Source organism: Phocoena sinus, chromosome 5, assembly GCF_008692025.1.
Source record: "Phocoena sinus isolate mPhoSin1 chromosome 5, mPhoSin1.pri, whole genome shotgun sequence".
In the NCBI taxonomy this organism is placed as follows: domain Eukaryota; kingdom Metazoa; phylum Chordata; class Mammalia; order Artiodactyla; family Phocoenidae; genus Phocoena; species Phocoena sinus.
Genome location: NC_045767.1, coordinates 9,301,047 through 9,373,135, shown reverse-complemented (window position 1 = coordinate 9,373,135; position 72,089 = coordinate 9,301,047).

Below are 72,089 nucleotides of genomic sequence, written 5' to 3'. Positions count from 1 at the left end.
TGATGTACAACATGTTGATTCGATACATTTATATATTACATTATGATCACCACCATAGTGTAGCTACCACCTCTATCAACTTACATGATTATCCTTTCTTTTTGTGGTGAGAACAATTAAGATCTATTCTCTTAGCAACTTTGAAATTTATAAAACAGTGCTGTTGAGTGTAATCTCTACACTGTGCATCTCTAACATTTTTTTAACAATAACTAATCTACCCTAGGAGGCATTTTGATTTCAAAAGCGAATAAAAACAAAGCTTCAAGAAATGTGCAGTTTCCATCATCACTCTGATTTGTATTCCCACTTGTTGACTCAATCCAGTAGCCATTCAGAACATCCTGTCTTCATTCTCTGTTCCTTTATTCCTCGTGTTTCTTAATTTGCCTTCTCCTTATATCTTGCTACCACATTTTCTGCTCAGCTAACTAATTAAACAATTTGCAAGACCATATTGTGTGAGTTCCTAATAGACAATGTGTCAAGGAGACATTGGAAACAAATGCATCAACAGGCCATGGGTGAGGTGTTGGGGGATTCTGGGGAGATGTGCCATTTTGATGGACAGGAACTCTGAGCTAATAAAGCTCTCAGGGATCTCCTTGACCCTGTGGAATTTTCATACCGACACAGCTGAAATCCTCTTCAGCTCTTCTGTTCCCAGAAGAGATATAAGCTTATTTTATTTTATTTTTACCTGCAGTCCAAGCTGGTTTTATTTATTTATATCTATTCATTTTTATTGAGATATAATTGACATATAACATATTAGTTTCAAGTGTACAACATAATGATTAGACATTTGTATGTATACACTGAGGAGTGAGCACCAAAATAAATCTGGTTACCATCCATTACCATACATGGTTACAAATTCTTTTTTTTTCTTGCCATGAGAAATTTTTGGAGACAGGCTAATTTTAGATGAACCACAAGCAGTCCACTACTCAGAATAAGTTTCAGAGACAATTCAAAAGGAAGAAGGATGAGAGGAAAGAATGATTTTGAAAAAAAAAATGGCTATATTCCAGAAATACAATAAACATACCAGGAATTCTATTAGGTCAGCCTGAGAAAATAGGTTGTTTCTCTGGTAATGTAAGGCTAATACTAGTAATCTTTATGAATTTTTCTGGGACTGATTTTTTCCATTTGTGAAAGGGAAATTGTTACACATGTATGAAAGCAAAGTTATCGATATAATAATGAAAACCAACAATTACTGAGTGCTTACTATCAGCCATATTCTACCATAGCATATTACATGAATTAGTCCACATAATTTTTATAAAACAGTATGTGGTAGATACTATTGTTAGCTCCATTTAAAGATGAAGATGGTAGGGCTTCCCGGTGGCACAGTGGTTGAGAGTCCGCCTGCCGATGCAGGTGACACGGGTTCGTGCCCCGGTCCGGGAAGATCCCACATGCCGCAGAGCGGCTAGGCCTGTGAGCCATGGCCACTGAGCCTGTGCGTCCGGAGCCTGTGCTCCACAATGGGAGAGGCCACAACAGTGAGAGGCCCGCGTACCGCACACACACACACACACACACACACGCAAAAGATGAAGATGGCGAGGCACAGAGAGTTTTAATTACTTGCCTAGGGTCATAGGGATACAAATCTTGACAGCCTGACTCTATGGTCAGTTCTATTCTTGGCTTTATTGGTGAGTCAACCTTTCACTTTAGACGCTGCTAAAAGGCCCTTCTGAAGGCTGTTTCTGGACAGGTTGTGGGGTGATGGTGTCCACTCCGTCTGGCAGCTCTCCTTTACATTTTAGCCAGTATTCGTCAACAGGCTTTGATGCAGACACCCACTTAATTTACCCACCTCCTCTCCACTCAATAACTCTTTAATCCTCTGCCCTCCTTTACCTGACTTGGGTGTTCCTCCACACACTGGTGAGTGTGAGGCTGTCCCATGCCATGAAGACACTGGTAGTCCTCGCTACACCCTCCACCTTCTGTCTACCTCACGCTCTTCTAACCCACCGTACTTTGCTCACTATTCTCTTAGTTTCAATCTTACCAACATTATCCTCATCCCCATTCCACGTATAAAATTCAAATTAGGCCGGGCAGATATTCAGCCCCTCGTACAGTGCAGGAAGACTTAGATACACAATTTCTGTTGACAGACATTCTAATCTGTGACAACTTTTTATTGAACTGGAGTTTTTATTGAATTTTTTATGTCATGTGCATTTTAAAATGTTTTCAGCAACTCTCCATCTATTCTTTCACTGACATAATTTGTCTTTAAAATCATTTCAACCTCTTACTTTTTCTCTAGTAAACCAAAAGTTATTTTCTCTCCCTTTGTGAATTATTAGTAGGTACGTTTTGTTTTATTGATACTTTAATATTTTTAAGGCCATTAAAGTGTTTATTTTGAATGGTGCTTATTTCCATTCACTTCATACACACACAAAAAGGCATTTCTTGATCACAGACTTACCTCATCCTGTATGCTGCAGTCCCATTTTTGATGAAGATGTAAAACTCTTTCAGTAATTTAATTCCCAGATAGAAATTCTCTAGTAGTTCTTAGCATATTTCTCTTTGCTAACAGTATCAACATTACCTTTCCTTTCTCTGTCTGTGAACCATATTTTATGTCTTATCTAAGTGATATCAAGTGTTTTCTGTAGTGACAATTCATGTGGCTCTTACAAGACTCACAAGTGCTACAAAAAAGCACTGTTTTGGAAATAATAGTCTAATTATTGCAGTTGATATTTTCCCTTTCTTTAGCACTAAATAGTGATGTAATTGCTTTTTTTATTTTTCCTCTTAGAAATATTAAATAATTTTCATGACTTATTTATCAGTGAGACTAGAACAAACTAAAAATAGTGCTCATCATAAGACATATTTGGAGGAACAAGAAATCTTAGCTTGGAAAATAGGAGATTCATGGAGAATCTTACAATCATTTTGAGAAACTGAGTTTCAACTTAATCTCTTTGTGTTAGCAGGAGGGACTGGTAACAGTTACATGAGGATCATTTTAGCATAATTTGAAAAATTACTAAAAATTAGAGGAATTTAAAAGTGAAAATTGGTTGTTTTTTGTGGTAACAAGTTTAAGTACTCAAGCAGAACCTGTATAAACACACAGCAGAAGTACGACAAAGGGAATTCCTTTATGGAAGGCTGGAATAAATCATTTTAGACTTACTCCTACTTTATTATTTATGGTGTATTCTATAATTTTATGGAGGCATAACATGAAAAAATTAGAATCAATGCTCAAGGTATGTAAAAATTTAACTAAACTCTCTACAGGAATGTTTCATTGCTACTGGATGTTTTAAATAGTTACAGTAGAAAGTACTTTTAAAAGACTGTTAGGTAATCAGTACATGTTGTTTGTTGTTGATTCCATGATATGTTTTCTTCTATGTTTATAGTCTTTTCAGTAAAGATGAACTATACAGATGCATATTCATAGGAATATTTTCTTTCAAAGACTGATAAAAGCAATAGCATTAATAACTATCATTAAACTTAAACAGCAACAATTTATTTCCACTGTTTTCTTCACTTTCAGATATACCAGAGATGAATGCCAGTATTCATAATTCTCAGAACTTGTACTTAAATATCTTCAGATTACTTGAGTAAATATTCTTCTTGATTTTTGCAAGGGCAATTAGTATAATTCTCTCAAGTATAGACTCTGGGTTTAGAATAATAAAACGCTTTACAAATGCATATGCATATATTTTTATGCATGGGTGTTTATGTGTTATATTTAGCTATATCTTTGTGTTTATACTTTTTATATTGAAGAGAGTGAAAAAAAAGGAATTAAACAAGTGTATCTGAATGTCAAATCCTCTTTTATTTGAGGATGTGCTATTTCAGGTGATTTTTTTTTTTTGAAGTTTTTTTTTTTTTTTTTTTTTTTTTGCGGTGTGTGGGCCTCTCACTGTTGTGGCCTCTCCCGTTGCGGAGCACAGGCTCTGGACACGCAGGCTCAGTGGCCATGGCTCACGGGCCTAGCCACTCCGTGGCATGTGGGATCTTCCTGGACCGGGGCACGAACCCGTGTCCCCTGCATCGGCAGGCAGACTCTCAACAACTGCGCCACCAGGGAAGCCCTCAGGTGATTTTTAATACATATGTTAAGTGGTAGTAATCAATTCAGAAATGCTTTCAACAAACATTTGTTTGGTATTTGCTAAGCATTGTATTAAATTCTGGGGGAGAAATGATGCTAGATACAGTTCTTACTTACAGGTGCATACAGCTTAGTGTAAGGAGGGAAACAGACATATAAATATCTAAATAAATGAGTTACAGTAAAACATTAACATGTATTTCTTCATTATTAGTACTTATCACTCATTCCCAAATGGTAGTAGATACTTCCATTTGTTTTCACCTATTGTAATCACATCCAGTGCTTAACTGAGTGATCTTCATAAAGTAAATGTCTAAGAAATATTGTTGATTAAATGAACAGCTAAGTTATAAACACAATATCTTGGTATTCAGCATGTCTGAGAAACAGTATTAACCAATAAAAATAAATAAGGATATAGTTTTGATTGGTTAATATATTGCAAATCTGTGGGTAAGAACAGGTTCCTGAAGGATAACACAGCCATGCAAGAATAACAGAGAAACTAGGGATTTTTCACTGAATTAACATTGAGCTAACTGAATTTAACACTGAGCTAATTTCATCAATATAAGTCTGTTCGGCTACTCTTCTAATTAGTGAGTGAGGACTTGGATTTCATTGGAAAAGGAGAGGGAGAAAAGTGAGTGAAGAAAACAATGGTACTTTGAAGTTGAGATGACCTTGAGGGACCAGGGTGACCTATGGAGATTTCATAGAAGCTACAACTATTGGGACATAGTCAAGAGAACAAGGAGATGGGAAAACTGAGTGAGAAATATTGATTTGGTTGGGAAGGAATAGAGTACCATTATTCATCCTTTTAGCCTTAAAAAGATTTTCAGTTCAAATACCCATCTCAAAGAATAAATAATATCTTTCTTCTTCCCTCATGTTTAATGAAAATGGTAAGAAAATACAGACACTGGTTTTGTCTGTGTTCATCTAGCATTGATTATTCTAATAATCACTGAAAAAGGCTCCTATGTGGCCAGAAGATTCTTGGAAAACTTAAGTTGCAGAGCATAATATTGTATATTAGAATGGTACAGCCAGTAAAAAGAGAACAACCCTTATCTTGAGCTACATCAAGGGCCCTTGTTTTAAATAGAGGAATTAATACTATGAGTAAACCCACCAAATACGAACACAAAGAAACACAAATACATTAATATATCTGTCACTCAAACCTGGATATTAAGATAGAAAATAGGCCTCTTACTTTGGGGAAAGAAAGAAGATCAAATTGTAACATGAAGTCCATTCTCTTCTCTTGCTTCCAGGAAAAAATAGTCTCAAGGTTTAGGCATTCTCCCTCAGGGTGGATTTGCCTGGGAAAAGTTGCTATCGCAACATTCATGCCCAGAATAATTTGGCTATGCTTGATCACCTTTAAATCTCCAGAACCTAATCTAATGCCAGAAAAAAATGGAGTTAAATTTCCAAGTATCTTTGAAAAGCAAAATGCATTATGCCATCCACTATGGCTACACTATGTCACTATCATTCAATTAACTCAATAGTCCTTTCTCCTGATGTGAGAAGAGGGGTCTGTTCCACATCAGTTTCTTTCTTTATGGTTTTCCATCACAAACAGGGGTTTTAATTAATATTAACTCAAAAGGTTTCTATTTTATAAAATGTAAGAAATTATTAATTAATTTAACATTTTTTATAGTTAGTTCCTTTGTACAAGGCTTTTAGTTTTGTTTTTCTACCATGGTGATTGCACTTCATAAATAAACTTGACACATGCTGTTTTTTATTCATCTATCAAGGCAAAAAAAATCCAAATCAAAACCTGAAGACAAATTTTAGGTATCTGGCAAGTGGATTCACTAATAGTGTCAGAAACATTGTTTTACTTTGCAAACTAAAAACCTTTTCCATCCACGAGTCTCCCTCTAGCTACCCTTTCTCTCCTCAACTTCACAGAAAAAAATGTTCAAAACCAGTCATATGTACCAGCTGTCTTCACTTCCACTCTGTCAATTCTCTCCTCAAAACTTTTCACTACAAAAAAGCTTTATTCAAGGGCTTCATACTTCCATTATACAAATCCTGTGATCACTTTTCAATTTTACTTTTCCTCAGTCTCTCAGTAGCATTTCATATACTATTTATAATTCCTCCTAATCCAGTCTCTTTGCTGGCTTCTTCTTGTCTGACTTCTAATAGAAAATAGGTGTCAACTCGTTTGTTCGTAATTTAAGAAATATGACCAGATGAGCAAAAAATATATATTAAATGAAATTAAAAGTGAAACTAAAAAAATTAAAATCCATGAATATGTATATGTATCAGCCAGAACAGGTCAGATTATTCTCCAGTAATAAATTATCCAAAATATCCATTACAAATCATCTGTCTCACATTGTCTTTATTCTCAGGCCAAGCTGACACAACGTTGCCAATTACTTCAACAGAGGGAAAATGGACCACTGCTCATACTTCATTGGCCAAAGCAGGTAATATAGCCCCATATGAATTCCAGGGTAGAAATATATAATTGTCTACCAGGGAGACACAGTAACTTTAGTGAACAGTAATAAAACTCCTACAATATATAAGTGAACAAACAAACAAACAAAACCAATGTAATTCACTTGCAACCAGTAGAGATTATTATAACAATTTTTTTCTGAAACTTGGTAATTAAAATATCAAGAACATTTCTGCCTTTTAGGATAACCTGTAAATTATCTTCTTTGCTGGGAAAACTTTATAGAAAAATACCTGCTAATAAATATAGAAGAATACATGCCTTTGAATAACAGATTCAGGGAAGGAACAGATTCAGATTCAGGGAAGGCTTAGCAATAAACACGAAAGTGATTAGGTGAAGTTTTGGGAAATAATATATGCTCGGTATCAAAGTAAGACCTCACACATCACTCACTAAATTCCAAGTGAAACACCGAAACTTTACATTGGAGAGGTCTGGATCCTAGTGTGATTAATCATAACACTGAGAGTGGGACAACCAACAGTATTCTCCTGTTGTGATACAAAATGAACAAAGATCATCGCCCATGAAATATTCACGCACAACATGTTTAACCCGATCCAATTAAGTTTTGAGATTTAACTTTTAGTTTACGAGAATAAAGGTTTAGAGGACACTACAAGGAAACCCTTAGATAAATCTAGTAATGTGTATTTTTATAAGAAAACTGGCCTGGTACTTTCAAAGAGTTAATGTCACTTCAAAAAAAAAAAAGAAAAGTACAGGGATTTTTCTACATTAACAGAGACAAAGGAAACATGCATCTGCTTACATTATGTGCATCTTGGTTTGATCCTCATTAGAATTAAACAGCTATAAAATATTATTTTGGAGACAACTGAGATTTTGAATATAGATTGGTATCAATGATATATGGGATTATTGTTCATTTTCTTTTATAATTTGTGATAAGTCAATGTTCTGATTATTAAAAGAGGCACATATTGAAGTATTTATGACTGAAGTTACATGTTTGTAACTAGCTTTCAGATGGTTCAAAATTAAAAAATAAGGCAAAATAACTCTAATTTAAGTGATAGGTATATGAATATTCATTGTACTATTTTATTACTTTTATATATAAACTTTTCCCCAATAAAATGTAGAGAACAAACTACCGTGAGATTTCATTTCTCCTCATAATATTTGCAGAGCTTTGAAAATATAATCTTGCCCAGTGGTGGTAAGAGTATGGCTATCAAGGAGTTCTGTACATTAATGGTTGGATTATAAGTTTAATTGAAGAGTTACTTATCAAAATCTAGCAAAAAACTGTATTATAAGAGTGTTCATTTCTGCTTAATTTATAATATAAAGTAATTGGAAATAACTAAAAGGATGTTTGAATGCATCATGATATACCCATACAGTAGATAAGGAAAAAATACACATTATTGTTAAGTGAAAAAAAGTGCATTGCAGATCCATATCTCCTTTGTGATACTAGGTAGGAGGGAGAGTTAGTATAAATCTAAGAATGTAATTCTGAGAATGGAGGTCTAGAAAGAAAACAGATTTTTTAAAAAACTTATTTTAAACCTTTTTATATTCTTGGAAAAAATTAGAAACATGAACAAGTAACTATTATCAAGTACAATTTTGTAATAATAAATATGATCAAGACACATATGTCTACCCAAGTGTTGAAACTGGAAATGACCTTAGAGATTCTCTTCAATTAATTATTTTTTTAATTTAAAACAAAATGATAATAACAATAAAACTGGAAGCCATATTTATATGCCTAACAATACATAGTTGAGGCAGTTTTTTGCAGAACTAGGACAAGAGCCCAGGACCCATGATACCATGGTTTTCCTGTGGCATGTCAAGTCCCACCTGTATGTTACCTAATTTCATGGTTAACGACAAAATAAAGTTCAAGGTAGAAGGCTTGGTCAACATCACTTAAAAAACAATGAACATTCTGATTTGGAACAGACCTACTAAAAGAAATAATGTTGCAATATGATATTTTAGAACGTCTACTTAGTAACCAAGTAAAATTTTATTTTTTAAGTTGAATGACATTTTAAAAGTTCTTAGGTTTGATTTTAAATAAGTAAAGGTTAAATGTGTTTTTAAAGTATTTTCCCCCAAATGCCCTGGAATATGACATATTCACACATTTAAGGGATTTTAAAATATAATTTTCTCCATTCCAATATGCAAAATATACTTAGTTGATTAGAACATCATGTCGTTGTGTGTGAGGGTAGGGGTGGGGAACTGTCATCCCCTCCTTCATGTTTCATTATTTTAGAGAGCAGGGGGCTTAAACTACATTCCTCAGGAGGGTCTGTATTAGCTGGAATATTCTCTATTCCTCTTCCCCACAATCCCTTGTTCCTTTTTATGGAAAGAAATATTATTGATTTGATTGTGAAATTGGTGAAAACTGACATCCACTTACACATACCCCATGTAGTGTGTATACCTATGGAGAGTGATTTATTTATTTTTTTAAAGGTAGGAAAGATTTTTATTTTTTAATTTTTAAAGTTTTAATTTTTTAACATCTTTATTGAAGTATAATTGCTCTACAAAGGTGTATTAGTTACTGCTGTATAACAAAGTGAATCAGCTATACATAAACATGTATCCCCATATCTCCTCCCTCTTGAGTCTCCCTCCCACCCTCCCTATCCCACCCCTCTATGTGGTCACAAAGCATGGAGCTGATCTCCCTGTGCTACGCGGCTGCTTCCCACTAGTTATCCATTTTACGTTTGGTAGTGTATATATGTCCATGCCACTCTCTCACTTCGTCCCAGCTTACCTTTCCCACTCCCCATGTGATTTATTTTTAATTGAACAATAGTTGATTTACAATGTTGTATTAGTTTCAGGTGTACAATATAGTGATTTAATATTTTTATAGATTACACTCCATCTAAAGTTATTACAAAATAATGGCTATATTTCCCTGTGCTGTACAGTACAACCTTGTTGCTTATCTATTTTATCTGTAATAGTTTGTGTCTCTGAATCCCATGCTCCTCTCTTGTCCCACGCCCCCTGCCCCTGCCCTGCTTTCCTCTTCCCACAGGTAACCACTGTTCTCTATATCTATGAGTCTGCTTCTATTCTGATTTATACGTTTGTTTTTTTTAGGTTCCACATATACATTATAATACAGAGTATTTGTCTTTCTCTGACTTACTGCACTAAGCATAATCCTCTCTAGGTCCATCCACTTGTTGCAAATGAATTTGTAATTTATCTAAACAGCAGAAACAAACAGTGGACTGTTTCTTACCCTCCAGGTCTACCAGAAATTCTCTGCATCTCACTCTATGAAGCCTGCTATGATTCTGACAGGTCCAGCCAGGCCTCTTTTCCTCTCCTCTGCTTTCTGCTCTGCTACATTTATTAGCTGCTGCAATCCTCCATGCGGCTGTTCAAGTAAATGTCTGCAACTCAGATCCCATTTTTGTAGCAAGAGAATTCTATAATTTAGACTCCATTGGATTTGGTGGATGGGTGTTTGAGGGGGTAAATAGAAGAAAGCTTCATTTTTCTCTGGAATCCAAACTGCATTCCCCAATCTCCATATAATAGGCCACCCTTGTACTTTGAGGTTACTGTTCTTTTATATGGTGTGTTAATAACATTGAAACTGTGTTTTGTTCAACAGTCCAGCCTAGTATACATTTTTAGTTTGTGAGAAACCTAAGGTGAGAAGGGGAACCAATTCTACACCCAACTGGAATAGTCATATAATACTGACTGTACATATCTGAATCTTCACTCTTCATTTATTTTCCTCCATCCTGAATATTTAGAAAACAAGCTTTAGAATCTAGTATTCATTAATTGAATGAGGAATATAATAACATTGGGAGAGTAATTTTTAATTATTAAAAGTTTAAAAATTTATTCTGAAGATGGCATTTTGATTTGTTGGATGGAAGGAGGGGGTAAAAGGCAGGTACTATTCAATATATTCTGGGTAACAGTGAAGCAGGACTCTTCATTTTCAGAACTGTACCTACTTTTTCTTTGCTTTATTTTGTATCCAAAGGGAAAAAAAAGGAAGCCAGAAAATAGGATATCCTTACAATTTGAACTTCAAATATTTACATAGTCTAATATTATTCTAGGCTAGCTTAAAATGTAGAAATGCTTTTAAAACACCAAAAAGTTATTGGTTTTATTCCTGTTATGCTAACGTAATGGTCAGACTGTACGAGCTGAAGTTGGCAATCAAGTTGAATGGGACTGGTATAGCTGTTTCAGGTAACAAGCTTTCCAGGTTAATTGGAGTCTGGAGGTAATATCCTCAGACTATACTAAAAAGAGGGAAAAGCTCAAGGAATACTAAAGTTTAATCAAATGACTGGCCTATCTCTAGCAAACCATATAGGACTAAATACCATGAATTCCTATGTGCTCACCTTATCCTTAGGTTTATTGGCTTTCTTTTTACATTTCCTTCCTTTAAACTCCTTTATATTTTAATGTAACTTTTCGAAAATATTTAATGCATTTTTGTAAACCACATCACATCTTTTGTAGAATGATAAAATATGTATCCAGTTTTAAAGAGTTTAGCTTACTTTTAGATGAGCTTTTCATCCTTTCAATAATCAAACTAGTACTTCAAAATTCAACAAACTTTACTTTGCAAAACTGCTTAAGTACTTATTGTTGAAACATTTTTCTCTAGAATTGATAATTTTATAGGTCCCTACATTTGATATATTCAGCAGTATGGATGGAATTTTGGAGCAGTATAGAAAATATTTATTTTAGTGTGCAAATAGTGCCAGTTACCCGAGTAATAGTATACTTATTTTCAACTTGTAAAGTGGTTTCAGAGATATTTTCACTTAAGATTTTATTTAGCAGTATTTTCCCATAAAGAGAAAAAGAATAAAATAGATTAATTTGAATATCACCAAACCATGCTAGCTTCTTTGTAAAATAATTTATTTGCATTAGATAAAAATCCTGTTTGTAACATAGTTGATAGAGAATTATAGTAGATAAAAGATGCCAGAGAATTTTGTTTTATAAGAAGTCTGTTATAAAATTCCCTTTACTGGAAGATGTTAAATCAGTTTCAGAAACATAACTCTCTGAACTTATTTTTTCATTTATCTTCCATAGAAATACTTCAATAATATGTGAATTTTCAAGATACCCCAGAATGAAGAAGATCAACATTTAAACCACTCTTTCTACAAATTTAATACCAATTCAATTTGATATTTGACCTTTGTTTTCATCACTGGAGTATTTGTCTCCATGCAACCTGCCACCTTTGAGTAACTGGATTAAAGTCTTTGAACTAAGTTAAATACCTTATTTGGAGCCAAACTACTCTAAAAATTTTAGAATTTCCAAGGAAATATTGTTACTGTGTCACTAATGTTTGAAAAAATCTCCATAATATGAAAATTTTGAAAAAAAAGTCTTCACTAAATATGCCCTTTGAATAATTTTACATAGATGCAGTAACAATTCTTTGGAGAACAGTCTCTAGAGTTGAGGCTCAGACCTCTGAGGACATGGTGCTATCCAACCGTTGGTTAAGTGGTAATTCTTATAAATGCCAATATGATAATTCAGTTTTTCCCTTTATTTATCAGTGTACTATTGACTGCGTCCTCTTCACATTTTTAAATTTTGGCACACTTTGTTATTCTTGTTTCTTTTTATGGATATTTTTATTAGCTTAAATGTAATTCTTTGACATCCATTCAAAACTGAGAGGGCATGATGGGGCTGATTGTGGGAGTAAAAAAATAAGTTCAGGGCTGCATCCTGATTGCTACTGCAGGGACCACACTGAGAGGCAGTGGGAAGAAGAAAGGCTCTTCTTTCCTCTTCATGCTTCCACTCTGAGAGGCTTATACTGGTGAAATCTAACAGAAAGTCAGTGCTCACCATAACCCAGCAAATAAAGACAATGCTAAATAACTGCCCTAGGCCACCGCCTCTATTCAGTGTCCATACCCAGCCTTGTGAGTATATTTATACCTCCATCCAGCTTCATGCTTCTAACATGACGCGATGACTCACTGACAAATGAAGACCCTGTCACCCTCAAAAGATATAAAGGTCTCCAGCTCTGTGTGATGTTAATTCAGTAATAAGCCCAATAGATTTTTACAAGACTCTTGGAGGAGTGCCACTGGCTTTCACATTAAACCCATGTTGAAGTTTAACATCAGAGTAAAGCTGTGGTGAACCACTGGTGGTGACCCACGTCTGATAAATATTTATCTACCTATCTATCTGTTCACCCTGCTTTCTCTTATTCTGCCCTCCATTGCTCTCTTTAACTTTCTCACTCTCTGGTTCTCTTTTCTATTGGAAAATTTTTAGGAATTGATGAAAACGAGTTGAGGGAAGAGACATAGAGTCCATGTCTATATCAGATAATGAAAAAAAAAAAGTTGACAAAATCTACAGACTTTGTTAGAAACATTAGACCCACTATCAGGAATTCAACAACAAATTCCTTAACATTTTAGCCATCTTGTAGGTATCTGACATACATATATATATTTTTTTCTTTTGGTTAAAAACATATTAAGTGAATAAATTTCTAATTATATTATTATTTTATTTCTTAATTATCAGGTAGGGTCTAATTGATGAACATACTAGAATTATAAAGGAAAAACAAGAAACAGTAAGTAAATAATATCTAAGTTTCTGCTCCTTTATAGTTGAATCACTGAGTTTTTGAGAAAATTGAATAGCATAATATATATAAAATGAGAGATTCTCCTTCAAACCAGAAGACTCATTACATATAACTACTACACTCTTAAAAAGTTATACAGAAGTCATAGAAAATACATAAAGAAGAAATAAGTAAATAAAAACTACAAAGCATAGAAAAATAAGAAAATACAAAAAAGTTTGGAGAAACTCCCAGAAGAAGGCAGATGGTAGTTGATCCAATTACATTAATTAGTTTTTATAATGAATAATGTTTATATAATTATAATACTATAAATGCTATTTATCAATGTTTAATTTTTAGAAGTAACATATAGAAAAACCCTGATAAACTTAATTATAGCTAGAGAACAGAATATAAATGTTATGATCTAAATTTAAAAGGTAAAAAGAAAACAATACAACTGACACACATAGAGAAAGAAGGACTATTAATTATCCAAATGTTCTCCTTTATATTTGAGGATCTATAACTCTAACATTTATATAAGTCAGGACATGGATTTGAAAGAATGGTATTTAAACAAATTAAAGATAACCATTTAAAAAACAAGAATAACAAAGTGTGCCAGAATAAAAAGTAAGAGGAGGAGGTAGGCAGTCAATAATACACTGATAAATAAAGGGAACAACTGCAGTATCACAGCTGCACTTCTAAGAATTACCACTTCATTAAAAGGAAGTGTTTAATTTGGAACAATTTGTCACCTATTCTTTGTCTTCTAAATGTTGACATGTTTGACAGATACAGCAGATTATTTAGCAGAATCCTCAATTTGAATTTGTTTGATATATTCTCATATTTGGATTCAGGTTGCATTTTTGGCAGGATTTCCAAGACTTGTATTATGTCATCATTTCAGAAAGCACAGAATGTCAGATTTGTGCACAAATTGTGGCAATATTAATGATGTTAATTTTCATCACTTAGTGTGATACATGTCAGGTGTCTCCACTGTCAAATTACTCTTTTCCCACTGTAATTAATTAGTAATGTGTGTGGGTATGGGGATACTTTGAGACTCTGCACTGCAGATTAGATAGTAACAGTGTAACAACTTTAAATTTGGGGATTTTGATAGTTGCACTGTATCTTATATATGAGAATATGCTTGTTCTTAGAAAATACATTGTGAAATATTGAGAAGTAAAGGAGTACAATACCCCCGACTTAATCCCAAATAGTTCAGAAAAAAATAATATGTGTAGGAACAAATAGATTCGTAGAGACAAAAACAAAATTAATGTTGCAAAGTGTGAGAATTAGTGAATCTGGATGAAGGGCATCTGGCTTTTTGTACTATTCCTGCATTTGTTTGAAAATAAACAAAATAAAAAATTATTAAAATAAATAATGCTTACTCTAAGATTTGGACTATGCACTGAGTATGAGAACAGGAAAATTAGCTCTTCATTATCTCTTACTATATGCACTAATTCTTCTCCATAAGCAAAATGATTTAATAATAAAAAAATTTAGCATTTAGCACAATACTTAGCACATAGTGAGGACTTAAGAGTACGGTAGTGATTAAAGGGAGAACAGGAGGAAACACTTGCTTTTCACATTTACTAGATGGAGACCTAAGGTTGTGATTTAAACAGTAATGGTTGCCCTGGATAGAACCTTTACTCAGTCCGTCTGATCTACTGCAAGCCTTCTAGCTGATATGCCACAGGTTACAGGGCAGGAATGTAAAGACACTATTGTTGGTGTATTACAATGACCTGTGGAGGATCTGAAAGAGAGTGCCAGGAAAGGTACAAATCGGTGACAAAGGGCTGATATTCCAAAATCAATTCCTCTAGGTTTCTTTCAGGTAATTGAAGATGATATGCCAAATGTACTTTCACATTTGTTTCTTTTTTTGAAGTGTGTGCTTAATGGACAAAGTTTGGAAAACATAGTACTTTTTAAATGTAAAAATGTTCATTTTCTTATTTCAAGAAAAGTTTATTGAAAATTCATATTTAATAAAGGTAAATGTAGAGGGAATTTGATTAAAAGTAGATTTGTCATTCTTAGATCCTGTATGTATTGTACACTAGATTGTAGCACTGGTGGGACAGAAGTAAGACACAAGTGAAACAGTATTAATTTGAGATTAATTACCTTTGTTTTATGACATTCAAAAGGTAAAGCAACAAAAGGAGAGGATAGTTTGTCTAAAAAGAACAGAAACTGTGTAAAGTTAAGTCTCATTAGCTTTTATAAAAATCCATTTGTGTCTTCAGATTGAATTTAGATTTCTGTGAAACTCTTCATATATAGGCATAAAGTAAATAAATTTTTATTGCCTTCTTAAGAAACTTTTAAGAATTTAACACTACTTAAATATTTTCTACCTTAGTATGTGACCTGGGAAGCTTTTCCCTTGTCCATGGTAACACTGTCAGTGTTCACAGCACTTTAGGAACCACTTTAGGAATGTTTTCCGGGCTTCAGCATTTGGCTATCTGTTACAGTTGAGTGTTGTTTGAATTTTGTAAATAGTACCAATGTGTTAAATGCTAAATTCAGTGTCTACAGTATGAATGATAATGACAGAGAATAAAAGCAGATAATATAATTTGAGATAATGAAACACTGTGAAAATATATAAATATCAAGACAATTTCTTGTTTAGCTTATCAGTCGAGACTAAAAACAAAAGAGGAGATCCTAATTTAATTTTTGTATAAGTTCTTTGGAATAAATGCATTTTTTTGGTAAGTCTCTGCACTGAATTAAGGTTCTCAGTAGAATATACAGTAAAACCTAGTGTGAACAAACCACTGTGGACTTTTTATGGTTGTCCCATTAATTCATTTATACACTCAACAACCATATATTACATGCCTACACACAACAGAACCTGGACCAGTGCTGATTAACTTTTATCTATTGCTTTTTTTCTTTATGTCAAACACTGTTTTGGGAGCCTGTTCCTTTATGCACATGGAAACTAAGACTTAGTTAAGTGACTTGTCCAAGGTCACACAACTAAAAGTGGTATAAAGATTTAAAGCTATGCAGTTTGATTCCAGAGTTAAATTTACTGAAACACTATTCTATACTTCTTAGGATTTGATATATTCCCTTAAACTCACTATACTGTGACTGAGAATAAAATTATTAACAGACAATCCTTAAAATAAGCACAGTATATACTAGTATGCAAATATGAATAGTTTTTTTTTTTCCTAGAAGCACAAAGGAAGAAATAAATTAGAAACAGAATAGGGTAGAAGTGAAGAGTGCTCAGAGACAGACCTGAGTTCAATCTTCCATCTACCACTTACTTGATGAGAGATTTTGAGCAACTTAGCATTTCTAAGCCTCAGTTCCATGACCCGTAGAATGAGAATATTAATAATAATACCTACCATCTGGAACTGTTTTGGAGATTAAATAAAATAATGTACAAAGCCAAAGTACTGGAGGTACTAGTGGACACTGGACTATTTTAGAGGTTGAAAAAATCCAAGACTTAACACCCCTTCTCCAATTAAAAGAGACAAAAGGAAGAGATGAAGAAGAAAGTGACAACCCTGTTAGTGGTAAAGCTGCTCCTGGAGAATATGGCATCTCTTGTGTGCCAGTGGATCCCTAATACTGATTTCCAGAATGAAAGTCTTAACATCCACATACTGACCTAAAACAAGCAGACTGCCATATATTTCCTCAGCAAAGATGGTTTATTTTGGATGAACAAAGAATTGCAAATTGAGGTCTGCAACCACGGCTAGCCACATGCAAGTCCCTGCATGGCAAGGGAAGGAGAACACTTTATAGAGGGGAAAAGGAAGTTGGGAGGGCTATAGAGCCCTATGGACTTTTTCATTGGCTGAGTCCTTTTGAGGAAAGAAGAGTCTTTCTTCTTCCTGTTGGGTTCTGCAATACTTGCAGGGCATGACAGCTTCCCTTTCTGGTCTCCCATCTCTATTGAATTGAGGTTTCTGTTTATTAATTTGCACATATCATAGGCAGGGCTGTATATGTGCGGCTCTTCATACCTGGGGAGTTTTCTTACAAAATTTACAGCAGGAAGTGAAACCATATGCTAGCACCTGTGTCGCTGTCCTTCGAAGTAAAAACCTCCTAGCCGTTCCCTGAGTCTCAAAAGACTGGCTCAAGAGTTAATGGTTAGGAAACATGAAGATGGAGAAAGAAAAGAATAACTGTTGGGCTGGGAAACTGGTTAACAACTTAGACTATAAATCAGCCACATACCAGAGTCACCGAACTCCCAGTTCCCTGAAAGATACAGATAAAGGTCTGACACACATTCTTAAGTTGTTTTTATAGGAAGCAGATCCCACCAGATGAAACTGCCAATTGCAAGCACATAGACCCCAGAGGGGTTGAACCGGAATATTGATGATGCTTGAAATTTCACCTTGATACCAATCAATCTGAGAATTGAGCACAAGCTGACCATGCACCGTGCAGCTCCTCTCCCTCATACTGCCTTTAAAACCCTTCCCTGAAAGTCATTGGGAAGTTCAGGTCTTTTGATCATGAGCTTGGACCCCTGCATTCTTTCACCACAACCCAGTGTCAGTAGATTGGCTTTACTGTGCATCACGTGAGCAGACCCAAATCCAGGTTTGGTAACAGAAGGAACAGAGCAGTATGCTTGCTTCTTATAGACAGGTAGCTCACAAAGAAAGGAGAAATGTTCTCCAAGTATGCCTAGTTTATTCCTACTAAATTAACTGTTTAGTAAAGTTACTCATCTCCTTTTGGTAGAAGTGAATGAGCGAAAAGAGAAAGGCTAGAAATGTAAAGCTCAGGATGGTCACTTAACATGGAAATTAGAGGCAACAGGAGTAGAAATTCTAAAGGTATAATTATTCCCATTATTAATGTCTGAAAACAATCAGTGGAAAAAAATCATAGAATCACAGAAATAAATGGAGTTTAGGTGAGAGCTGAAATAGGATCAGATTAGTGGCTTTGAAAAGAGAAAAAACATTACAGTGTTAAAGAACAATTTGAAACAATGCACTCAGCAGTGAGAGGACCTATTTCAGAATCATCAGAATTTTAAAGCAGTTAGTGGGAAGAAGGGGTTATGAGGAGAAGAAACCGAAGATAATGTAGAAGAGGAAGAGAGGAAGCAGATTTTGAAGGAAATTTAATGCCATTTCAATGACTTTGGACATTATCAGGTATAAATAGGGAATTAGTCAAAATATTTAATTAGAAGAGAAAAAATGATTCTGTTGTTTATTTTTAAAAGGAGATTATGCTAAGAAGACTGTAAGATGCAAAGATAGGTAGCACAGGCTGTTTTGATACTCCACATGAAAGATGATAGTGAGTCTAGGGATGAATAGGATTCAGGGCAAGTTTTGGGGGGAAATAATGTAGGATTTGGAATTTGATTGGAAAAAGAGAGGGGGGAGGAAAAGAGAGTTCAATTATTGTTCCTAGGTTTATGACTCCATATATGAAAAATATAAAAAATAGGAGAGCAAAATCAGGTGTAGGAAGGAAGATAGTAAAAATTAGTATGGTAGATTGGAAATAACAAGGACTTAGGATGTACAAAGATGAATTTAATACTAGTGTTGTCCCTGAATATCTGTGTAATTTTGGATTAATTACTCAAATTCTCTGATCCACAGTTTTAACATCTATATAATGGAAGTTAAAAGAATTATCATTCATGTCTTGGCTATTGTAAATAGTGCTGCAATGAACATTGGGGTGCATGTATCTTTTTGAATTATGGTTTTCTCTGGATATACGCCAGAAGTGGGGTTGCTGGATCCTATGGTAGCTCTATGTTTAGTTTTTTAAGGAACCTCCATAAATGTCCATCGATGATGAATGGATAAAGAAGAGGTGGTATATATATATATATATATATATATATATATAATGGAATATTACTCAGCCATAAAAAAGAATGAAATAATGCCACTTGCAGCAAAATGGATGGACTTAAGAGATTATCATACTAAATGAAGTCAGAAAGAAAAAGTATATATGTATATGTATAACTGAATTACTTTGCTGTACACCTGAAACTAACACAACATTGTAAATCAACTATACTTCAATATAAAATAAAAATTAAAAAAAAGAACCCAACAGGAAAATTATCTTTGAACAAAAATTTACCATTCAGAATATTTTAAAGGATTAGAAACATTACTAGTACCAGGACTCCCTGGTCTGTGCCTTTGGGTATCTTGGCATGATTTAACCTCACTCTGTATTAAAAAAACAGGGGACCTTTATCTGAACTCTAAAGAAGTGGTGATACTTATCTAGTTGAAAAGAAGATAAAAACCATAACATTTATCTGAACTCTAAGGAAGCAATGACATGTATCTAATTGAAAAGAGGATACAACTTGGATTTATTTACAGAAGTTGAATATATTAATTATTTCTTCAATTTTGGAATTTCATAATCCTCTTGTACTTTTGCTTTCATCCCATTACTAAAACAAGTAGAAGCATGGTGGGTTTGAATCAGGAACTTTTTCCCAGGAAAACTATTCATGTTTCCCCCTATTTAGAGGGAAGAGAGTACAGTTTTATTAAGATTATTTCAACACTTTTGGACTTCTGCACAAATCACTTGGATTTTAGGTCTGTTAATCAGTCTAGCAGAACTATTTTTGAAATCTTCTGAAATAGGATCTCTGGAGGTGGCGCTCCATAGTAGATTAAGGTTGGACAATATTGCTTTAGACTGAGTACCACACATTTCTTTGAAGATGGAATAATATGTGCATCATTTATACTATTCTCCGTAGAGAATATCAAAAGTAAGTAGAAAAGACTGTAGGGGAAGTAGTTCTCCCTTCTGGTCATGGCAGAACTAACCCTCCCACAGATAATTATAAAATGTGAGCAAACTATTTTTTAAAGGTATTTGAAAGCATGGAGAGTGATGACCAGATAGAAGGACTAGAAGGGTTTTATTCTTCACAGACAGAAAGTGTAAGGATAATATTTTGAGTCTGCTGCTGTCTGCTAGAAGGCACTCCCCACCCTGCACATATTTCAGGTGGCACAAAAACAGAGGCTTATTGGCATGATGTATTGGAAGACAGATTTCAGAGCTGGAAGATCAGATGGGAAGATAAAGGGAGAATTCTTCAAGAGTGGGAGGCTCAAAGGGATTAAGCCCATAAGTCTGAATTAAAAATTATCCCCAGTACTGGCATGCCCACTGCACATACATTGGGAAGACCCCAGTGGGCCTTGAATAAAACCATCAACTGGGAGCTGAAAGAACTGAGTGGAGAATTAAGTCTGTTGCCAACTACAGCAGGGAGAAAGTTCAGAGATGGAATCTAACCAAGTTAATTGTTTAATAGGACAAAAATAATTACAATAATTCTTTAAAAAAGAATTATACAATCTATAAATTACAAAAGCAGATACAGACAATATATAAATAAATGAGCACGTGAGTAAGATCCAATACTGTTTTATTCACGAAAAACGGGCAGCAGTCCAGATTTGGGCATACTTTGCTTGTCTCTGGTGTAAGTTTCTACCTTAAAGACTTTTTCAGGCAAAAAGCAAGGTAGGAAATAATGAAGGTAAGAGCAGAAATCAATGAAATTTAAAATATCAAAACAACATAAAATCAATCAATAAAACCAAAAGTTGCTCCTTTGAAAACAATTTTTAAAAATAAGATAAATTCTAGTTAGACTGATCATGAAATGAAGAGACAGGATACAAAATATCAGTATCAAGAATAAAAGAGATAATATTGCTACAGATTCTATAGACATTAAAAGGATGATAAGCAAATAAAATGAACAACTCTATGTCCATAATTTTTACAAAAGGGTGTGGCATGGACTGGTGCCCTGAGTGATCAGCTGGAAGCTTGACACTGAACTGAGCAATGTGGAGGATACTGTGAACATGGACAGGCCCGATTTCAATGGAGTAGAGGGGGCAACTTCTGACTAGGGTAGATTCAAGAGGAAATGAATTAGAGGGAAAAAATATAAACTGCTTTTTCATGTTGTTCTATAAGGGTGACATGGAAATAATCCTGTTTCATAGGAATGAGTATGGCCTCATACTTATCATTCCACAATCAAACATGGATTGAATGCAACTCTAAGGCAATCCATTCATATCATACAAAATATTTACGTTTAACCCAACTTCAGGGATGTGTTGTTCCAAGTTTCTGCCCTTATCCCACTTGGCCCATGTCCTAGTATGTGAGTCTCTATGCACTGCATCAACAGGACTCGCTTACTCTCTGACTTCAAGAACTTGAGTTTAGCCAATGGAAAACACCAACAGGAAATAAAGGTGGGAGGAGAGAGAGGCATTGAGTTATTTATTTTCCCAGCTCAGCATCTCCATCCAGACCTTAAGTTAGCAGAGACTGCATTCCAGGCTGCAGCTCTGGTAAATGGCCTCCTCCTGTAAATATGACTACAGATCCCTCAATTAGTTCAGGTAATTCCTACCTTCTCTTACGATAAGAGGCCTGGGGTTGAGGGTTTCCCACTGTAATTCTCAAGCTTTCTTGCTTTCTTTTAACCTTTTGAAACCTATGTAAATAACCCCTTTATTAAAATATTCTAAATTACTCTATTTGAGTGTGCCTTTTTAAAAAAAATTTTTATTCCAGGAGAAACCTTAATTGAAACAATCTCAGTATTCCTTACTTCCTATGCAGGGATAATTTTTACGAAGAATAACCTGGTTAGGTATGTAAAAATGCTTTTATTATGGTAATGTTTAAACATGGAAAATTAATTCATAGTACTTTTTTGTATGCTGAAGTTATGTAAAGATTTTCAAGTTATATATTTTCTCACAATGCAATTTGCCAAGAAAATGTTCTTAGCAAGATACACACAAGTAATTTATTAAACAATTAAACATTCAAAACTAAAAATGTTGTAGGCACTGTGCCGGAAAGGAGCGTACAAAGAGTGAACTTATATGTCTAAGTGGGGGTTTTAACTTTAGCAATAGTTTCTTTATGACACTATAAAATAATTTTATGTATAATGGTCATCCTTAAATACAATTTTGCACTTTGCTTCTTTTAGAATTGTTGTCAAGAGCTGTTTACAGGCTATATAAAAATTCATCTCATTCTTCAAAATTGAGTTTTTTAAATGTCTGTTATTCCCAAGCATGAATATCCATGTTTTTCACCAGATGTAATTTTAAATTACATTTGGCTCTTTCCGAGTAGCAAAAGCATCCTCAAAAAAATTGTCACCAATGATAATATATTTAAAATGTGCCCTAGGTTTGTATAAAAAGACATAACAGCTTCATAATTAAATATCCGGAGGCTGGAGCTAGACATCACGGAGCAAATCCCAACTCTGCCACTTAGCAGCTAGAAGACCTTGACCAAGGTATGTATCCTCTTGGTGACTTGGTCTCTTCTTCTATAAAATGTGGATAATAGTAGCACCTAAATCATAGGCTTCTCTTATAAATTGAATGAATTTATATTGCAGCATTTAGGACACTGCCTAGACATTTTAAATTGTAGATAAGTGTTAGCTAAGGGGATTTAAAATGAGTGTTTCTAAAGAGTTATAGCGATGACAATAGCAATAGAATCAAATACAGCGAAGGAATTTACACTTTCACAGGGGAAACTATTCATTTTGAAGTATCGATTTGTTGTTGTTTTCTTTTAATTGTCACATGACATTAGTAAAAACTCACAACTCATACGTTGAGAATCCACTGGGTTGTGTTTTTTTTTTTTTGTGATGAGGTACTACTGGGGATTTTTCTTATCAGAAAAATACTGCCTTTAAATGACAGCATAAAAGACAGAAACACACAGGTAGTTTTATTTACTTTCCTATATGCTGTTTATGTACTATTTATGTACATATATGCTATACACTATTGGCTGTTAAAGGATATGCCTTATTTGGTTGTTATACTATATTAATACCATCCATTATAATTAATGAGTAAAACTTGAAACACCTTCAACCAGTATTGTGGGAAGACTTTTATGTAAGAATTGTGTTGGTTATTAAGGAAACCATACTTTCCTTTAGATGATTAAAAAAGAAATTTCTGGATTAAGTTAACCTGTCTGAGAGCAGTGAACTTATTTAGGATATTTTACAGGATATCATTCTATATGCTCATTAAGAAAAAAAGGAAAAAATACAGAACTATCTCAGGGTTTACTCTGAAAAACAGATAATTTCTCTTAAGCATCTTGCTTGTTGCTACCTTACAGACACTAAGAATCCTTTAATTGACAGAGATCAGTTTTTCACTGATCAGATTTATTTTTGACTCAATGTAAATAAATATTTATTGAAAGCCTATTCTCTCTATGAGAATGTCAGCTCACATTGGGTATGAAATTACTTTTCTATTCTTCACCATCATACAACCAATATTTAGTTTATTGCCTTATCCATGGTAGGTACTCAAATATTTCCAACATGAAAGAATAAAAGACAGAAAAAAGGAGGAAAGTCTTATTCAACCAATGTTACCAAATGGAACTAAATGGTTTTTTTTGTTTTGTTTCTGGCGGAGGGATTGTTCTGGGTTTTGTTTTATAATGGAAAATAAGCAATACTTAATAAATACATAAAGGTTATGTGAAGAAATACAATCCTTTACCCTTTTCACATATTAGATATTGTGAACACAGAATACCATGAGGATAAGAGGAGGGAGAGGAGAAATGAAGAAGAAAAGAAAAGAAAAGAAAAAAATTAATAACAAATGTTTATGGTGGAGGAAGGAAAACAAAATTTGAAGAGATAACATTTTTCCTCTCTTCTGTGATAATTCTTTTAAGTTGCAGCTTGCTATATTGGTCACAGAAGGCATATATAAAGGTAGTGTTAAATTATACATATCTACAAAAAACTTCTTCTTTGTTCAAAAAATTAACTCAATGGAAAATATGTAAAGGTTACAACAATATTTTTGTAAATGTTAAGTGTACTGTATTTTATTTGTTCCTACATGTAAAAGAGGGAACAGGAAGTACTATATGAAAGAATCTAAGACTAACATACAGGATTCTCACTGGAGAGAGGGGGGGAGGATGAACTCTTTCAGACTCTTCAGAATTAAATGGAAAACTGTATTTTTTAGGTAATTAATTCCTGATCTAATTGCCAGGAAAAAGGGTTACAACATTTTTCTTCAGAAAAATTTATACTCTTATGGTGCCAAAATGAGAGGAAATTCTACATGTTTCAACAATTCTAATAAATTTTCATAGCATTTATTTTTTCCCTTAAAATATTCAACCCATTCATAATACCAGCCTAAGAATCTCGAACATTTATTAATTTATTATTCTGGTAATAATAATTGCTGATGGCTTAAAATTAACATTTAGAAAATGTAATAAACAAAATTTGCATTTAGATGTTAAAATATATAATTTAATTATTATAAGTGTGGAATCTAGAATTCACAAAATATTATGTATTTTTCTGAACATGTTTTACTTATTTTGAGATTTTGGAGAAAAATAAAATAAAAAGCATATAACAAAGAAATAATCAGTCAACTGCAAAAAATTAAATATAATACATAGTAATTTCAATATATATGTGTCTGTCTGTGAATATGCATACATATTATATATATGTGTGTATCATATTTTTTTATCCTTACAAATGGTGAGCGCATTTAAAAGTCTGCCAATATCATAAGCCAAAAATGGCATCTTATATTTTGTTAAGCTTTAATTTCTATTAAGAGTGAAGCTGTATAATTCATTATACTCATGCTTATTAGTCTTTTATGTTTCTTGACTTAATTGTGTGTTCATATCATTTTTCCACTTTTATATTTGGCATTTAAATGATTTTCTTTTCAGGTTTAAAAGTACTTTAGTAAAACCAAGAATATTAATATTAAAGATTACCCTTATAAATAATAATTAATATTTATTAATTTTACATAATTTTTCTGAACTGTCTACCATTTGCATCAAATTACTCCAGAAGCTTAATGCCTTAATATTGGCATTTTATGTTGTCCATAATTTTGTGAGTCAGGAATTCAAGAAGGGCTTGACTGTGTGTTTATCTCTGCCCCACACAGAATTAGCATGGCACCTGAGGCTTCACTCACAGCCCTGGCACTTTGATGCTTCCCTCTCTTTACATATGATGTCTCTCTTCCAAAACGTCTCCAGAGGCTTGGGCTTTTTTGCAGCATGGCAGTTTCAGGGTAGTCATTTATGATAGCTGACTTTCCCCAGAGCTAACATTTAAGAGCAACTATTGCAAGTTACCTAGACAGAAACTGGGTCATTCATATATTGTTGGTGGGAATATAAAATGGTAGAGCCACTCTGAAAAACAATTTGGCTGTTTCTATTTTTTTTAAATAAAACTAAACGTGCAATTACTATATGACACAGCACTTGCACTCTTGAGGATTTAACCCAGAGAAATGGAAATTTCTGTTCACACAAAACCTGTGTACAGATGTTTATTATAACTTTATTTTAGTCAACCACTGGAGTTAACCCAGACACAATGTGGTCCATCCATACCATGGAATACTACCCAGCCATAAAAAGGAACAAGCCACTGAAACATGATGTAAAATCTTTGAAGAACCTCCAGGGAGTTATGTTGTTTGAAAAAGTCAATATTAAAAGGTCACATACTGTATGATTTAATTTACATAACTTTCTTAGAATGTTAAATTATAGAAATGGAGAACATATTTGTGATTGCCAGAGGTTAAGGATTGGGGGAAGGAATTGAGGGAAGTGAATGTAGTTATAAAAAAATAACAGGGGGGATCATCATGGTAATGAAACTGTTCTGTACCTTAACTGTAGTGGATACAAATCTTGCGGGTGTAATAAAATTACATGGAACTAAAAACACGTACATGCAAACAAACCAATACTTGTAAAACTGGGGAAAGCTGAGTAAGATCAGTGGATTGTATCAGTGTCAATATCCCAGTTGCCACACTGAAGGTTAATATACTAAAAGCAAGACACTTAGAATGGTTTGAAAAAGAAGTTATATTCATAGGTAAAAAATCATATTATAAAGATGGTTATCTCTAAATTGAGGTATAGATTTAATATGATTCTAATCATAATCACAACAGTATATTTTTTCCTACTTGACAACTTTATTCCAAAATTAATTTGGAAGAACAACAAAGGAATTCCTAAAAGGAGAGAAAGAAGGAACAAGTCATTCCAGTTCCAAATATAGCAACTTATTAAAAAGCTATAGATGTTTAAGGCTATGTGAAAATGGTACAAAGAAAGGAGAATAAAACAGGGGAACAGAATAAAGATCTAAGAAACAGACGCACATACTTATGGAAGATGGCTTTAACAGAGATGTCACTGCAAATCGGTGGACTAGATGGACTATGTACTAAATACTGATGGATTAATTGTTTACGCAGGTTTTAAAAATTACCTTACCTTACTTTTACCAAAATTAATTTCAGATGGCTTAATGGATAACACTGATAAATTAAGTCCTTTTCTTCAAAAGACTCATAAAAAATTAAATGAACATCAAAGTCTCTGAATATAAAAACATATTTGAAACACAGTTAGCAAGCATGAGTTCCGATTTAGAAAATACAAAGAACATGTAAAACAAGCAAGAAAAAGACAAATATTCCAATAGACCAGTAGACAAAAGACCTGGCAAAGCATTTTATCAAAAATAAAAATTCAAGTGTCTCAGGTGGAAAAGATTACTGATTATATTAGTTATCAGAAAAAATACAAATTGAAAACAGAATGAGCTAACACTGCTCACTCACAGCATTGGTTGGCAAGGATGCTGAACAACAGAAACTCTTATATGCTGCTAGTTGAAGGATAGGTTGCTACGAGCACTTTGGAAAATGTTTGTATTGGCCTTGTAAAGTAGAAGACACACAGACTCCATGGCTTGTCATTTCTGCTTTGGGTATAACGCCTGCAGGTGTTGTGTTCTTCAATATATTTCCTTCTCAGTGTCTTTGTCACTTGTGTGGCACCGTGGACATTTTCAGATCCTAAACAATGTATTTTAGTGAAATTTTTGATGCAAGCATGTTACGCTTTTCTTTTGTAATATGAAGAAGGCATGTTTTTGAAAGATTCATTCTCAAGTGGATCAGTTTTAAAATAGAGTAAGTATGTTAAGGTGAGAATTAAGAATTCAAATATATTTCCTTAAAACTATCCTTTGCCTAGGAACCACTTGAAAATTCTCACATTTATCCACGGTGTATTAATTTTCTTTTCTAATACCAATATTCTAGGCTAACTTTCTGGCTTCTTAAGCATCCCATTTTTCCTCCACCAAGGTGGAGTCAGCTACCTGATCTTTAGGTCACAATCACTGATCCAGGTGTCTCAATTTGGTAGAACCAACAGATCATAATTCCTTAACTACTGCAGAGACTTCTCCACAACCCATACTGGGTAATGCAGTGCCCCTGGGTAGTTATGCAGATTCTTTAAATCTAAAAATGTTCATTTGTGAGATATCCCAAAGTAAAGACTAGGATTCCACATTGAGTCCATTTGGCCCTCAAATTAAGTCACATTTTAAAGACCTAGCTTTGTCAGCAATAGGGTCCTGTTCTGATCTCCATCTACGCAACTCCTTAGTCTTTCTATCTCAATTGTATTTTAATTCAGCAATGAAAGAAGGTGTTATATATCTGGTTCTCTAAGATCAACATTTTATCCTTAGATATTAACTAACTGAGCTTACTCATTTCTTTCCTAGAGAAAGCACCTTGTGAGTTAAGAAACATTTAAGAAAACTTACAGCACTCTTTTCCTCTCTTCCATGATTTTGGATTGGAATTTATATAGGTGGAGCCACAGCCTCTCCTTGCCCTCATTCTCAAAAACTAACACTGCCTCTCAAGCAAAATACAAAACACAATTTTTTCCTCAAGATAAAATCAAGTTACTAAAGCTGTGGAACCAAAAGGTCAACAGAAGCTCCACATTTCCACCCTTTACCAAAATACATAATGACTATTTTGCACTCTTATTCCATTCTTTTTACCATGCTCTCTAGGTCCCACTATTTTTTTCTTTACCTAAGAGGAAGGTTTGTCCACGTTTTGAACCCAGAGTGGATGATTTCCTGCTTTTTAATAGATTTATGTATTTTTCATTGTTCAGTTTGTTTTTCATTTTCATGGTAATTATATCCAAGATTTCTTCTATTTTTTAAAAAGGAAACTTAAATTTTATTAGTTTTCTTTTTTTAATGCAACTCATATAACAGATGTGTCCTCTCTACCCTGTGAAACTTATATAGATTTGCCTAAAACTGCCTCTTCTGGAGAATTTCATGGACTTCCCTGGATTTCTTTGAATTTATAGAGAATCGAGCTCCTTTGGTACACTGTGCCCTCAGGCCTCTTAATCACATGTTATTTTTATTTTGTGGCATGTCATCCCAGAGAAAAAAATCATTCCTTTCACTGGTGTCAGCTGATACACAGATAGAGATATAGAGAGATAGATGATAGACAGTCCCCAGACCATGAGCCACTTAGATTTAAACAAAAATTTAGAGATAACAGAGAAGGGTTTGTACTGCAGCATTTCAAACATATTTTCACAATTTATCCGTGGGCTATTCTATCACTTGAAATTCCCAATGCCTTTCTTGTATCTTACTAGGTGTCCACAGATTCTGTGATTTCTCTTCCTTGAGTGTATGCTCTGCTGTAAGAGTGAAGAACAAGATTACTCCTCTTACCTCATTCAGCAACTTCCCTATATTGCTAATGCCCAGATCTTGGGTGGAGGAGAAGTTATCAGCTGCCAAATCCACATTCTACCTCCATCCAATTCAAGAGCGCCCCTCCACCCAAAGAAACAACCAAAAAGGTTAAGAAAAATTATTTCCTGTTGATAAATTTTTCTCTACTTTGTTGAAATTATAGAAGTAATACTATTAAGTTCTATCATATATCTATAAGGATATAAGGGCAAAAGTAAATGCTTCCCTCCTCAGCTTCTTTCTTTCTACCACATTATCACTATCCAGAGTTTATTCCTGTTACCAATGTATTATGTAGGAGTGTTGCATAAATTTTCAGTGCATATGAAGCATTTTGCAAGGTTTTGCTTCAAATATGTATCTTAGACATGCATTTGTATCAGCATTTATAGTATCATGTTTTAACGGGTATGGAATATTACATCACTTAATGAAAGATGACAAGTTTGTCATCATCCTGACTATTCCCCATCCAGGCTCTCTCCATTTTACTGTCTCATTATTTGGCAAAATTCTGTGAATGCCTGGAGGAATTTTCTTTTTTGGAGGCAGGTGGGGGGAGAAGACAATCAGGGGATGATGGTATCGGGACTATACTGCAGGATCAAAATTTTTTTCCAAAACACAACAAATGGTATCCATGAATCTTAACTGCTGACCATGAGAGGAGAAATATTGCAATTCCTGATCATTTCTCTGAAGGTCGCACCTTTCCTTAAACAGAGTTCTGCTGTTCACTAAACTTTGAACACATTGTATTATTCAATCCTTACAACACTCTATGTTAGTGTAGCTATATGTGTATCCAATTTATTGCAGGTAGGAAACTGGGGCTTAAAAAATTTAAGCAACCTCCCCTAAGTCTCTGCTTGTGCCTTTTTTGCCATTGTACCATTTTCTTCCAAAAGACAAGGAAACATCTTCTAAAAGTTAGACCTAAAAGTGCCTGAGGTTTCTGCACTGTGTGGTCTTACATTCTTCTAACCGAATAATTCATGGTTGATGAGATTATTGGAGTGATCTGCTCAGATAACTTTCAAGGGCGCTCGTCATGAGAGCTAAGTAATTGATCCTTATTAATTTACTCAATATACCTCTGATTTTATTTGAGACAGGAAGTGAGGGGAAATGATGGGATTTTATTATCAGCAAATGTTATATAAGCCTCTTAATTGTACAGAGAGGGAAATTGAGTCTCAAACGTGCGAAGTGGCATTTGTCCTATAACAGGGTTTATGGCAAAACTCAGATTCCTCTGTGGTCTGGTGATATTCCCTCTGACTACACTGTACCAGTGAACTAGAACATCCACAAATGACCATGAATCTCATGGGATAAATTCCACAGAAAAATGGGCTGCATTAAACAACAGTCCAAGATAGAGCTAAATCTGGATAAACCACAAGAAATGCAAGAAAGATAGCCTTCCACGCTCTGCAAAGTTTACTGCTGAAGGGTTAAACTGAAAGGTTTTCAAATGCAAAGGGTTTATTTCAAGTGCACTAGTTTGTTCTCACATGTCCAGATTTAGTTGCTCTGCTGACCAGCTTTGGTTCTAATAGATGAAACTAAACCAGAAGCAACAAGTAATGGCAATTGCTTATGAGTGTTCAGGTGCTCAATAGCCTTAAAAATTAACTTCCATGTTTGACATAGCAAATGCAGTGAAGGAAGCAACAAACAAAAACCAAACAAACAAAGCATATATTTCATTATGGGGAATAACCAAAGAAAATTATTATATTGTAAAAAATAATAGATACTTTAAAAAGAAACTTTTGATCATAATTCAGATGTTTGACCCAGTTTTAATATGTTTTTGCAATTTAAGTTTTAAAGTGACTTAAAGTGATTAACAGAAAGTGTGGTACAACACGTTATTTTTTTTCTTACCCTCTGTCTCTATAAATATTATTTCCAAATTTTTAAAAATAGTCGATGCAGTTTGTGGAAAAGATGGTTTTCATGTTGCATAATATGTTTTCTCTAGTGAAATCTTCCCATAATGCCATGGAAGGCCAGCTTTCTGTTCTGTTTCAACCTCAGAACATGCAGTGTTTTTATGTTGTAGATCAAAAACAAAAGAGAAAACATGGTAGAATTGTTTTCCAAGGTGTTATCACAGGCTTATTTCCTCATAATAATGGAGTCCAGGTAGCTGGCAGAAGCATTACAAAATATCAGCCCTCCAATGTTGCAGATTTTAAATTCAGTAATGTTTCACATCTCTGTATGAAGCTCTATCTTATAGAGGTGGAATCCAAACCACACTTTGTGTTAGAATGGCATTAAAAGTATAAAAAGAGAGGACTCTTTACCTACCCACTGAGGTTCTTTCTGCTCCCCACAGAAGTGACAAACACAGGTTCAAGTCACTGAAAACAAACAATTAGAAATCAAATCAAAGCTTGTTTGGCTTCACAATTGAATGCCGAGATGCAATAGGAATCGTAACAATGCAAAGTAATAGCCTGCCGAATTCAATGAATACCGCTTAATAACTTTGGACCATAGCAAGACTTGGGTAAAATTAAAAAGTAATGTAAAACTCCTTGGGTGTGTTCCACTGAATTAGTATTCTGAGGCAAGTGCCTACACACCACCCATAATGAGGACTGCTGGCTTCATTTACAGACGCTGCCTACATTAGCTAGCACTAATGTGTAAAAATGTATTGTGTGCTGGTCTATAAAGGCACACCAAATTTTCATTATGTTTCAGTCAAAAAGTGCTTGTTTTGCAGGATGGAGTCCATGTCAATAAAATGGATTGTGTGTCACTTAAACCAAGTGACATGCTAATCTTCTAGAGGCCTCTGTCCTTAATCTCTACAGGACATGAGTCAGTTTAGAAGTGTGAGCTGTTCTCACAGGTATCAACTATTGAGCTCTTTAATGTAAATTCAAAAGCAAAGCTTATCAGTGTGTTTCAGAAATTGCTTCAATGTGGTTGCTGTCTATGAAAAAAAAAATCCTCCTTCTTCCCCCAAATCCATGGGCAACTTCCAAGGTATTACAGTGCCTGGGAGCACCTTTTAATTATAAAGAAATTGGTTTCGGTGATAGCTGCCCTGTGACCAATTGGATTAGAGGCATTTCTTCTGGCTATTATGAGAGCTAACTTGACTATTGCCCTGTGTAGTTAGACATGATCAAAATATTAAGTAAAGCAGTGTCTCAATCCAGAACTTCAAGACCCAGAAGCCTAAATTCTTAAAAATTATGCCATAAATAGCCATTTTATAACAAAAGAACAGAATAATGGGATTGGGATCATGGATTCTTTGGTTTGTAGAGAGAATTAAAAAATATGGAAAAATCACTTGGATTACTTTACTTATATCTTAAAATCATATGTATTGTATCATGGGAAAGCTAGAAAGCTCAATCTACAAATCTTCTCCTAAAACCTAAATTGGTTTACAATAAAATCTTTAAAACATGAAATCAAACAGAAGTCTCCATCCTATAACCTTTAGCTTTTATTTTCTAAATACCAAGAAGTATACATTTTCTGCTCACATGTTCTAAATAGAATAAAATGCAATCACTATGGCAAGTACTGGTCTGTACTCCAGTATAAGTCTTTCCACAAAAGGATAAGATGCTCACATCTATTATTCTGTCTGGTATTAAATGACACTTTCTTGATAAATGCAAATATAAAATTTTGAAGTAAAATTAGACTCACTCACATAAAAAGATATCATCAACAGAATAAAATAATCAAATATTCTATCACTTCTGAGATCAAAGCAATAGAAAATAAGTAATGGAACTAAGGGATATGTTTATATAAAGGGATATTTTCTTTAAGTCAGAATTTAAAAAGCATTTTTTAAATTTAAACTTTCCTTTTAAAAGTTTGTACAAAATATATTTTCACTGTTAGGACATAAAGTATGCTGAAACAATTTTATTTTTATTTGATAATTTCATATCTGTCACTGACTTGCATTGTTGTTATAAAGACCATTTCTCTTAATGATTTACATACAAACACTGAAGCATACTGAGTATTATCTAGAATTATTCCAAGATAAAGCAGTCACATTTGTCTTTTTAATATATCCTTCATATTAGCTTATATTATTTCCACATTCATAGAGTAAATAATGTCTGTGTTGTGGAATAACCTACTGAATATTGTGAGCTCTGGTTAATGAAAATTACATTTACAACAATAAATCAGTTTACTGTTAGCAATAAAATACAGCTTATTTTAGTTTTTGTAAAAAACTGTCCAGCTAAAGTTTTGGAACTATTGCCAAAGGATTAATGCTATCATACCCATAAAACGAATGCATCTTTAAGACACATTTAGGAGGAAATTTTAAAAAATGATTTTAGAAGTAATATTTCATACAGTTATGAAGGATGTTGATTGTGTCACTAACATAACAATTAAGAAATTTTTAAACACATAGGTCATTATGTCTTATGCAATAATAGTCTGTGAAAAAAAAGGTATCCATCCTAGGATATTATGGATTACAAAGAGAGAACAGAAAAATACAAGAGCTGGTTACATAAATTTAGCCCCTAATATCATAGGATTAGGATACAGGTACCACTTGTTTAATTTTTGCTAATGAAAGAAAGTAAGATATTCTCTTACAGGAGCTGTTGGTGTGTTGTTTTCTTGCCTCCTCTATCATAAAGTACATGGATTATAAATGATTCCAAATATCCCAGGGTTAGCCCAAGCGCAGACCAAGGATTTTAATAAAGAAACGAACCTTGGTTCAATAGAAGATTTGACCTCTCAAATAGATTAATTGTTAATTAATTGCCAAGTATTAATTAACTGATATTAATCAATACTAAGGTCATTTTCTTTTCAATATTCCCCTAATATGCAAACTCAAAGAACATAGTGTTAGAATACTTTCTGCTATTATATATAGCAGTTAAAAACATTTCAAGAAATAAAACTTCAATTACTGCATTACTAAAGCATGAACAGAAATATATACAGGAACATTACCTGATATTTTTGGTTAGTGACTTACAGCATAGATGAAAGAAAGAAATTAGTGATTCTGATTTAACAGGATGTATGTGAAAAACTACCTTGCAGAATTCCAGAATAACACTGGTCCGTCTATGAACGAACTCTACTAAGGGATCTCTTAGTATTTTATGTTACCATGTTTAATTTCTGACTCAGTGTCTATTTATAATTTTTACATAAATAGACCAAATTTATATGTGATGTAGAAATTTGGGGATCATTTTATATTTTAAGACAATGGAAAATTACATAGAGTAAAAATACTTAGAGTCAATATTGAAAATAGGAGATTCTTTAGTTATTCTTCATTACTTTAAATTACAGTAAGTCCGTTTTCTTTATATACCTCCAAGTTATATACAATATAAAACTATAGTAGTTTAATAGAGTATAAGATAAAGACATTTTAACCAAGAAAAAAACACAGAAGAAACTAGAGCATTATTTCCCAGATTCTTCCTGAGGTCAGGTGAAGAGACCATGAGTAGAAAAGCCTTTTCCTGTGGATGTAGTAGGACTTAACTTACCCTGTGAGGGCTGGAAAAAATTGACACTTGTCACCACAGAGGTAGAGAATAATTATTCCTTCCTTTATGCAGTTTCAGAAAGTAAATTAATGTATTTGGCTTATTATGAAAGGAAGAACTGAGCTGAATATGGTTAACAATATCAATGATGTACTTTAAGAAAAGGAAATAGTCACTTAGCATTTAGAACATCAGGCTAAAGGCATTTGGGGGCAGGTTTTACTGTATTTTTTGCAGTTGAATCTTTGGTAATAATAGTTGATTGAGTCATGCATATAGACAAGAAGTTCATCTTATTTTAGAGTACCTCTTTATATTATCTTACTTTGGACATAAAGTTAAATATTAAAATTATTTAAAACTCCTAGTGATGCATTCATTCCTTTTAGAAATTCACACGTAAGTTTACTTGGATGCACACAGTTGAGGAACAACCAATTTGTTTGATAGCTTTGTTAGTGTGAAGATCAAATATGGAAAATATTACTAATACCTAAAATATACTCAAGGTTTACTAATGGCCAGAGACTATGCAAGATATTTGTATGTATAATCTCATTGTAGATCTTAGAAAATTATATGGGGTATATTAATATATCCATATTCCAGAAGAATCAGGAAAGTTAAGAAAGCTGCCAAAACTCACGTTGGTATTCTCTATCAGAGTTATATTTGAATCTATTATCTTTGTCCCTCATGTAGATTCTCAAACACTATGCTGGTGTTACACAGTCCTTTCAAACCTAAAAATCAATGTAATAATTTGAAATAACATGGCGAAGAAATGAAATATACTAGATGCTAATACTGAAAAGTTCCATGGGGGCTTCCCTGGTGGCGCAGTGGTTAAGAAGCCGCCTGCCAACGCAGGGGACACGGGTTCAAGTCCTGGTTCGGGAAGATCCCACATGCTGAAGAGCAACTAAACCCATGCGCCACAACTACTGAGCCTGCGTGCCACAACTACTGAAGCCTGCGTGCCTAGAGCCCATCCTCCGCAACAAGAGAAGCCACCACAATGAGAAGCCTGTGCACTGCAATGAAGAGTAGCCCCTGCTCGCTGCAAATAGAGAAAGTCCGTGTGCAGCAATGAAGACCCAACACAGCCCAAAAAAAAAAAAGTTTCATGTAAGCGCTTTTACTTTTATTTCCATTTTCTTTTTTATTATTTACTTTGATATTGTAATATGCCTTAGAATAAGTTGCAGTAAATTTTTTCAGGTTTAAGCATATGTTTTAAACTGTTGTATTTTAAAACATGCATTAGAATTGTTTTATTTAAATACACTTACCCCATACACACCCACACCCCCTCGTTTGTAAACTCTTTAAATTGCCAAATACCTGCTTTTTGCTATAATTTTTTTCTGGAGTAGTTTTTTTTTTCACATTAAACAGAAAAGAATTTTTGAAGTATGCCCTACAATACAAATTTGGACAAATAAAATGAGTTATTTTTAGTTATTCTGTATTTCATTTAGAATGTATTGATGATGATTTCTTCAAAGAAGAAAAAAGTGTTATTTTAAATATATCAATCCAAGAATCTAGAATACTAAAGAGAAGATGGCAATTAAAAGTTTAATAAAGTTTAGAGGTAGCACTGTTATTTTGCTTTAAATCCTTAAAAGCCAATAAAGCAGCAAGTCCTTCCTGTTAAGATTGCAATAAAATTCCTCCTTGGCAAATTGGAAAATGTTGCTTCTTTTAAGTAGTTAAAATCTTAGTGTATCAACAAATATATAAGTAAATATGAACTCGAACATAAGTTCTGTATTGCTGGTGTCGATTTTTGTCCTTACGCAAAATTCCTGAAATCTTTTAAAAATCATTTTTGTATTAAAACTTTTGACCAAATAAATATAAAACATCCTATTGGTATTGTCTTTTTTGTTTAAGGATGAAAATGTTTGAGAGAATTGTTTGTTTTTCCTAAGAAGAAATTTGGCATTGACATTTGTCTCTAACATATATGCAGCTCATTTGATTCCCCTGATGTCTTCAAACTGGTGTCCAGCTGTTGGAAAATGTTCTTGGTTTTGTGTGACATTCGCTCACAGATGCTGCTGCTTGATTCTTCCACACCTGTTTGCTCTAGCGAGCGTTTGCCAATCTGAGAGAATCAGATTCATGTGGTGCCTGGATATCTAGATGCAAATGCTTAAATTGTACATAATGGAAGATAAAATACAAGTACTTTGAAATAAAGTACATCCTTGCTTTACATATGTCTGGAGTTTAAGAGATACTTAAAATGTGTGAGCACAAAAGAAATACATTTAAAGAAATAAAGAAAAGAAAAAAATAAGGGTTATATATTAAATTAGAATTTCACGGGGAATTTTTTTTTTTTGGAAATTGCTTAAAAGAAAAGGGTATTTTCTTTCTATAAGTAAACAAAAAACAAATACCAATTAGGAAATAAAGAAGAATATAATATGAGTAAGTAACAAAAACCCAGTCACAGCAGAGTAGTGAAGGAAGAGATAGTCATGTCACGATACGGTGTATGTTTATATTTCTTTTCCCTCATGATATTACAGCATTATTCAGGAAAACTACTATGATAACTCAGAAAGCCATCACTCTGTATCACTACCATCAAAAATGCCATCTTTCTGGGTTAGATCCTGGAAAAGAAAAAAATATTAGTGGAAAAGGTAGTGAAATCCTAATAAAGTCTGAGTTTAATAGTAATATACCAAAGTTGCTTTTCTTAGTTTGACACATATACCATGGTGATATAAAATGTTAACAGTAGGGAAAACTAGGTGAGGAATATATGGGAATTTTCTGTAAATCTAAAAGTATCCCAAAGTAACATGTTTATCTAAAAATATATCATACTATGTTGTATCACAGATGTAGATTTTATGCATTCGTTTAGCAGGTATTTATTCAGTGGCTACTGATGCTAGTCCTTGAGCTTGGCACAAACCAGGTAGTGGGGAATTAAAAACAAGTGACACAACTCAGAAAGTCCTGTTCTCATGGAACTTACAGGCTAATTTGGGAAAAATTTACTAATTAAGTGAAAAAATAAGATATACAATTATAAATTTTAAATATATTAACAAAACAATGATAAATTTAATAAAGGGAAAAGGTTGCTGAGAGAAAATTACAAAACAAATGTCTGTGATTTTTTAAGACTTTTTGAATTGTGGTAAAATATACATAATATATATTTAGCAAGTACAAGTCAGTGTCATTAAATATATTCACTGTTGTGCAACCATCACCAAGAACTTTTTCAACATCCAAACTGGGACTGTATCCATGAAACAATAACTCCCTATCCCCTCCCCAGCCCTTGGTAACCACTTTTCTACTTTCAGTTTCTATGTACCTCGTGTAAATGGAATCACATGATATTTGTCCTTTCCTGTCTGGCTTATTTTACTCAGCATAATGTTTCCAAAGTTTACCCATGTGGCAGCATGTGTCAGAAAATAATTTCTTTCCAAGACAATAATACTCCATTCACACTGTTATCCACCGCTGCTATTTTTAAGAAACGCTGAAAGTGGGCAAAGGGAAGGTCATTTGAAGAGTCAGACAGATACCGAGTGGGGAGCAGGTGTGAAGGCAGCTGGAAGAAAGAGAAATTCTGAAACAGAGGAAACAGCGTGGCACAGAGGCCTGAGGCCAGAAAGAGACTGGCCAGTTTTCAAGACTTGGAAGAGGACAGTATGGTTGGCCACGGAGAGAGAAAAGGAGTTGGGCTTTTCAGATGAGGTGAAGACCTAGGTAGTGGGCAGATCAGACAAGGACATGTACACCACTGCAGTGTGTTCACATTTTATGCTGAATACAAAGGAAACACATTGAAGGTTTTTATTTTTTAAGTAAGGACATCCTATGGTTTCAGTTTTTTCATGAGAATAATAGATATGAATAAGACAGGAATATATGAAGTGAGACACATTAGGAGGCTATCATCACCACAGTGATCCAAGTATTATTAATACCTTGTATGGGGAGGTGGAGTTTGTGATTTAGACATGGGGAACTTGTGCAGAATCTAATGTAATCAATCAGTGGAGGAGGTAAGGGAGAGAAAGTTCTCAGGAATCACTTTCAGGCTTCTATTTTTAAGAACAGGATGCACAGTGGCGCCATTTATCAATGTGAAAGAATGCAGTTTTGGAATTTTCAAATTTGAATCATTTATTAGATGTGAAAATTATTATTATTATCATTAAAGGAAGTCTTTCCTTGACTTCAGAGTTATTTAAAAAGGAAAAACTTTATAAATTATTTTTTTCGGGTTCCTTCTGCCACTCAATTTACCAACCCTACAGAATATGCATATTATCTTTTTTTTTTTTTTTTGCTTCTTTTACTCTGGCAGTCATAGACAACTAGAAATATTAAAAGAGAAGCAAGCTAACAAAATGCACCTAAAACCTTCTTTTAACAATCATTTTATCCCATAGAGGTATTAAAATTTATTACTCACAATTATCTGGTTAATTTATCCTATGTAATTTGTCAAACCTGGTCACTCAAGCAAAATGTGTACTACCTTTGAAATATATTGCAAAATGGCCTGACTCTGGAGGGCTAATTTACTGCATAAATCTGAAATCTTACAATTCACTTCATTTTATAGATTTATTCTCAATTTTACTGTCCTTTACCTTAATATGTTCTTATCTCATGTTATTTTTTAGTCATTCCTATTGTTTGGTTGGATTTCTTGAAATCCTTTTTTCCTTGCCCATCTGAATAGAAGTGTCCCAGCAAAGAAAGTCTATTCATCACCCATTGTTAGGACTTTAAAACTGTTGTCACTTGGTCACTTATATTAGCTTGCTTGGAATTTTATTGGTTTTATGCCACCTCACAAGCAGCTCCTTCCCTTTGATATTTTACAACATAATTATTTCATCTGGTGATTCTACTTCATGCATTTCAGCTCCCTAGAATGTATTTCCAAATAAAATGTCTACTTAGGAGCTTGGAGACATTTTAAATAAGCCAAACATATGTTATAGTTCTACTGTGGTGATTCTTTTAGAAAAAGATTTACTTCATTTGGTAATTTATGTGCCTTGCTATTATTTCAGAATGGCAAATATTAGAAAAGGCTTAATTGACACTATACCAATATTGTAGCGAGGGGGAATTATTACTTTGACTTTAGGGTTGTGCTTTTTTTCATATTTTTATGGTTACATGAGTCTATCATGTATTTTATTATGTTTCCCTCCAAGTATTCATTAGCCAAGATCAAAATGAAGTTTTTCATGGAAAAACACAGAAGAAAAGGAAAAAGGAAAAGGAAGAGGGGAAGGAAGAAGAAAAAGATAACACAGAAAAGTTATATTTTGAAGGGAACTTTACTGAAAGTTGTAGCCATATTAAATTTATTTTTTTCTGGTGATAAACATAATATACAATTCATAATAATATATGATTAGCTTAGAAAACACAAAAAATTAACACAGCAGAAGGTAATATCACTGGTAATCCTACTAACAAGAAGTAAACATTGTTTCCATATTAATGTATACTCTCCATCATTTTATAAATAAAGAGATCCAACTGATTTTTTTAATCTTCCTTTTTTCCCATTGGGAACAAATTATAAATTAAAAAAGAAATACAAAATATTATAAGCTACTTCCAAGCACAGTTTCATCCAGCATAGAAAAAGTGTCTGATAAATTTGCATCATAAAGTGTCAGTCTTGATCACTGACAAATAACCTGTGACTCTTTGCGTTTACTTTACAAATGAGCTACAAAGACCCATTTTAGGCATTGAGGTGACAAGAAAGACCCAATGGAGAGAGAGATTAAGAGGAGGGTGAGGCATGTGGACCTTATGTCTAGACTGAGTGGCTGAGTAGTGTTATTCCTCCTCTGAAAAATCTGTGAAAGGTTATTCAATAAGAATTCGGAAAGTCAGGGCCCACTTAAGGGACAAAAGAAAGACACCTCAATGGATAAAGAGGATTGTGGAAATATACACGATATTGTTTTAGAAACAACAAAATGCAAGCTACAGATTGACTCTTCTCTGGGGCTTCTTTTAAATATTCCAACACTGGTGACACAATACGCATAGGGATAGGAACATTGTACTTGGAGTCAGACAGTCATGGGTCCAAATTTTGACTTTATTTCCTACATCTTTATGAAATGGAGCCTGTCCTTGAACCTCTCCATCTTGGCTCAATTTACTCATCATTAAAAGGAGATTAATATTAAGATCTCCTGTTTGGAGTGTTGTGATTATTGGATGAGATTTGTGCAAACAGTTTAACACAGAGAGTGACATATAGTAAATGACAAATGAATGCTACAAATAAATGGTAATCCTAGGGGTATTTTTACACCACTGTTTCTTTTTCCTACTTGAATTGCTATGATACAACCCTCAAAAACAGGTACCATAGATCCTATTCACATTGCTGATACTACATTAAAAATTTGCAGAAATGTTATTTAAGGGTACAAGCTTGAGACTAACAGATAAGTAAGTCCTGGAGAACTAGTGCACAGCATAGAGGTTATACTCAACAATACTCTATTATAAACTTCAAGTTGCTAAGAGACTAGCTCTTAATTGTTCTTACCACAAAAAAGAAATGGTAATTCTATGACATGATAGAGGTTTTAGCTAAGGCTAAAGTAGCACTCATATTGCAATATATAAATGTATCACATCAACACATTTTACACCTTAAACTTAAACAATGACAATTATATCTCAATAAAAATTTTATGAATTTTTAAATTCGTATGTGATGTTACAAATGCATAGAGAATGTGCATTTTCCTCTGCCCTACTTTGTAAATTCAGACACTATGCTGTCACTATCTACAATTCTGTGATTGCTGTATAATCCAGGGGTTTGTGGCCCTTTGATGACAAACCTTGTAAAGCCAACTTTATTTTCTTAACTGCCCTTGGGAGGAAACTAACTCACCAGTAGGGAAGCAAGCACGGAATAGAAGAAAAGGCACTGACCATTGAGATGAGAGATCTGTATTCAAACCTTGTTCTGTCACTTAATAATTATATGATCTCAGTAAATAATCTACCCTAAGACACAGTATCTTGTTTGTGAATGAATGGATTAAATAGATCACTGCCTTGAGCTCTGTCATTCTCCTCTTCTCCATTCCCTGTGCATCTGCTGTTCTCTTTGCAAATAACACAGAACTCACATAGCAAATCTTCACAAACATTAAAGGCTGTCATTGATTATAAACTGAGGATAGAGATAATTGAATAGGTGATAGAAGATAATACTTTATTGAGATATATGAGAGCACAAGGGCAACATTATCAAAGTATCAAAGATAGATCAGTGGGGAAGCTCTATTGCCAGAGGAATGAGATTTGATTTTCAGTTGCCAAAATACAGTGAGAGCTGACAGAAGCCTAGAGCAGAATCTTTAGAACCAAAGGCAGGAGCATCAAATTGGGATGAGCCTGAATAAAAAGCAGATGAAAACTTGTTATTATCCAACAAACATATTTCATTTGGGCCTTGATGAAACACACTTGCTTTCCTCTTGTGCTTTATATGCTATTTCCATGACTTCGCTCATTTCTGACCTAGAGTTCTCAACACACTTGTAGCATTCCGTTCTCAGTCTGCTCCAAAGGGATCTACACAAGGTAGGGTGGTAAAGCCAAATTAATTCAGGACTTTGGACTTGCTGAGTAATTTGCTAAGGAAAGCACATTCTGATTGAATCATCACAAAAGCCACCATTGCAAATAGTTATCCTCATCCCCTCCATTTTTATAGATGTAAAAACAGAGAGAGATTATCCAAGGTCATACAGATAGTAAGTGACTATGCCTAGATATGAACCTCTGTTTCTAAAATTCCAAATCTCATATCTTTAAATACAATACACAACTTTGAATTGGTGCCTTGGATGGGTTAGAAACATCTTGAGATATTTTGGTTTTTAGTCAGCCTTGGGGTAGCAGCCGGGACCCTGGGCAGCCTATGCCCCAGTCCAGTTTACTCCAGCCTCTAAAAACCTCCTCAGTTTCCCCCAGCACATGGTGCTGGCATCATTTTCCATGTGTGCCATGATCTGAAAAAGTTGAGAGGCCCTGTTTCATTATATGACTTGAACAAGTGTGGTAAATAGAAAAAATAAAGATGCTAAAAAACACACATGTCTTTCAGTACCTTTTTTCTTTTTTTAAAACAAGAAATCCACTTGAGTAAGAAATTAAATTGAGAAGGAAAGGGCTTCCCTGGTGGCGCAGTGGTTGAGAGTCCGCCTGCTGATGCAGGGGACACGTGTTCGTGCCCCGGTCTGGGAAGATCCCACATGCCGCAGAGCGGCTGGGCCCGTGAGCCATGGCCACTGAGCCTGCGCGTCCAGAGCCTGTGCTCCGCAACGGGAGAGGCCACAACAGTGAGCGGCCCGCGTACCACAAAAAAAAAAAAAAAAAAAAAAGAGAAGGAAAGTGTACATCTGTAACTTACATTGCTGTTAAAATATGCCAAATCCGTAACTGGGAAGAAGCTTTAGCAACTGGAAGTCTACCCTTTCAGAGGTTCCATAGGACCAGAGGAATACGATCAATGGAATACTTTATTATATTTACATTCTACAGTAACAACTCTAATAACGCTGGCTGCTAACCTACTTATTTCATATCAACCTCCTGAATATGTCAACAACAGTTTAAGATGCAAAGAATGTCTGTCATTTCTGATATATAATTTCAATGCTTTAAAATCTCTTCATAAGGAAATAAATTTAAATTTTTCATAAATTCATTAGTGTATTCCATGTTTTCAATTTATTGACATCGGATTACTTATCTACATCCATCCTTATTCCTCCTGGGGAGCTTCCAAAACAACATAATATGATAGAAAAAAATAAAGATATAGGAAACTTATTAAAGGCCAAATGGTACATTAATTCCATAGGTGAATTTAATTCTGAAAATTTCAGGATGTCCTGAAATTTTGCAACACATAGGCTCTGAGCTTCCTGCTTTGTCATATATGTTAAGTCCCCTTCAAATTTTACCTTGACAGGACCCAGGTTCCTCATTTAGAATATAGTTTTGCATCTGCCCTGCTTATATAACAAGATTGTTGTAATGCTCATACAAGTTACAAATCTTAAAATAATAAGCACCTACAAAACGTAATCATACATTTGCATGCTTTATGATGTAAACTCGGTATTACAGTAGTTGAGCATACAATAACCTTATATATTTTATTATAACTCAATCAAAACAAACTCAATATAAATAAAAGTATTCTCTTTATTTTACTAAAACAAAATTCAGAAGAAAATGTAAGCTCTATAGACACCACTGACATTTTAAAATTTAATTTTCCCTTAAAATTTTGGTTTTATCTGGACTTTATATAATGACATATGGTGATAATTGCTTATAGTATATATTCACTCTTGATTTAATTTTGAAGAATAACCAAGAAATAATAATATGGTGACCTGGATTTTGGACTTCATAGACAGTGCTACAAATAGTTTTATACCTAAAATTGCCTGAACATATTTCTATATTTAATACTTCAATACTATTAAAGTGTTTTAAAAATGTTTGCCTATATAATTTCTTCAGTTAGAACAATAACACCCATGAGCTTTCTCAAAGTTACATAAAATAATTAGTGGTGAAGATAAGAGGGTTTTGAGGGGATGCTTTCCTATATTCTTGAATTAACAACAGTGAACAGGTTTTACTCCAAGGATCAGAAAGAGCAAAAAAATGGTAAAATGGCAAGACAAAGAAAAACTTGGTAATGTTTTAAGTAGAGCAATTTGATCTTTTCTAAAATTCTTAAAGACCAGAATAAAACTAAAGTGCTATAAATAAGTTAATTCTTTAAGAATTATCTTAAAATGTTTGGACTTAAACTGATACTATCTCTCAGAGTAACTTTGCTTTAGGGCTTCAAAAATTCCTTATGGGAAGAATTTTTGAGATAGAATAGTATTTCCCTGGAGTTGGATAGACACTGTATTATATACAGAGGCATAGATGGTACCTTTGGATTTCCTACTAAGGATATGTTATCTTAGGCTTTCTACTTACAAATCTCAAACCAAAGACCATCCTAGCTAATAGGAACTGTCTTATAATGAATAATATATAAATTTTATAAGGATGATTTCATTGCATTTTTTACCAGTTATTTAATTTCCTTTCAATTTGTGATGCTATATTATCTTTTTCATTTTAAAAACAGCCCATTTTCCTAAAATATATATAATTTTAAAAAGCCAAGTGCTCTTATGCAATAATTTTACTAATGTCTGATATTATACATTAATATAGTTAAGGAAATACGTTGAAATACGAAAAACAAACAGGCTATGATTATGCTCTAAATACATATTGGGCATATATCCATCAGTATGCCAGTCACTTTGCATAATCTTATTTTCAAAGATAAGCATTTTTCATGTTACCTTACATTAGAATATATATGCACATGTGTTAATATATGTATTACTAATACAACAGTGGTAGTGATTAATAAAAATGGAATTAGTAATAATAATGGAATAATAGTGGAATTAATAATAACACACCTGTAATAATAATGATCCTATTTATTGTCACAGTATAGTGTTTTTGCCCTCATAGTAGTCTTGCAAGACATATATGCCTTTATTCATGAGGATGCTGTCATTCAAAGTAAAAAAACTTACACTCATTCTCCTAACTCAAGGACTCTAAAGCTGTTCTGTCTGATTATGATGTATGTACTTTTTCCATTGCGTCGTCTTTGTAATCTATTCTCCAAAATAAATAGATTCCAGTTTAACTTCACTACTTCATAAAACATACATTCCATGTATATACATAATGTGATGTGTAATGTAGAATATATGTTTTCATTTATCACTATGAAAACAATTTTATTCTAAGTTTTTGTATGCCAATAACCCTTATGAGTAAAAAACCTTATTTAAACAGATATGATGTAGCGGCTGGCAAAATAATTGTGTAAATAATAGCTCTCACATCTTATAAAATGAACATTTCCAGCTCAAGATATGATATTATTTAAATATATAATATTAAATATGCATTTAAAGTTTATTTATTTAATTTTTTTCAATTCAATATAAATTATGTTATATTTAATTCACTACTTCAAGTATTTATTGAGTATATACTATGATCAAAGTGTAGAAGGGAAAGCCAAATGAATAAAAATACATATTCTTCTCTAAAAGAGATTTTGATCTAGTGGTAAAGATATAAAGTAAGTGCACAAAAATAACCATAGCTTACATCTTATTACATATAAATAATGAGGGAGGAACAACACCCAAGTGGTATTAAAGCATGGAGTAAACAAGTGCAACTGGGAAAAACTAAGGAATTTCCAAGAAGGAGATCATATTCAAGGAGTATTTTACTGGTTGATTTATAGAGACTAAATTCTAAATCAAAGGCAAAAGATCAGGGAGGGACTAACTGGCTACTCAGGAAATAGCTTGTTTTTCATTTGTGCTGTAGCATATGGTATGTGGAAAAGACTAGAGGGAGATACTGTTTGAAAGCCATGATGTAGCCTGGAGTGTCAAAAACTTTGTATTTCATATGGCATAAAAAAATTAAGCGTTTCTTTTAGCCAAGGTGCAACATGAGCAGAGCTTGCATTAGAAGAATTTATCTAGCAGCAGTAACGAGGTTAAAGTCAAGTGAAGGAGAGCCTCTCACTAAGCATTATTCTCCTATGTGGTCCCTGGGAATAACCTCGACCACTTTACAGATTTTTAATACCTATTTAAATACCTCCTTATGTCAGGCGTAATAAATTTGAGTTTTCATGGTCTAATCCTTTGCCTCACTCTAAAAAGTAGATTATCCTTGAGAAAACTTGCTCGTGATATTTACTTGGCATTCAACTTACAGGCACTTCAATATGCACAAAATTAGAATCATTTCTCAGTATCCCAAATAAGATCCTCTGTATACTCATTCTCTTCTTGAATAGCACCTTTATGCACCCAGTTGCCAAGAAAAGAAATCAGGCCAGCATCTTGAACTATTTTTAATCCTGAGCCCAAATGGTCAATGCTTATGTCTGTTCTCTACTCTACTTCATTTCTCTCTCATCGTCACCAGCCTCAATTTTTGTTATACCTTCTAAGTTGTCTATATCTACAATGACTTCCCACCAATTTTATTCCTTATGCTGCCTTCTGAATAGTCTTTCCAAAACAGTAACCTGATGATGCTACTTCTGTGTTTCAAATCCTTCAAGGAGCCCTCTTTTCCTGCAGGATAAAGAACATACCACTTTGGGGCTTCCCTGGTGGCGCAGTGGTTGAGAGTCCACCTGCCGATGTAGGGGACGCAGGTTTGTGCCCCGGTCCGGGAAGATCCCACATGCCGCGGAGCGGCTGGGCCCGTGAGCCATGGCCGCTGAGCCTGCGCGTCCGGAGCCTGTGCTCCGCAACGGGAGAGGCCACAACAGTGAGAGGCCCGCGTACTGAAGAAAAAAAAAAAAAAAAAAGAACACACTACTTAGCTTGGCATGCAAGACCCTGGGATTTTTCTGGCCTCTACCTTTCTTTTCTGCATCTTCTCCCATCACTTCCTCTTGAGATGTGCCTTCCAATAATGATGAGCCACTTTTAAGTTCTTTGAAAAGGATCATCCAATTTATCATCACCAGGCATGATTTCTCTTTAGAAAGCCTGGCATCTAGCACAGTATGAGATATAAATGATGCTCAAAATAACACTTGTGTAAGCAAAAAATGGCTTCTGTGGGTGGAGATTTTTGCCTAAAGAAATGAAAGATAAAACAGATTATAGAGAAATTATACTAATATTCTGAATATCTAATGCATTTTATTTTCAGTCCAGACAGTAAGTTCCACTGGAGCCCAGGTCTCAACAGAAAACGTAACAAGGAAGTCTTTAGAAAAAAATAATCATTTTTCCTATGTGAAAACTCATGAGAATTTGAGTGTTTCAGTATTTTTTGTTATACTAAAACTTCAGAATTAGGATTTCAGTGCAAATGAGAGTGTCCAGAGAGAGATGAAAGAAGGTGGAGCTTTTTGGTTAGTATAAATATATTAATCTAAGCATGTCCCTATTAGAATTTGGGGGTAGTATAGACATTATTAACTGATTTAAGTTAATAAATTAAGTATTCATATCTCATGGTGGTATTACCCATTCCACACACAGACCCACACTGAGAACACCTAAAACAATAATAAAAAGCCTTACTTTTCTTCATAATGGAAGTCAAATCATTATTAAATATGGTTAAAAACTAAAACAGCACAATCTGAAACTATTTTTCAGTTCTTTTCAATTTTGTTTTATTCTTACATTAGAAATAAAAGTAGAAACTACAATCAAATAATTTTATCTCAAAATATATAAAATATACTCTTTTATGAGGTTAAGACATGTTTTATGTCAGAAATAAGATGATTCATCTCAAATGTGTACTTTGTTGAAGACAGAAACAAAAAATCTCTGAAATTTCTTTCTTTAGTCTTTCTTTAGTCTCATCCATTCTGAATCTGTTCAACAAATTACAATGATCAGAGTTATATCAGAAGTACTAATACACTAGCCATAAGGAGTTAACTACTGAACACAGGTAAAACTTTCTTTGATGAAGATAAGCTGACTCAGAAAATGTTACTGACTGACCATTAAATTGTGTTAAAGCAAATAGTAGACAAAAGGTACTTTTTTTTTTTTTTTTTTTAAATCTTGAGAATATGCCTTCAAAGGCATCGGCACAGCTTCTTCACCTGCTCCCAACACATCCACAAGCTGAAGGACCTTGAAATGCTGAAAAGGCCAACTAATCCTGTCCTTTCCTACATGGAGACCAAATTGTGAGTTTCCTCTTTATTGTCTACACATGTTCTCGTCTCATAAATGTCCCAAAATACTGCTAACATGGAGTATGTGGGCTGCACTGACTTTCCCCTTCAAAACCCATGCAGAGCAAAACCTGCTGCCTCTCCTTGGACTAAAATGTAAATATTTTTTAAAATTAAAATAAATCAATGTTATTTTGTTATTATTTTTGTGATTTTAATAACCAATTTAAAAGTTTTTGTACTATTATCAATGATACACTAATATTTTCAAACACGAATGTCTATTATATTAGAAGAAACTTCATTTAAAATTCTTTATCCATTCGTCTCTTTATATATATATTTTACAAATAAGATATATACATAATATATCTCTGTGTTATGTATGTAACACATTTTTGAAAGTAAATTTACAAGTGAATTCCTTTTTCAATTGTGTGAAATTGAATAATTATAATTTCTGATATACTAAATTTGATGGTTTAAAATAAGCAAACATTTCTACAACTTAAGTTGTTTCCACCACACTTTTAAGATTCTAACATCAAAAAAAAAGTTTGTATTTCTTGAGTAGCAGTATTTCTTTAGCTGATTGAGTTTGTACTAAAAGGTTTTTAAAAGTCAATATCAGAGATGCCTCAGTAACAAGTGATAGCATCATTTTCATGGGATCAGATCTTTGAATACTGAAATCAAAGACAAGCATCATTTTAGCAAATGAATATAAAATAACAGGAAGTCAGAGGAAAATGAAAGTATCAATTCAATGAAGGACTGTATGCATAGACTTGATCACATTAATTCTGAAGTATACTTTTAACAGAGAAAGGAATGACGAGGAAATTCTTAGTTAAGCACTCTGTTGTGGCTAGTCAGCAATGCAAAATAAGCATCCACTCAAGTTGTAGATAGCAGATGATTCCAGAAATTATGAAAACAAACTTGCAAGAATATTTTGAAAAGAAATTTGGATTATTAAACAATATTATAGGAGATTCTGAAAACATCAAAGATTGTAAAGGACTTCAAAGAAAATAGAAAATGTATACATGAGGAGGAAATCATTATATAGATTTATACCCATTTTAGCTCTGTGATTTCAGGGTTGCCTAAACTTCTTGGGCTTCAGCTTTTTTACTGACAAAACAGAAGTGCAATTTGTTGTGTGAGTTATTACAAATACATAGCATTTTCTATCTGTACAGAATTCTAAAATGATTGAAACTATAAGCACAGTACTAAATTTATTTGGCCATGAAAAGTTCAAACTTCTTTTGCCATTTACATGGGAAGAAATAAAATTCACTGTATAAAATATGTACTGAATAGTCTGATACATATTATCCATGTATGGATGACATCTTAGGACAATGTACACAGGGATAAGTGATTCCATGTATTAAAATATCAAAGACAGTGCAAATATAATAAAATCAATTATATTATTAAGAGCTTCAGAAGATAATAATTGAACAAGCAACTGTAGAGTTGAGAGCACTTTAATAAAATAATGAATACAATATATGGATAGCATTTAGGCAAACCACCAAGGGCATGTTACAGTACTACTGGGCTAGAAAGAGATGTTTTGAGACCTGTAACTATCTCTGGGCCCAAAGAGGCAAGATGAGGAAGCAATTACTGGAAACCAGAGATGAGAGCTGTATACAAGTGGGATGTTTAAGATACACTATGGCCTTAGATACAGCCAACCTATGGCAACCTGGCAATGATGGAACAGAAGAAATGTACACCTTGACCTCACTCTTCTCCCACTCTTATATCCTTCTGATGACTTCCACTGGCTAAATCCCCTCAAAAGTCTGCAGCGATGCAGTTTATATAGTACATCTTCCTTGGGCCCAAACCAGGTAGAGAAGGCTAGAAGATGGATCTGGAGGACTAATCATTTCATGAATACATTAATTATTCATCAAGTATTTTTTTCCTAACAAGTAGTTTTAATATTAACAGTGTACAGCAGAGGAAAGGATGGAGACTTGAATTAATACTTCTGAATTTGAATTCAAATTTCATTGTTTCCTAGCTAATTGATATTAGGCAAGTCAAGTTCCTTCTATATATCAGTTTCCTCTATGAATTGGGGAAAATAATGCTTGGTAATATGTGAGGGATAAGTAAATTATCAAACTACCATCTACATAAAATTGGGCAAATAGCGAACATTCAAATACGTTTTCTTTTATCTTTCTTTTCCCCCCAAAATCAGATTTCATTTAGGGTGCTCAAGTCCATGGCACATCTATTTTTTTTTCTAATTTGGAAAAGAACTAAATTTTAAGAACATCACATCCTAATTAGTTTCACATTCTTTGAAGGCAAGTAAGACTATGACTCATTTGAAAATTCAACTATGTTCAATATACTGAGGAAAAATCAGAATTAATTTAATGACACATAATTTTTACGAAATCATCTGCTAAAATGGCATTGCAGAATTTATGATGTTTTATACCTCTATCCAAATAATTCTACACAGAAGAAGAAAGCAAGATGATACGATCTAACCATGCTGTTTACTGTCATCTTGGAATACGTGTTCAAGAACTCAACAGAGTGCAGCGTTGGTAGTATAGTGGTAATAAACATAGCTGCCTTCCAAGGACTAAACACAAAAGCAGGAATCAGTATTGTTGTTGCAATAGGTGATGTATCATTTCTTTGACAATTACTGAATTTATTCAAATAGTGATCAAGAACTGGGAAGCATATGTAAGAACCAGCAAGAATAATGTGGGATAATGATGAAGTTTTCACCTGAAAAATAAATATGCAGCATATGTTATCTGAAAGTATTCAGAGCAATAAACAGTAGATTTTTAAAAATGTAAACATTAATCTAATTAGGAAATAAATAAAGATAATACTTTTGATGTTGAATTTTAACTTGTATAAAGGATATCATTGACTACTTAATTATCAAACTGAAAAAGAAAATCTAACTTTGATTTCAACTAAGACAACAGTCATAATGCATTAAATTTATCTGACCATTTATCAATAAGCAGTATATAGTGAAAATAATTACACAATGTCAACAACATATGAGCATATATTAAGTACTTAATCTGTGCCAGGTATTATGCCAAGTAGTTCATACAAATTATCTCATGCAGTCCTCAAGACAATCTATGCATTATGTATATCTCCATTTCACAGATGGGGAAAGTAAGTCTTAGGGAGGTTATTTCCCAAGAATACCAGCTGGGGTCAGAATTTTTATTCATTCAGTATAACTCTTACATAATCTTATCTCTTACATTACAGTACATTTTCCATGCATTGTCAAAGTTTTACATGGTAGGCCTAAATCAAATGAAATTTCATATTCCATTACCCCCCAGGAATAACCACACTTAAAAATAAATGAATGGTAATTATTGTCCCAATTGGTATTTAGTTTGTTTAGCAAAGTATTATAGCATTCTTTCATACACACAATTTTTACTTATAAATCATTATGCCTTAAGAAGTAAGACAAAGTCTGTGAAAAGAAAAATTATTACTATTTAACACAACTGAGCAGCAGGAAATAACTCAAGAAGTTAGTGACCTGAAAAGATGACCATTTGAGGCTAGTTATTTCAGGAGTGTGTGCATAAAGCTGATTTCTTATTTTCAGTAATATGTTTCAGTAGAAGTATATAAGAGTTTTCCTTTTTAATTATTTGAAAACTATGTACAAACAGAAATGTTTGCTGGGTCTTTATCTTTGACCTTTGTTAAAGCTTGTTGAGGATAGCAATATATACTTCTTTGAAAGCTCCCAGAGTACCTATCTATGTAGAAATTATTTTTTAAAAAAGACAAAACATTATTGCTCCAAGTCACAATGTTATGCCTCAGACAGAAACACTGAAATGGACCCTAGTGAGTGCCTAGCTATAAATGAAGTTCAAGACACAATATAGATTATTTTTATAAAAACATCTAATAGGTTATCAAATTCTATTGTTTTACGTTAATAATGAATACTTTGAAACTTTATATCAAATGTCCATTTAAAACCAGGAATTTTCTGACTCTCAACTTGTTTAAGGCACAAAGAACTGGCAGGAAATAAGTCCTTGTACTTTTTTTTTTCAAAAATATTAATTTAAATGTAATAAAGGGATTCAGTAGAGTTTCTTTCCCCAATTAAAGCAATGTACTTAAAAACAACGCTTTTCTCTTTTGCAGTCTTGTATAAGCAAGAATTATGTTTTGTACAAAATATTAGAAAATGTGTTCTGGTTAAATGGAGATTATAATGCCTGCTTATAACATATTAAAACCACTTTTAAAAACTATATTGCCAGATATATTTATTCTCATTTATATACAGTAAAATTATTATATTGAATAATTCATGCAGGACTTAACTAGTATTTTATTTTATAATTATGGTCTATTAACATTTTAATACTTAGTATTAACCAAGCTTGAATTTTACTATTAATTAATGTCTTATTTTACACTATATTTTTCTTAAGTTTCTTAGACAGTATTTTGAATAAATGCTTTATATATGAACTATTCAGATTAAAAAATCCATAGCATAAATATGCTATCTTACAGTTTCTTTTTCTTTGTTTTCTCTTGAAAATAATAAGCTCTATAATATACTTTAGATAGGAAATGTATTAAATTGTATATTGGATAGGTATTTTTAATGCATTTATTATAATAATAATGTGAATGAGTTACTATAAAATAAATGTAAAGAAGAATAAATAGATTTTAGCAAAGTGTCTATGCACTTACCTATTTCTCGCTCACATCTATTAATTCTGCATTTTGAAGTAAGAAATGGAACATTTTCCGCTATAGTCCAAACCTTTGGTTGACATCAGCAAAAGGAGTTGCTCAGAGTCTGATGAGGACCATTGAGGAAGCACAGACACTAACCGTTTATGCTTTCATGATTTTGTTCTTTTTAATATTTAGGTGAAAATGGCTCTAAAGTGATTTTATTTTGGTTAAGGAGTCTTTTGAAACTCTACTGAAAATGCTTTTTCTAACAAATATTTTGATGTTTTTAATGCAAAGTAGCCTGGAGAAGTTTAGATGTTAAAAGTTGTCTCGATTCCCTTCTTTAAATGTAATGAATATGTGCTCAAACACAGGCTAGCCTTTAGTCCTCAACAATTTAAGTTTTAGATTTAGACTGATGTAGGTTTCAGAAGTCTTCTAATCTAGACTTGACTATTCCTTTAATTAGAAGATAAACTCATTAAAAATTGCACTCATTTTAAAGAATAAATATCATGAGGCTAATAAACACAATGTAATTAATAATCATTTAGTTTTCACTTAGCACATTTCCAAGTAGATTATGCTTTACAGTCTATGGGTAAAAGATGAATAAGGCATAGTATCAATAGATTCAGTCTGATGGCAGGTGGACGTAGATACTGAGCAAGCAGGGGGAACAGTTAAGTAAGCATGGTCTAGTGAAGAATTATTGAAAGTGTAACTGAAGCATGCCCAGGCATTGACATATGAATGACTCTGGGTGGTATTTCAGAGGTAGAAACAGAGAAACAACATGATTAAGTGAATAGAAATTAGTGATGAATTTCCTAGATTGGTAATACGATATTAATTAGATCTACTTCTAGCCAAAATCAGAATAAAAGAGGAATGGCACATTTTTAAGGGGGTAGGATAAGGGACGATAATTTTGTAGTTGATGAGGTTAAGTTGCTTGTGGGACATCTATGAGTTAGTTTTCAGAAAGATCTAGATACACAGGGGATCATATTGCTACATGGAATAACATCATTATTTAAAAAGCTATCATAGGAGTTAGCAATATTGTTTTTTAATATCAACAAATACTCATTCTCTATATGAATGTTTTAGATCTAAACTTGATTGTGTGTAATTAATCTAATATCACCCTTCATGCAGGCCATCAATAGCTAATTATCAGGGTAAAGTACAAGTTTCTCAAGACAAATATTCATAAATTTGGTTGAAAATCCTATTGTCTTAAATTTTAAAAAGTGGGCTAAAGAAAAATGAGATGAGGATGAATTATTTCTAATAATACATAAAAGCAAACAGTATTACATTAGCCTAAAACGATGATCATGATGACAGTTAACATTTATATACTTCCTATGTACCAGAAACTGTTCAAAGCCATGTGCTGTTCCAAGTCCTTCACATAAATTAGCTCATACATTCCTCAGAGTATGTTTAAGAATTTTCATTTTACTCAGAAGACATTCAGGCTAAAGATGTTTTAAGTAATTTGAGCCAGATTCCCACCCAATTAATAGACTTAATCAAGCTATAAGAAATCTTATTTGATAGGATGCTTAAAAATGTAATTATTAGTTTTATTAGTTTTCTTTCCTACCTGCAAAATATGCAGTAACTCTAGGCTCTTGGCTAATATCTCTGAAACTTAATCTTTGTTTGAAGTAATGTACCAATTAAATTTTTTCAATACCATGGTATATCTTATATGAGGCAACTTAGAATCAAAACAGAGTGGTTTTTTTTTTTTTTTTTTTTTTTTTTTTTTTTTTTTTTATGCGTTACGCGGGCCTCTCACCGTTGTGGCCTCTCCCGTTGCGGAGGACAGGCTCCGGACGCGCAGGCTCAGCGGCCATGGCTCACGGGCCCAGCCGCTCCGCGGCATGCGGGATCCTCCCAGACCGGGGCACGAACCCGTGTCCCCTGCATCGGCAGGCGGACTCCCAACCACTGCGCCACCAGGGAAGCCCCAGAGTGGTTTTTTACTTAACTAAAGTAATACTAGAATATTAAAACCTGATAAAAACTGGTAACTCTATTTTCTCACATTCTGAGATCATTACTCAACATTTAATAGTGACTACATATCTTATTTTAAAAGGTTAGGAGGGTGGGGCTAAAGTAAAAATAAGAATAGTCCAACTTAAGTACCTTAAAAATCAAGTTTTATAAGTTATATGGCTATTAGAAAGTATATCCAGTTGTTTATGTCCCTTTAAAAACTTCAAAGAGGGATTTCCCTGGTGGTGCAGTGGTTAAGAATCCACCTGCCAATGCAGGGGACACGGGTTCGAGCCCTGGTCCAGGAAGATCCCACATGCCGTGGAGCAACTAAGCCTGTGCGCCACAACTACTGAAACCGTGTGTCACAACTATTGAAGCCTGTGTGCCTAGAGCCCGTGCTCAGCAACAGGAGAAGCCACCGCAATGAGAAGCCCGCGCGCCGCAACGAAGAGTAGCCCCCGCTCGCCGCAACTAGAGAAAGCCAGTGCGCAGCAACGAACACCCAATGCAGCCGAAAATAAATAAATTTGTAAAAAAAATAAATTTCTAAAAAAAAAAATTTCAAAGACATTAGCAAAATAACTCTCACAAGAGTCACAATGATTTCAATTAACAAGGGAGAGTTGACCTTTGTACAAATTATTCCTTATACAAATCATATTCTTGTAATACAGGACCAGGTCCCAGTGAAAACAAAGTCCGTATAGCAAACCCTCAGATATTGGAAATCAACAGAGTATTCTCCATCCTTCTCTTTTATGACACAGCCCATCAAGAATACAAAAATATTCATATAAAAAAAAAAGCACAAATTACTTGAAGGTATTAATATATCACTAAGTTTGTTTTGTAAATGCATCTCACTTTTAAGAAATTAAGTCATGCTCTTTAAAGAAAAGTTTGGGGCTTACGCATCAACAATCAGGGAAGACTATAGTTTTCTGCAGTGCCAACACTAAAGTATACAGTCTCACAATTCAGTTGAAAACCAAAATAATTCATAGAAACAAAAAGTAAAATAGAAGCTACCAAGGGCTTGGGGAAAGGAGAATGGGAGTTATTGTTTCATGGATACAGAGTTTCTGTTTGAGATGATGAAAAACTTCTGAAAATGGATGATGTTGATGATTGTACAATACTGTAAATGTAATTAACGCCACTGAATTTTATTTTAGGTAAAAATAGGTAAAATGGCAAATTTTATATTATGTATATTTTACTCCCCCAAATGCAAAAAGACAAACAAAAGCAAAAGGAGTATTATTAGACTTGTTTCCAAAGTGTGTCCCACAAACTGTTGAATGAAACACACACACACACACACACACACACACACACACACACACACAAGCACAAAAAGAGAGCTGTGAGTTTGATTTTATTTGGGGAGTTACTGAGGGCCATGGCCTGGGAGACAGCCTCTCACATAGCTCTGTGGAATTGCTCCTGGAACTGAGCAGAGCAGAACCCTATAGCCCCAAGTACAAAGTCCCCTCCATGTCTCCTGAAGAAAAGCTGAAGTCTCCCAGGCCTCCCTGAGTCACAAACTCAGTGTCTGATGCACATTCCTGAGTTGTTCTACAGATACCGTTATCTGCCACCAGAGGGAAAAAGCTAACTGCACGATGACCAGACTGCAGCCATGACATAAACTGCTCCATCTTGAGCAATACTGGGTCTGTGGCTGGCACATTTCTAAGAGCTGGCCTTAAGAGAATGGGATTAACACTATTGCTCATGATACTCTATATCTTTGTGAGCATGAAAATAATTATAGCTTGCTCTGCCTGTATATGTAAATGGGCAACTACAACTGTCAGAAAAGAGATGCCACAGACCCGTGTCAACAGCTTCCACTCTAAGAATATGGTGCCCGATGTCAGCATGAAAAGTTACAGAAGACGGACCTTCACCCATGATCCCATAGAAATGGAATGACGTTCTGACAAGTGGGGATTTGTAAGCAGCTTTTAGCAGGAGAGAGCTCTTGCAGGAAAGAGTTGTCTGCAGAAGGCCCCTTTTGTCTTGTCACTAACCTTAAATGAGGCACCTCCATGCTCTACTCATCTCTGGCCCTAGCACACCTTTCAAATCTTTTGATCACATAATACTTTGCCTAACTTGTTGGTTCTTTCCATAGATCAAAGAAGTAGAAATGAAGAATTAGTAATTAACAGATGGCCAGATCTCTTCCCTAGCATCCCCTTCAGTAATCTCGTGAGCAAACTGTGTGAACAAAACAGCATCTAAGGGAAGATCACGAGTTGACAAGCCTGCGAGCGTGCAGTGGGGGATGAAGAGGACCCTGACCCCCTATCTCAATGATTAACTGAGATTACTTCCCTGTTTCCCTTTAAAAGCTTTCATGGCCGAGCAGATTCTTTGGAGGCGGTTTTTGGGAGATACTGAGTCCACCCCTTCCCAGATTGCTCGCATTCTGATTAAAGGCAACTTTCCTTTCTACCAACATTTGTGAGCATTGATTTTGTAAGCTGTGAGCAGTGGGAACCAATTCGATTAACACTTCAAAGAGGTGGGTGGTAGGGAAGTATATATATGATTTTTTTCAAGGGGGTACATGCAATCAAGCACACATCTTGGTAGACAGTTGCTCTCGTCACAAGGAGCAGATGTCTCTGTTAATGATTGAAGTGTTTTTCTAGGTATGAGAAAATGCAAGAAGTTGGGTTCATACAATTTTCTCCTAAAAACATCTATCTGAAGGCCTGTTCTGCCAGTTCTTCCTGGAGCACAGAGTGCTCATTCCTGATCTCCACCTTGAATTCCTTTCAGGGTGTGTTAAAGGTCAGCAACTGCAGTGGCTAATGACCTAAGCCCTGTAGAGCCGGATGGCGAGTGACATTCTTTAGTTGCCAAAAACCGATAAAACTTACTGCCACTCACTTATTTTCCTGTTAACTTCAATTAATAGTCTGTCATCTGACTGATCTTGGCCCTCAAAAGTGTCAGGAATATCATTTAACTTAACTAATCATTCTCCCAATCACTGCTTATATCTTTGCCTGTTACCTTCGTCTCTTTATTATCCATGAAGCAGGAGAGGGCTTAGGGGTAGAACAAAAAAGGTATGACATCTGGCCTTCTGGTTCTACATATGAACTCAGCAAACCCCACTACAGGCCAAATTTCTTGACACCTAGCTTGAAGAGTGGGAATGGAGGTGGGGAGGTGGGGAGGTGGGGGTTGGAGAGCTTGTTTTCCAGTGGAGTTAGCCACCCACAATCAAGAGCATTTACAGGAATCCCAAGTTCAAAGGTAAATAAATGCCTACTTTAGCTCCGTGCCTTTATACCATCTAGAACTGGACAGAAGCAAGCTGGGAGGCTTCGTTATTTTTTTGTGCACAAGAACTAAACTAGCATGCTTTAAAAGTACAAGTGAAACTTCAGAGGGCTATGTGGCTCTGAAGTAATGGTAAAAGTCCTAGCAGGGGAGGTGAATTGTAAAAATGGGATGATTCAATTGTAAAAATGGGATCTTGGTAACTATAGGGTAGTTAAACTGACTTGGCTGCTAAAATACCTCCTGGATCTGAACATCAGTCAGGAAATGCAAAGAAATATATTTTGATTTTGGTTAAAGAAAATGTGCTTAAAATGCAAGACCATGTTTGATGTTATTCTAATTCCCATTCTTACTATATTCCCACATTTCCTTTTAAAAACATATTAAATTGGAACATTTTACTCTTTTTAATAAAAAACTTTTGTATAGGGACTTGTTTATAAGCACAATAAACCATTTTATGGTGTGAATTATGGGATAATACTTCACACCTTGTGCATTAAATGGAGCTAAGTACAGTCTTATATATAACAATGCAAAGGGTATGAATTATTATATCATAATTCATATCCTGTTGTGTTGTGCTCCTTAAATATCAACTCTTTGTAGGAAAAAACAGCACTTTATTCTCATCTGTCTTATTCTTAAATTTGAATTTGGATATATGGCTTTGGAGGACTGTACAAAAATGCAAGTCAAACCATACTTTAATGCTGTGGATTATGATATGCTTTTGTTTTCTATTTGAAACACTGTTGCTGGCTAATTTAAATCAAGAAATATGACAGTACTAACAAAAGAATTCAAGGAACATCTGAATAGGTATACAGGTTTGTCGTACGAGCAGACTTATTCGTCTGTCAGATGACCTTAGATTACTACCTTAACGTTAAGTACGTCTGTTTGCAACTTATTTTTACAAACTGAGACAAGGGTTATGAGTTAATTATTTGAATGTCATCCAGATGGTAACATCTCTTTCACAGTTAGGGCTCCATCCTTGAAATACTACAAAAATTTCCTTTACTTGTTAACTCTGGAAGTAGAAGTATAAATATTTTGGTAATTCTACCAATGTTGCTAATGCTAAAGCTTTTCTTTAAAATTAAATTGAAAAGTGAAAATTAATTTTGATGTAGAATTCTTATTCATATGTATACATGCTTGGCTTAGACAAAAATGTGTAATTTCAAAATTAAGGGCTGTTAGGTGTTTCTTGTTATTAGCTTCAGAATTCTACATAAAAAAATCAGCACCAGAAATTGACCCAACCTGCTTTTTTGTTTGTTTGCTTGTTTAAGAGACAAACTTAATCCCAGAGAGACTGAGCTAAACAAATTTGATAATAGAGGGTTTAAATAATTCAATTTTTCAGTCATAGGTTTTGTGAGATTCGCTCCATGATTCTCAAAATTTCCTTCTATTACATACCTAATACTGAAAGAGCCAGTACTTAGCCTTTAGGTAATACTAAGAGCACACACATACAATCTGTGCTTTCCACTACCTTCATTTTTTTATTTAAATTTAAACTTTAATTAATTACAATTAGTAAAATTAAAATTGAGTTCCTTAGACACACTAACCACATTTTAAGTGCTCAGTACTTACATGAGATTAATGACTACTGTCTTGGACAATGCAGATATAGAATATTTCCATCATTGCAGAAAATTCTTTTGGAATATGCTGACATATCTATGTATATTTAAATCATATATATATTTATGATTTAAAACATAAAACATGTTTTAAAGTTTATGCTTCTACTTGCTAATCAAGTTGAGTATACTCGACAATAAGAAATCACTAGGAACTCTACTTTAAACAATGATCTAATTCTCTTAAAGACATTTTTAAAAGTTTCATTAAAGAATTTATCTCAGTCATCATTGTGCTGCTTTTATTTATTTGTTTGTTTTTTTCGTTTGTTTTCAAACGCATCTCTTCACCCCAATATACCATTACAATTTTTGGCTACAAACTGGTGGGTGGCTATTTACTTTAAGAAAATATGAACTCAACATTGTTTTGAGAAGGTTTAAAAAAGTGAAGCTGGATCCCAAAGGAATTTGTCTGTTCTTTTATACACATTTGATAGGTAATATCTCCCTTGATTTATGTCAAATATATTCATTTTTCCTCATCTCCATATTGTCTGTTACTTTCATGTAATTATAATATAGATATATTTCTGTTGATTTATAAATACCTATTATAGTTTTGACTCCAAAACTTAGGTGGACTATAATATAATTGGATTTGACTGCAGTTGTTTTTATAATTATCATGCATGTTTGTTTGTTGAATGTATCATGTACACTTTTTTGCAGTTTGCCACATGCAAATAATTGTAGACGATTTGACCTGATATGCTGTTTTTCATTTAATTAAAACTCCAACTCTTTGCTGTGATGAAGACTGGCACAGTGGAAAAGGCAAATACTCTAAAAAAGAGTGTAAATTAACTAGCTTCAAGGAAGTGTACATACTGAGGAATGAAGTGAGAAAAGATTAATGTCACCTAATATTTATCTTGTGCTCTGGAAATTATCCTGACATGTTATTCATTCAAGCACTCCTCCTTTAATCATTTATTTATGCACATACTATCAATATATAAAAGTTACCATGTTAGATGAATGGAAAGCTAGGAAATCATGAAGCAATGAGAAAATCAGAGTAGTACAAAGTCATTAGAAGAGGACCTGCCTCAGAACATTTTCAAGTAAATTAAGTGTTGCTGACTTAAGGTAGAATTAAGTAGAGGCAAACTTTTGAAAGCATGGTCAGAAACTATGCTCTGTTCTCCAGTTGCTGGCTCCCGCTGCACAGTGAGAGTCTTGCTACATGCTCTGGCCCAGCTCTGGCTGATGCAGGGTCGGCAAGGAGGCAAGTGCTGTGGAACTGGGGAGCATATAAACGTTGAAGGGACACACATATCTGTTACGCTGCCAGGAAATACATAAATATCATTTAATTTAATTCTTCCTGCTCTATCTCTCGGCCCCCATTTTCTGGTTCACTCATGCCCCTATGTTCTCATTCTTCTTGTTTTCCGTTACTTTCAAATTCAGACTTTAACTTAAATCTGATTCTCCTCTAAACATAGAGAGAGTTCTGTACCTCTCAAAGTGGAGGATGCTTGGGCCAGCTGTGTGAAGACCCTAAGGCCATCTCAGGCACTTTTCCTTACTTCGCTAGTGAGACGGTATATAATTGACAGTATTTCAACTTCCATTGCAAGTCCTCAACTCGTTCTGGCTAACTGCACTGTCCACGTGGGCAACATATCCAGTGATTCTTTTCTCAGTCATTGAACTCTGTAACTCCAAAGACTTCATCTGTTCAGCTACAAACTCTCAAGAACTTGATCACTAAAATTACAATATTTCGGAAGTTAACATTTCTGCCTATATCCCACTTCCATCTCTCTCCGCAGTATTCACTGAACAAATTAAGAATGAAAATATCAAGATTAGACTACTATTCCATGAACCTAAAAACATGAAAGGACATACAGTATCTTTTTAAAAGCCTGTATTTTTAGAAAAAATTCATTGAACTTCTACTGCTCATCTTCCAAGTGTTTCACTGTGGAGAAAAGCATATTCAGCATAAGCAAATCTAATACTTGGCATGTTCCGAAATCCATACAGGGCTCTTTTCTAGAATCTTGCAATAACTGGACCCTTGTTTTTCTAAGGCTGGGCAAAACTAGGTTGCTTTAATTTAGAAGATTCATGTTGGTTTCTCATCGACAAAAGCTACCCATTTCTGTACTTCTGCTCTGTCACCACCCTCCATAGAGGAAAAGCATCTTTCCATTGGATGACTGCAGGAACCACAAATGACCTCCCTGCTCCCTATTTTGCCCCCCTCCCTCCCCAGATGCCTCCCATGATTTCTCCACACTGGAGGAGGTTGATCTCTCTAAATCTCACACACCTAGTTGCATCACTGCACTACTTACAACAGTTCCATAAGTTCCAAATGGCCTCTGTTTTATGAAACTACATTCTATATAATGAAGGGCATTTGTCAAATTATAGCTAAATGTGTTTTAAATTACCTATCTTAGACTTTTCATAGAAGAGAATTCACACACATAAGTCTCCTTTGTTGCTTACTGTCGTTTTCAGTTTTAATTTGAAGGATATCAGATACACAGTTAATTATCTGAATGAAATACCAGGCTCTAATTAACTTGGCTATCAGTTGCTTCATAAATTGTGGCAAGCCACTGCTCATATAGGAAATGGAAATATACATGCATGTGCTTATTATTCTTACAACAATCCTAAGTGTGGGTAATGTTATATCTATTTGTAGATGGAGAACAGAGAGGTCAGTAACTCACTGAGGGTAACACTGCTTAGGGTGGAGTTATATTTAAATGCAGCCAGCCTCATTTTATGGCCTCACCTCTCTCAGCAGTATTCACTGAATATGTGATCAAAGGTCTGATCATGGAAGGGGATAAAACTGTTGTTTATTTCCTCTCTTTTTGCTTTAGAATAAAACTGAAAGCAAAATCTCTGAGATATGTCATATGAAAGAAGACTTTAGAATCCTTAAGGAAAGTACTGACTTCCAAAATTATTCCAAGATCATTCTTACAAGGATGAAATAGAAAGAAAAATATAAAAATTGGTCTATTTTAAATAATTAAAATAGAAATAGCGATACTTCGCAAAGACCATATTCCCCTTAACCCATTCACACTTATGTTTTAAAGGGTGCATTTATCACCTTTTATGATTTATGTTCAAGTTTATACATTTCTTAATTACCTAGTTCCCTAAATATAGTACATTTGGCTTATTAACAAAAAGTGGGAGCTCATACATATTATTTCCTGCTTGTCTTCTCTTAAAGCTCCCTAACACTCAAGCAAAGAAAAAAATGCCTAAGGTTAAGGTAGGTCACACTAATCCAGGTATTTATATATATTTTTAGAGTAAACAAAACCAAAAAGTAAATATGCAAAAAAGTTGATCTTGAAGCCAGTAATGATGATGGGATATGTGTAAATGAATGGTTATTATTAAAATTTTTAACACCCAAAAAGCCAAAGTAAAAAATATAACCCTTTCATAAGGTCATAGGGCAGATAAAGACAGGAGAAGTCTAATTGCAATGATCCTGTAATGGAATCAGAGTCTGTGTAGAAGCTGATTAAGGTTAATTTGAATCACATCAATTTGAATTAACGTGGCCTTTGCAGAATGTGCAACACCTTAGTGCCAACATGATCAATTACTACCTTTACCTCCGTACATCTGCCTGGAAAGGTTAGATTTATTAGTTATGAAGATAACATTTTAGAATGCAAATCCATGTTACTTCATTTCCTGCAACCCACCTCACCTGAGCACCTGGAAAGTCTCAGGACAGATGGGTCTTGGAGGGAAATCATCTACACTAATGTATAGCAAGAAAGGAAGTATGGAGAAAAAAAAAATCTTTTCAGATTTACTGGAAAGACACACTTTTACCTATTTATGAATACTCTACCAATAAGTTCAAGTTACCTAGTTAAAATTATAACTCAGGACAAATAATTGGTTCTATTATTAGTAACATATAACATATAGTCATATGTTACTCATATGCATTTAAAATTTTAGAGTTTGGAATGCCCTTTTATCTTGTATCCTAACCATTCTCATAGTTTTGCATTACTCATATTTTTACTTATCCTTTGGTATGTAATCAAGCACCATAATTACTTAAAATTATGTAATTACAAAAATTTATTGTCTCATGATGATTCTGCACCTTGGGCAGATAGGCACAGCTGCTGCATCTCTGTTTCATGTGGTGTCTGGGACAACTTGCCTGGAACTGGAGCACCCAAATGGCATCCCTCAGTACTGCTATTGTTTCACCTGCTATTGCTGAAATGGTTGAGGATGGCTGGGTTTCTCTTTCTCCACTTCCTAGTTAATTGTCATCTGGGACCTCTCTGTTTCCAAAGACTATCATTCTCAGAGGTATCTAGACTTCTTTATGATGACTGCCTTCTAAGAGAAGATAACAGAACTGTGAGACCTCTTTAAGTCCTAGGCCTAACAGTACACAGTAGCACTTCTCCCACTTTCTCTTGGTTAAAGCAAGTCTCAGGACCAGCCCACATTCAAAGCAATGTGAAACCCACTCACTATCTGGATGGAAAGAGTGGCATATCCCTACATGGATGGGAGAAATTGTCAGAGGCCATCTTTGTAATCAGTTGATACTACACAGCCAAGGCTGAGTCCTGTTCTACCACAGTCATCTGAAACTAGACCAAGGGTATCTATTTACCATTGTCATTATACTTAACATACTTAAATGAAATGATCTGTGACTGCTTCCTTGCCAGGCCATAAGAAACAAGAACACTATCAGTTAATTATCCTTGTGTCATCTGTGTTTAGAGCATGTCTGGCAAAGCAAGTGCTTGATAAAAGACACTGCCAAACATAACTCAAACTTTAACATGGTTTTCCAAGATATTCAGATGGCTGACTGAGAAAAATTGAATTTGGGAAGAAGAACACACAAAACTTATGGTGAACATGTAACTAGAATATTTCATGAAAAAAATAACAATAAAATGAAACTAGACTAATGAGGCACAAAAGTTTGTATATAATGGTGTGTTGCTCTCTAAGCGGGGGATGCATGAAACATTTCATTCTACTTTGTTTTATTTGTATCTGTGCTTTAACTACAATAACTCTTTTTCGGCTTATTTAATATGAGTATCTGTATGTGGTATTTGTAAGTATTTATTCTTATAGTTGTAAATTTTCACAAATCTAGATACTTCAGGAAATGTAAGAAAGGCAGGTATTGCAGGGAGTAAAATTTTCCTGAGGGCAAAATTTCAGGACTGAAACTAAGAGAGCAAAACTATTCATCAAAATCCACAGCCTGCATCAGTGTATTTGAAAGATATGGAGGTCTCTCCTTCCTCTATTGTTTCCATTTATCTCTTATTTCCTCTCCTTCCCATTGGAAATAGTTGTGAACTTGTTGAAACCATTTAAATAAAGTATTTCAAAGCAGCAAGCTGACTGTATAAAACCAGTTGTTTAAAATGCTTAGTAAATGCCATTTAATGTTTTGTCTGTTTCTTTAATGCAGCAGAAGTCTTGATAGAAGCAGGGCTAGCTTCCTTATCCATTTTAAAGATATGTAAGAAAGAGAAACAATAATCTGGAGATGATACATTCTCCAGTCCTGATATAAAACTTTGGTCAATGAACAGAGTACCTATAAAATTCTTAAGCTTTTTTAACCGAGAAATAACTACAAATAGCAAATATTTTATAGGCACACTGAAAGAATCCTTTATGTGTCAATAATTACTTAGATACAATAGAAATTTTGTCTTCCACTAGGAATGGCAATGAGGAGTAAACTGTTACTTTCCTGTTTTAGCAGTAGCTTTGTCTGTATACATCAGGATTTAAGTTTGCTAATTAATTTCATTAGCTTTCTACTTCTGTTCATAATTTTGAAGGCTATAAGAAAGGTCTATTTGAAATGTGTCCCCAGAGATATCCTTTTTTACTAGAAAATCGCTTTAATGTGAAATTTATCTGCTAGACACAGGAACTGGCACACAATAAATTAACTTACAATTTTCTTCCTCACAAGGCTACAAACTCTGTAAGAGATGTAGGGCAAAAATGCAAAGCAAGGAAAAACTTGTCCAAAGGTTTTATTACTGGGGAAGGAATTGTTAAACAGGCTAAAAGCAGAGCAAGGTGGGAAGGTTAGGACCTTCCCACACAATTGGTGCAAGGTTTGCATGAATGGAGCAGCTAAAAGCACATGCTTCTTTTTCCAAACTGGTTGCTAAAAGGAGAGAGAAACGTGGGGGACTTGCCTACCAGAAGACTATTCTTTGAGACTAGCCCTTGTGGTTGATACAGGAGAAAAATATAGGACTGGGCAATGATATAGGTAAAACTGCCACCACTCAAACACCAGCTTTCTGGCATGACCATTATGGTCAATATTAGTGGTCAAATGTTCATCTTTGGAAGCATTCTAAACATATAATTACTTAATATAAAACAAGTAACATCTTTATAACTCCCTTTCACTAATACTACGTTTCATTATATTTTCTAGCAAAAGATGTGAATGTTATAAAAATATCATGAAAGTATCTTTTAGCAAACACTGGTCTGTGAATTTAAAATATTGACATCTACTGTTGAAATATGTTGACATAAACTTACAAAAATTAAAAATGTAACAGATATTCATCTGCATTTTGTTTAGCTGAATATGTCTGTTTTCTTTATAACTTGCATCCAAGGAACATTCTGGAGTTTTTAATCTATTTCCTGTCACTCTCATTTAATAATTATGTCTGGAGTTTGTTCATCTTAGCACATTTCATATTCATCAATGCAAATAGCCTGTCTTTATTTATGGAACTCTAAACAATACTTGAGTAAACTATTGGGCACTTCATTCCATTTAAAAAATGACTGATGTATATATCTCTGTAGTTGATATTTCATTCAAACACACAAAATTTATATGTGTATGTATATATACATATACAAATAAACCCACACGTATACATTTGAATTCATTTCTGTTGTGTATACAACGTGTATTTGGTTTCTGCTATTGGGCATAGTACTAGCACAAGAGTAACATGAAATATTTGGACACAATGAGAAAATGTTAGACCTTAAAGAAATTAAACAAATTAGCCATAAAAAAAAGAATAAAGCTGAGAAAAGGGAACAAACTGTGTTGTTCGATACAGTTGTAAAAATTAGTTGTGTTATTTTATGAAGTGACAGTCTCTTGAGTCTAAACAATAATCTTTAAATTAGAGAACATCAAATTTACCTCATTTGATTCTAATGATCTTTTAAATTTAATATAAGAAAAGTCTGGCCGATAGGAGATGCTCAATAGTATATTATTCCTCTGTCATTTTCAAAACAGATGTATGGTCATTCTTTTAATCTAGGGAGACTATATAATCCAGGGAAAGGGACGAGAGCTTCTATTTTAGGAAAATCTAGGTTCCAACCCCAGTCTGTGCCTAGGATTTAACTTAAGTGGTCTTTCCAAGCCTAATTTCCATATCTACAAAATGTATTTCAAATTTCCTACTACATAATAATGCAATGATTACTAATAAAGTTAACATAAATCACTCACCCTATATATTACTTGGTACATTATGACAATAGCAATATGTTATATTTATACATTTACTTTATGATAAGCACTGGACTAAGCAATTTACATATATTATCTCATCTAATACTCAATTATTTAATTATCATTATCTTTATTAGTTTCTCAAATTATTTTTAATTACTTAAGCAAGTCCAAAGAAATTTCTTCAATAATGGAAGTTTTTGTCGTTTTTTTGGGGGGCGGGTGTATTGTCTAATATACAGCCACATGTGGCAAATGAAATGTAGTTGTGTGATTAAGGCTTTTTTAAAGCTCAATTTTATTAAAATTAACTTTAAATAGCTACATGTGGCTGGTGGATACTTATCAGACAGCATGGAAATAATCAATACAGATATCACACTAAATACATAGATGCAAATAAAAATTAACTTGGGGGCTTCCCTGGTGGTGCAGTGGTTGAGAGTCCGCCTGCCGATGCAGGGGACATGGGTTCATGCCCCGGTCCGGGAAGATCCCACATGCCGCGGAGCGGCTAGGCCCGTGAGCCATGGCCTCTGAGCCTGCGCGTCCGGAGCCTGTGCTCCGCAGCGGGAGAGGCCACAACAGTGAGAGGCCTGCGTACCGCAAAAAAAAAAAAAAAAAAAAATTAACTTGGAGCTGTTTTCTAAGACCAGAAATATTTAAAGTTTGTACGTACAATTCAGCACTTAATCTTACGTTATTCTGTTGATTGTTTAATGTATATTAGTACTACCTTGCTAGAGTTTTCTGTGAACACCCTGAAGACAGTGGCTGTTTTTTTTGTTTTTGTTTGTTTGTTTTTCCTACATGTCTGTGTCAGGAAGCCTTTGCACAATCCTGTCCAGTTAGGCTGAGGGACTTCCTTGCCCATTTACCACATGAATATTCTTCCTTCATCTGTGAAAATTTGGAACTGGTAAAACAACCATGCTTTAGGCTATTTGATTCCCAAAAGGTAATTTATAACAAAGGATGGAGACCAAATAAGAAACTTCTCTTTATAATCATACCATAACTACCTCATGAGAATTTATATTCTTTTTTTTTTTTTTTAAATTTGAATATACTTTGTTAAGGAATAGAGAAAACCTGCTTCTCTGGGGCTCAAATAAGAAAAAAAAAGTTTTAAAAATGCTATCGTTGTTAGTCATTTGGGGATTAAAATGACATGTTACTTGTAGGTAAAAAAGTTGAGGAATATTGGTCCAAAGAGCTTGAGTAGGATCAGACTTCCTTTTTGTATATCTGTTACAAGATGGAAAAGGCATCAAATATCTTTGAAACTTTTAAAGAGGAAAATTTATAAATGAAGGAAAGAGAACACAACAGAAATGTATCTTATATGCTAATAAAGATTATAAGGGGATTTTTCCCCAGAACCAATCTAATTGATGCCTTTCTCTTAAGATATCACTCACTGTTCACTCACAGTTTTAAAAACAACCTATAAATTAATGGGGGAGGACTGTCTACCTAGGGAAAGTAACTATCCCTTCATCTTTAGTCAAAATTCACACAAAGTATTTTAACTCTTACTTAATGTTTAGAAATACTTATAGCAAAATAAACTTTTGGATCTGAAAAATGTGTATAGATTATCCAGTCCAAACTCTCTTCTATATGGGGAAGAAACTGTGTCCCAGAAGATAGGCTGACTTATTTAATGTAACCAAGCTGATCAGCAGCAGAGTCAAAATGAAAATGCACATTTTTTCTGTCTGTCTTTGTAACTTACGTTGATGGATATTAAGATTACTCTTGGAACAATCCTAAACATCTGAAGAGCATATAACTTTGAAAACACTAAAATATGCGATAAATATTTGGTAAATAGGAAAGTGTTTGTTGTCAATTACTTTGAAGATCTATCAAACTTAATTTCACTCAAGATGGTCATACATTCTAACTAGAGAATATCATAATCTTATGACCCTATAGTTATTATAAGCATGGTATGAGTCACTTTTGAAATGGTTAGCCAAGCTTACAAAACTCTCTTACAAAATCCAACTTAATTTAATTAATTCCATTATCAAATTATTAGGCCTACCAAGAGTATCTTTTTCATAAGGAATTCAATCAAACAGCATATACTAAACTTTGATCAACACCTTTTTTCTTCCAGTTTTATTGAGATATAATTGACATACAGCACCATATAAATTTAAGGTGTGCTACATAATGATTTGACTTAGATACATCATGAAATGATTACCACAGTAAGTTTGGTGACATCCATAATCTCATATAGATATAAAAGAAAAAAGTTTCTTCCTCATGATGAGAGCTCTTAGGATTTACTCTTTTAACTTTCATATATAACATAGGGCCATGTTAATTATATTAATCATGCTGTACATTGCATTCCTAGTACTTATTTATGTTATAACTGGAAGTTTGTACATTTTCACCAGCTTCATCCAATTCCCCTTCTTTCCACCCACCTTGATCAACACTTTCATTCAACTAATACATTACCAATGGATAGGGAAAGAGAGACTTACTTTTCTCCTATTCTAAAAGGCTTTTGCCTGTGCATCTCCACACAGTGTTAATGAATGTCATGGAAACACATAAAAACTACGCTAATAGATGTCATAGAAACACACAGAGAGAAAGATAGATCGTTTGCTCAAATTAGCCTTCACAGATGCTTGAAGAGGCTTTACAGGCTTCCCAGGCTATGCAGGTGAAACAACTGCTGTTTTGCTAAGTATTTTCCCTCCAGGGTCCTCAACATTGTATGACCACCTAATCCAGTTTTATCTTCAGCAGAAGTTATTGATTCAAATCAGACAAACCATTGTATACAGAACATGGGCCAGGGAACAGTTGCATCTAGCTAGATAGCACATTTAAATTTCAGTTTTGGCTGATACAATACAGGATTTAAAAAAAATGATTTTATAGACTAATACAGTGTGACCACATAATATTTTGTGCTATTGAAAAAATTCTGGAAAATAAACTTGTTTTTCAAGCCCATATGAAAATACTACTGTGATCATTATAATTCTGATTTAGATATAAGGAGAATAAATATCTATTTAATGCTTGCATTCACTTAGTCACTGAATTAAAGAATATACATTCCATCATATTCATATTATATATTATTATGTATTCATATGAGGCCTAGTTATAGGGTAATTTGACCCATCTTATTTAGAGAGTCACATCACATAGTTGTATAATCATGGACATAAAGATACTTTCAGCAAAGCCTTGAGAGATGATATAGAGCAAAAGTCAGTCTTTAATGTCTCTATTTTGTGACCCCCTCCACAAAATATAAATTATGTAGGTCCTATATGTGGGGAAAACATATCGAGAGCCATTATTTCATTAATTCAGCACATGTTGACTAAGTGCTCACCATGCATGTGACACTGTACCAATTGTGCAGGGTACACAAGCAGACAAACTATATGTAAGACACAGCAAGTAGTTATCCAGCTACTGAATAATTACTTGTACTAAGCGAAGGCCAAGAAAGTGACAAGGCATTATGGACATTACAGGACATTCATGATCTGGCTGTCTATCTTCTATCTAACCAGTATTAATTTTTGTCATGACTCATATGAATTCTAAGTTTCACCAGTATTCCTTTGGGCCTTCTACATACCAAATTTTTTTTCACAATTTTCTAAGCCTGCTACCTGGGTTTTAAATATACCAGGACCCTCTCTATACCTGCCTGGCTCTTAGTCACCTTGTAAGTCTCCAATAAACATAACTATAAAGCTTTCCCTCATGCGACATTTGTCTTCAGGGTTCTCTAATTACTTACATGCTCTAAGAAAGATAGATAAATATATTTTGTTATGAATCTTTCTTGAAAGTTTCGGATGATATTTATGCCCTTTTGCATTTTAATCACATTGTAATTTTCCAACTTTGTAGTACCTAGGATTCACATGGCAAGCCTATAATTTGTAGATCCCTAATAACTTAATTGCTAATGATACTGAGTATCTTTGTGTCTATTGACCATTTGTAAATCATCTTAGAGAAAAGTTTACTCAGATCCTTTGTTTATTTTTTTAATCAGATTTTTTTTTTAATTGGGAGGGGAAGGTAGCCCCTGTTCCTGTCCCAGAGTGGAACCTCCTCCCTACAAAAGAGCTGGGGGTGAGAGTGATCAGGGACCAGAGCTCTTGGCCTACCACCTCTAGAGTAGAGCTTTCATCTTTCAAGGGAGGGATGGGTAGAAGAAGAGAGCCCTGGACGTCTCTGCTGCTCTTGTCTGGAATTGAGCTTCTGTAACATCGAGCAGGATGGAGGGTGGGGGAGTAGAATGTGGAATGGTGGTGGCTTACCCCTCACAAGGAGAAACCACAGCCCTAGATTAGGA